At 43.9% G+C, this 72,089-nt stretch overlaps 1 long non-coding RNA gene across 1 annotated transcript; it reads right to left on the bottom strand.

Annotated features, from left to right (window-relative positions):
- Positions 1 to 32,757: 32,757 nt before the first annotated feature.
- Positions 32,758 to 35,477, bottom strand: LOC147379789 (uncharacterized). The gene is made up of 3 exons (XR_015134300.1): positions 35,306 to 35,477; positions 34,715 to 34,816; positions 32,758 to 33,256 (listed from the first exon to the last, which is right to left on the bottom strand). It is a non-coding gene; the product is annotated as an uncharacterized LOC147379789 (long non-coding RNA).
- Between the last annotated feature and the right edge of the window lie 36,612 nt (positions 35,478 to 72,089).

The raw sequence follows: 72,089 nt of genomic DNA, 5'->3' as shown, positions 1-72,089 counted from the left end.
TTTGTACCTGCATTTACAGTTTCTGCCTCCGTGATAAATGCATTTTTCATTCAGGGCAAAGATCTAGGGACAAAAGCTTCTAGCCTCTAGCCCTTGCTGCTCTAGTGGCTAGGATTCCTGGTTTTTATCCCAGGTTCAATTCCTGGGCAGGGAATAAAGATCTCACGCACTTCATGCCCCTGCTCACTGCCGCCTCACCAAGATCAGTTTTATTTTTAGTATCAGTTTATTAGAATATACATATTTACAAAAAGCTACACAAAGCTCTAACACTCTCAAAAGAATTTGTATTACAACAGCATTTACATTAATTTGAGAAATAGTAGTGCTTTTATATCTAAGAAATATTTATTTAAATTTCAGGCAGAGTGATAAGCACTCAGCACACAGTGATGAAGGAAACGGACCTCCCAGTCTTGCTGACACAATGTTAATAAAATAATCACAGAGATAATTAAGATTTCAACAGTGTCAATTGCCACTGAGGAGCAGAACATGGGGCAATGAGGGTATATGATCGGGGGATTTGCCTGAGTGGAGGGCAGGAAAGACTTCACCAAGGAAATCCCAAAGAGCTGAAAGCTGAAGGAAGAGCATTAAGAGATAATTAGGTGAAGAGATGAGTGAATTTCAGAGAGAGGAGATAGCATGGGCACAAAATCCTGTGTCATCATTCTTTTTGCCACTCTTTCTCCTAAACTATTAACCATAACCCTGTGAAGGCATGATCTACTTCTGGTTATCTCTAAGCTCAGTGGAGGATCCAGTTCTTGCAGGCACTCAATAAATCCTTGAATGAATTAAACTAATTATCACATCCCAGTTAGACCCACCCACCTATTCGGGCCTCTGCTGACCCCAGGGTATCCTGCCCTGCCCGTGTGAGCTTGGGCACAGGGAACTCTCAAGGACTGCACAGTTATGAGCCATGTTTCAAGTGGTTTGTGCAGCCTCGGCCCTTCTGGCCTGTGGTAGATACTGTCTGCAGGCTGGCGTCAATATTTGCCAGGCGTGCTGCAGGCAGAGCTGAAGCAGCGTGCTCTTTAGAGGCTGCTCTTGCAAATGGTGACCAAATGATGCCATCTGGGAAAGGCTTTGCTTAACCAAGTCCAGAGCAGCTTCTTCTGTGAGCAGATCCTCTGACCACCGATAGGCGCCTGTCTCCCGCCACCTCCCCCTCAGGTTTAAACAGAGCACCAGAGTCCCAGGGATGCTGGAGAGAGAGGCACCAGCGTTGGCCTGGTCCTGCTGCAAATGAGAACCTTCTGTTACTAATCATTTGCACCTGGTGGCTGAGGACACAAGGGTGCTGTCTGCCACAGAGGCCTATACACATCAGTCAGTCAGTGGAGCTGGGTGAAAAAGCACAGATTACTTTTCCCTTGACTGGGGAAGGGAGGGAGCAGGTTGGAGCTTGTCCTTTTTGCTCTGAGCCCTCCGGGGGTGCCACCAGGTGCAGCTGTCCCTACCAGGTGGAGACGAGCAGGGCCCCCTTCACCTTGGAGGGCTGGGAAGGTACCATGATGGGATGGGGGGAGGAATGCATACCCTGGCTTCACACAAGAATCCCAGGTTCCCACAGGCCTGTTTGCTCCCACTGGTAACAGTGTGCTCAGCCCATGTCACCTGATAGCACCTAGTAACTCAGGACTGTTATCAAGACTTGAATTTACCAGAATCCACAGATGGCCTGTACTCCTCTGATCCAGGGCAGCCCAACCTCCAGTTCCTCCCTATGAGCTGCTGCGAAGCCTCAGGCTTTAGCCTGGCATTCAGGCTCTTCGGGTGGAACATCATCTCTCTCAAACTCCCTTCATGTGCCTACTCCTCAGGCAAGCTGGACCACGTCCTCCTTCACAGCCTATTCCTGCCCCATTGCTCCTGCAACCTGGAGACCACTTCCGGTCTATCCCAGCATGATCCAGTTCTACCAGCCCCAATTCACCTTCTCCACAAGACCTTCTGTGATGGATCTCTAGAGTTAGAAGGGACGTTTCCCATTTCTCAGCTCTTAATGACATTGCTAACCCCCTGGCCTGTCTCATGGCTACTCGTGCACTTGTCTGATCAGCTCTGGGTTGATTTCTGAGAACCAGAAGCCTGTATCATCACCCATCTTAGCTCTCCCTCCAACTCCCCTGCACCCAGAACCAGCACAGTGTCTAGGCCATCCCAACAACCAGCTATTGTTGGGGTGACCACTGGGGGTCCAGTGGGCCCAGAGATCTCCTGAAATTCAAGAAACTTGCTTAGGACAGTTACAGAAGTCTTGCCCTGCAGTCTTGAAGTCCTACTCCCAGAGAAGATGGAGACTTTCTTGCCTGCAAGCGGGCAGATTTGGGGGTGAGATGCAATGCTGGCTGGGCTGTCAACCCTCCACAGCAGTCATTATTAATCCCTGGAAAGGCTATGCTCAGGTCATTTTTCAGGGAAAATGTATCACCCAGGCCAAGGCTGGCTCTTGGCAGAGGCAGGAGCTACAGAAGCCAAGGGCATTTGTCAGGAAGGCAGCCGTCATAGGAAGTCTTTTACTGTTGCTTCTCTGGGGGACTAGCAGCTCTAAACTTCCACCTTCAGCCTCCTTTGCTTTCCTTTTTGATTGAAAATCTTCATTGTGGGCAGATGCTGGACCTCAAACTACCCTTCTGAAGTCTGATGGGAGAGCAGGGAGCAGCACTGAGGAGGGGGAGCAGCTGGCCTAGAGGATGAAGCTGGGGGACAGGGCTCTTCATCCTTTCCTCTTGTAAAGTCCTTCTTTCCCTTGCCAGTTCCCAGGGCATCTGAGTGATGCGGGCACCCAAGATACTGATAGCCTTCCATGCCCAGGTGCTAAGTTCTGCACTCCATCATCTCATTTTAACCCTGTCTGCAATATTGTCAATTCATTTCTCTTTTCATCACCATTTAATAATCAGAAAATCAGAGGCACAGAGAGGTTAAGTAATGTATCTAAGATCACACAGTTAATAAGTAGGATTTGAACCTAGGACTATCGATTCCAAAGTCAGTATTTATTCTGCTGTTTCTGCACAGTATTCAAAACTCCACTGATGGCAGCTGGAAAAAACACATGTGCAGCCCTGAACAAGTCACCTCAGCCTCCTGGGCCTGCCTTCTCATCAATAGAAAGGAGGTGATATTGGTAAGTAATTGAAGTGAGAATTCATGAAGGGAGTTTTGCAGAGAGCTTGGAAGAGTGAGGGACGGAACATAATTGCATAAAGGCATTGTGGGCAGGGGCAGGTACCAGAGTCCAGAGGTGCTGAGATTTTTCCCAGGGGCCACGGTGGAGAAGTAAAATGTGATGGCAGGGCCACAGCCAGAGTCAGGGCCTGCGGGCTGGCGCACTGATAACCGAGGCCTTGGCTGGAGCGGCGGATGGTGTCAGTGGGTGTTCCTCCTTGTCTCCCAGGACTTGGTGTTCCATTACTTATAAGTAACTGAATTAGGCAATAAAATAAGCAAGTTCAAGTCTTAGCATTTCTCAGGAGAGAGACTCACTTTTGTGGTTGAAGCTCCCAGCCCTCTGTGGCTTTTACCCAGCATTTCATGGCTTTATTCAGCTTCTATCAAACCCAGCTGCTGGCTCCTTTTTCCAGTGTCCCTGTCCCAGGCCTGGAATTCCATTTTGAATTCCTGGGTGAGGCAGCCAGCACACCAGCGACAGACAGTGGTTCATTTGGAAAAGATCTGATCTGGTCCACCACCATCCTCCTGCCCCTGGGACTCAGATTTGGGTTTGGTGGGTAGAAATGTTTCCCTAAGCCTGAATGGACAAATAGACACAGGCTGACTGACTCGAAGCTTTTCTAGGTGACCACTTGGTTCTAATAGCAAAGACTGATGCCTGGAGAATTATTGGAGCTCTGCGTCAGAGGTGACCCCAAACTTCATGGAGCTTGACTCCTGTTCTGTTTTCTGTCCTCTTCCCAGCAAGTGGTTGTCAAGCTTCTCCTTGGATGTCTTCACTGATAGAGAACTCCCTACATCTCTAGGCCAGCTCAGATGGAGGTGGCAGCTTTCCAGTGTTTTCACAGCCAGACCCTAACTGCTCCAGCAGAAACCCCCTACCATGGAAATCAGAATTTGAGAACTAGGATCACCTGCTCAGTGAATCCCAAGCCAGGGGCTCAGCAGTCAGGTCATATGCATCAGCTCTGAGGGGTCCTTGGAGATAAGCTGGTCTGACTGCCTTATTTTATGGAGATGGATGCAGGCCCCCTAAGAAGCATTATTGGTGGTAGTTCCTCTCTCCTTCTAATGACAGCTGACAGCAGTTGAGCATTTATTCTGTTCAGGAGCACTGATGAATGCTTGCAGCTGCATAATTTCATTTAGCTGCTATTGGGTGCTTGAAGGGCTTCCGTGATAGCTCAGCTGGTAAAGAATCTGCCTATAATGCAGGAGATCCTGGTTCGATTCCTGGGTGGGGAAGATCCCCTAGAGAAAGGGTAGGCTACCCACTCCAGCATTCTTGGGCTTCCCTGGTGGCTCAGATGGTAAAGAATCTGCCTGCAATGCGGGAGACCTGTGTTTGATCCCTAGGTTGGGAAGGTCCCCTGGAGGAGGGCATGGCAACCCCCTCCAGTATTCTTGCCTTGGAGAATCCCCATGGACAGAGGAGCTTGGTGGGCTACAGTCCATGGGGTCAAAAATAGTCGGACACAACTAAGCACAGCACAGGGGCTTGTAAGATGGGAATTCTTTATTTGCCAAGTGAGGTGACCAAGATTCAAGATTTGTCCGAAAATCACAGCAGTCAATTAATGGCTGAGCCAGGACTTGAACCTAGGCTTGTCTGAATTCAAAGTCCATGTTCTCAGCTGCTTCTGGTAGTCTTTCAGTGCATGCCCAGCTTCATAGATATTAGGAGCGTTGGGTTTTCTTCTGTGAAAGAAATTGATTAGGATTTATTATTAAGGATTTAAAGATTCACGGTAGGCTTTGAGTTCATGTAAAATGCTGAGGTTTGCTCCAAGCAAGTAGGAAAATTAGAAGAAAATGTGTCATCAAGTGACAGAAATCTGGTTTAATCAATAATTTGCTGCTTGTCCGCACATCTAGCCGGTTCTGCTGCAGCCGTTTCACATGCATAGTTACGGTCTGGAGGCTTGAAGGGTACCTGTTATTCTCATCAGGAGAGTAATTTGTTTTATTTCCTGACTCATATCATCTCCAGGTGAGATCATAAGAAGTTGGAGATGCCTAATATTTCGTTTACAAGCACAGAGCTCCCAAAAGGTTTAAAAAAGATGGAGCAAGAAATTACTGTTTAGCTGGAAAAGAAGTTAACGTGATCTTATTGAAAACAATGGAAAGAACTTTTCCACCATTATTTCAAATTAATTTTCCCTAAGGTTAAGAATTCCGTTAAATCAAAGCTAAAACTTGAAATTTAACTGAGAATTGCTCAATTGTGGAGAGACAGACTTTGGGGGCTTGAGCTTCTCAGTGCTGACTTCAGTTTCACAGCAGCCCCAGCACTAGTCAAAGCTCTCCTGTCCCCTCCCAGAGAAGGCAGAGGTGAAGCTGGCAGAGCTTCTGTATTTCCATCTGCTTTCTCAAACACAATCTGCCAAGCTGGAAGGTGGGGGTGTCTTATTAGCCTGGAAGCCATTTGGCTAAAGAATTCTTCACGTTGCCCGGAAGTCAGATTGCCTTTTGCTGTTGACTTTTCTGCTGCCATCTGATGGGGCTGCCTTTCAGGAGAAAGGAGCTGCAGAACACCGAATCTCCCTTCTGCCTCCTCTGATTGCCTTGGAGAGAGCCTTTCACCAAAGCCCCACGTCACTTTGCACAAGAGGCTGGTGCTGCTGGGCTGCAGGCAGAGCAGCTCTGCCAAAGGGCTGGGATGCCGTTAATGCCATTCTGGCAATTTGGAAAGAGATTTATCAGGTTGGTGCAGGCCACATAGTTTATGCTGTTCTTGAACTAAAGAGATTTCCTGCCCCCCCTTCCAGCCCCATGGGGGTGTGTGGGGGCACAGGAGACCTCTAATCCTTTAGACGTAGGATGTTTCCTGCCCCTCAGAAGCAGAGGTTTTCATCTTATACCCTCCCCCAACTTATAATGGATTCCCTGGCATGACAAGACTTGCCTTTCTCTGCCATGGCTTAACCTCAGGGCAGAAGGTTCTGAACTGGCTTTCTGTTTTCTTCCTGTATCATCAGCTCCCCTACCTCCATTACTGCACCACTGAGGGGCCTTTCTCCTACTATCTCTCCTGACCCAACTTTCTTGAGAGCACCAGGGACAGGTTCCTGGAGAAGAGTCTAGACGAGAACTCCTCTTGAGTCTGCAGCTTTTCTTGGGTCCGCAATACCCGGACTAGCCCACACTCAATCTCCAGTGAGTTGTTTGAAATTGTAGCTGAATTCTTACACCTGTTGTGTCTTCCATCCAGGCCACAGATGAATGAGTGCCCTTGACATCTCTTCTCTGAAGGCCCCATCTTTTTGTAGGTTTCAGGCTACACGGCTGCTCTGAAAACTCAGCTCTTTGATGGATTCATGAAAAGTTATAATCTTGAAGTTAGACTGGCTTTTTGTTATTTTATGGTGGAACTAATGTTCTTTTCATCTTCTCAGCACAACTCAGCAGTCTCAGCCCCTCTAGAGTTTATGCTCTGCTCCCCTACCCCTCATCCTCAAGTTCCATGGGCAGGGACCATGTCTATTATTGATGTGCCCTCAGTGGTTGGCATGAAGTGGGCATCATTCAGTGTTCATGGAGGGAACTGGGCTCTGCAGCTGGCAGCCAGGGGACCAGTGACACAGCTGGAGTTATTGGCAAAGAGAAGGTGCTCCAGGTTGGACCAAGAGCATTGCAGAATCATACTTGAAACTTTTGTGCCTCAGAATTTTTTTTTTTTTTTTTTGCCTCAGACTCTTATATCTGTATCCATTTATACTCACCCTCCCTCATCCCTCACTCATGCTCTTCTCCAAAGTGGAAGTGAAAGTGTTAGTTGCTCAGTTGTGTCTGACTGTTTGCAACCCCATGGACTGTAGCCAGTCAGGCTGCTCAGTCCATGGAACTCTCCAGGCAAGAATACAGGAGTGCGTAGCCATTCCCTTCTCCAGGGGAATCTTCCCTACCCAGGGATTGAACCCAAGTCTCCTGTATTGCAGGCAGATTCTTTACTGTCTGACCTACTAGGGAAGCCCAACCGTCTCCAAAGTTAGGGTGTAATTTGAGGTCTTATCCCTCAGAGAGGAAAGCATGTCTTTTACCCAGAGCCTGTTCTAAAGTGTTGAGAACCCAGAGAATTTTGATTTATTCATCCACCAAGTGTTTATGGAGATCCCTCTTTGTGCCAGGCACTTTTCGGTGCTTCTTGATTATGAGTCCATTCTTGGGGCTCTAAGTGATTCCAACTGGGTCCCTGTGTGTATTGGGATAATACAACTCCTGTGATGAACAGCTTCAAGATTTCAGAGCCCTAATGCAATAGACATTCAAAGTCCAATGCAGGCATTCGTGGGCAGGCTTCCATGAGCCCTTCTTTTTTATTTTGAACTCTTCCCACTGCCAGAGCCTCTTACTCAGCTGGTGGATGATTAAAGAGACCATGGAGGAGACACTTCTACTTCTTAACCATAACAACACAGAAATCAAATTTTTTGGTTCTATTATTACCCTTGTTGATGACAATTAGTCACATTGTTCCCTCATAGATGTAAGAGAGGCTGAGAAATATAGTCTTTGACAGAGAATCTGCTTTGTAGCATCCATTCTATGCTCTAGATAGGGAACTTCAATTTTTGGTGATGTTTGCTGTCTCTGCCACAGTCTTAGAGAGACTGGATGGACAATGGGACTGATCAATTGATTCCAGCAAGGGCTGAGTCTTGAAAAGACTCCACAGAAACAATTCCCAACCATCCTGAGCTAGAAGATACTTGGAGTGTGACTAGTAAAGAATCCACCTGCCAGTTCAGAAGACGCAAGAGACACAGGTTCAATCTCTGGGTCAGGAAGATCCCCTGGAGGAGGAAATGGCACCCCACTCCAATATTCTTGCCTAGGAAATTCCATGGACACAGGAGCCTGGTGGGCTATGGTTCCTGGGGACACAAAGGGTTGGCCACGACTAAGCACACACAGCACCGAGCACACACTTGGGAGATTTAGAGCGGGAGACAGTGAGACTTCGGGTGTGCACAGGAAGATACCCAAGGTGTAAGCTAGGGAGACTGGGGAGGGAGAGCTGACCATTCCCTAGGCTTTGGCTAGGACATGTGCTTGTTTGCCATATGAAGTGCAAATTCTTCTCTCTGGAATTTAAAAGCCTTCACAGTCTTGTCCCAACATACTTACCTAGGCTTCTTCCACTTACTCCTCTGCTTGTCCCCTATGCCTGGGTTACATTCCACCCACCGCCCATCCCCGCCCCACACACACACCACCATCGTTCTTACAGATCGGATCAATATTCATTCATTCGTTCATCCTTTATTAAACACTGTGCCACTCTCTAGAGAGGAGCACAGGGATGAGTAAGTCTTTACCCTTGGGAAGTTATGCTGCTTATTTTCTCTGACCTTTTCAAAATGAGCCTTTGCTGAGAACTTACTTGAAATGCTGATACCAGAAACTTCCTTCCTTGGGGAAATATCCTTTTACTGCCATGCCTTCTCTGAGTCAATACTTACCACAGACTCTCTGATCTGGTTCTGGCATCTACACAACGCAGAGCCCCTTCCACAGCTTTCCCACCATAGCCAGCTAGCATTGGCCGGACATATGTCAAGGTCAGGGGCTTCACTTCCTCCTGAGACACCTGGTATTAAGAACAAAACTCTTTTCCTTTCGGTCCTAGATGGATCCTCAGGGGCAAAACATGGTACAAATTGCCTCTTTGTCCACAGGGGAGGTCTTGGAAGGTTAGTTGAAGGCCTTCAGAAAGGCCTCTCACCAGACAACATCTTCTGTCTCTGAGACCTCACCCTTGCCCAGCTTCATCAAGTACACCATGTAGACCCTCCTGCTCCCTGGCCCTCCAGATCGCTTCCTCCTTGCTGTCCTCACATGCATCCCTTCACAGATCCATGACCACATGCCCAGTGATAACAAAACACTGCATTAAAATAAAGCCTTGGGACTTTCCTGGTGGCCCAGTGGCTAAGACTCTTCACTCCCAATGCAGGGAGCCTGGGTTCAATCCCTGGTCAGGAAATGAGATCCCACATACTGCAACTAAAGATCCCAAATGCCGCAAATTAGAACCTGGGATGGCCAAATGAATAAATAAACATTTAAAAATAAAATAAAGCCTGACTCAAGCAGATGAACCCAACAGCAGGCAGGAGAAGACTGTGAAAGTTGCCTTGCACAGACTTTGTCCTCTCTCAATAACTTTCACAAAGATCTTGTATACATTTGATTATATTTTGAGATGGGCTTGCAAAGGATTAAATTAAGTGTTCTAGAAGTTTTAAAGTTGCCTTCCTCCCTTCACTTTATCATTCTGAGCATTCTCCAAATGACATTCTTTGGTGGGGGGATAGTCTGAAACTTCATGAAATATGCTTTTTAGTTGTTGTAGGCAATAAAAATTGATTCTAATTTCCACAGGAAGATGTGTGTGAGCAGCATTCTAGAAGCCTTTTGCTGTGCCTTTGGTTTCTCTTCGTGTCCCACTTGAGTAATTTCTTTACATCTTTCTGTCCCTGAGCTTAGAAACCTGGTAAATAAGCAAGCCCTGGAGAGAGCCAGAGAGCCAGCAACTTCCTGGAAATATGAGGCCACGAGGTTAAGCACAGAAATGCTCTCTTTCCAGGAAGGAGTGACTGAATCAGAGCAATGACCTTGGCTTCCAATTAGTCCTCATCCAAGTTTTCCCACTCTTTTCCTCTCTGCCCCTGACCTTTGCACTGCAGGCTGGTGGGAGGGAGAGGGGCTGGGATTACCCACCACACCACCCCAGCCCCAGCTCTCCTGCCTTTGGCACATGCCTCAGGACTCTCTGTGTCCACAAAGCTAGGCTGAGTCAAGTTTCCTCTCCATCTGCGAGAAGAATGCCATCAGGAAGCTCAATTATTTCGAGAATGTCGAATATAGTCTTTTAATGGAGCCATTTTCCATGTCTCTCTAGAAAAAGGATGTAGAGTTTGTTGTTGGTCTATCTGCAAATGAGTCTTGTTCACACCACAGTGCTTTCCTGATTTCGACACAGCAAACTCTGGGTACTTTTCTCTATCATGAAGAGGTTTTGGCTGTGGTTCTCTCTCCACAGGTGTAGTCCAGTGAGACGGGCTGTTGAAATGTAGGCGGTGTTCTTAGGAAAGGGGCCTGCCCTTGGAATTAATCCTGCAGTTCGGTGCCAAGCCAAGCTATGGCAAAACATCAAGCAGGGTGTTGATGTTTATTTCTAGATACCGTGCCTGGTTCTAAAATGAAACCATGATGCTAGCAGCAGGGCGGGAGAAACTAGTGCCTCCTGTGCTATTTGGCTGCAATACAAGTGGATAAAGTTTTCGACAACATTGTATTTTGGGTTGGTGTTCTTCCCATGATAAACACCAAACCAGTCCTCAGCAATAATGAGTTCTTGGCAATAGAGACTGTTGCCATGAGAAAAATTCCTCAATTTTCTTTGTCTAGCATGGGCTGTTGGATACTCTTCTTTGTTGGGGTAGGTTTATATTTATCACGATAAAGATAAATAAAATAAGCAATTAAAATAGCAAAGTTGAGAGCATAATTCATATCCCTGGGCTACTGTGCTCCAAATACTTCACTACTTTGGAATTAAAAAAAAAAAAATCTTTGTGTAACAGTCACTGGCTTTTCCAGATGAAACTGGGCTACACAAACATACTTTGAGTGTGTGTGATTTCACTTAAACCACGCGTCCTGGCTCAGGGACCTATTGCAAAACCTGATGAATTCAGGGAAATGAATAATCCTTACTCTTGGATCACTTTGTGAAAGAGCGTTCAGCCTTCTTTGAAGCCAGAGAAGAAATGTTTTTTAGACCCAAAGCTTCCTGTGCGGTGCTGAGCCCCTAGTATTACTCCATTGAGGGGAAGTAGAGGAAAGGGGAGGGAATGTCGTGGAGAGAAACCACGTCACTGGACCAAGGTTTAGGGTTCTTTAAGATGCACTTTCCTGTGTCTTGCCCTGGTTCACCACCAGCCCTTCCGCCTGCCCTCTCCTTGGTGGGTCAGAGTGTGGGGGAACAGGATGGACCAGGAGAAGGGGAGGTGAGAATGTGAACTTGCGTCCTTGCGTCTGGCAGGCGTGTTTGGGTGTAGGTTTTACACATGAGGAAGAGGTTGTTAACATTTCTTTGACTTTGAAAACGCCTTTGACCCCAGCTGCACAGAAACTCGCTTTACTGGCTTGGAAGACAAATAGGAGGACATCTGTTTGTAATGTTCCAACTAATCACTTTAGCCACCCCCACAGCCAAGTACGCAGGAAGTTCTGTCCCTCTCAGGACATCCCACCTGGTAACACCAGGAATTCTCAGCCCGCGGGGCCTTGGAATGGGCTGAAGAGTGGAAAGGAGGACAAATCAACAGGGTTCTGCTTGAGAAGACGCTGAGGCTCCTCTGTGGTTTTATGCTTTAACCACCACCTAAAAGGTGTGGGATGAGGACTACAAACTTGTATGGGGCACTAAGGGTCCTGACTCCACACCCAACTTTCCCCACCCCTTCAAGAGGAGCTTGGGGGGACAGGATGGATCTACTTGGAGCCCTTTCCTGCCACCTGGCCCCAGAACCAATCACCTGAGGCCACACTTCTAATCATGTGGATCCTCAGAAGGATGGAGTCAGGGCTGCTTTGGGGTTTTCCTTCCTGGAGCTTCCTTGACTTTGCAGTTTTAGCAGTGCCTTCACGAGAAAGGCGGTGGGGTGATAGAGGGACAGGTTTATCCCTGGTTTGGAAAATCTCCTAGTCTGTGAATAATTCTAGGTTTAACCCCTTCCCACACCCAAGTAAAATTCTATGGCCATGGTAGGAAGGTCTCACAAGGCACAAGGAGACTGTGTCACTTAGTAGAGAGTTGGAGGTTTGTGGCAAGCGCTCAGAAGCCTTAATTTATTCCTAAGGAATCTACTTCCACCTGGGAAATCTGCACCAAGTCAAGGTCACACCGGTCAGCAGTAACGTCAGTTTTAGGGTCTGTCCACTTAGGCAGATGCAACTAACTCAAAGCATATATAACCTGTTTTTCAAACAGTATTTGTAACTCCTCTTTTTAGTGTAGATAACTTACTCTGACAGCTACTTTCCCCCTGCAAAGTCTTATTTTAATATTTTCAATCCTACAGAAAAATTTGCAAATAGACTTATGATCTGAGTACTTTTCTGTAATGCTTCAAGAAAAGAAAATTCAGACTGCTGCATTGAACACCCACATATCCTTCAGCTAGATTCACCAGCTTTAATGTTGTGTCATATGAGCTTTACCTCTCTGTATCTCTGCACACACGCACACATACATTTGTATATTAAAATATGTATATATGTTAGTACGTATACACCTTTAAGGTAGTTTAACCATGTGAGAGTATGTCGCATACACCACGATTCTTCACTCTTTAATGCCATGCGAATAAAAATAGAACATTCTCCTACAAAACCACAGTCACTCTAAGGAAACTTAAGGATACAAAACTGTGATCAGATATATAGTCCCTATTCAAGTTTTCCCAGTAGCCATGATAACTGGATTTAAAATTTCTAGGATACAATTGGGAATCATACACTCCCCTTTAGTTGCCATGTCTTTTTAGTCTATTTTCAATTGGAATAGTCCCCACAACTTTAAAGAGTATCTTTTGTGACACTGATGTTTTTGAGGAGTCTAGGTAAGCTGTTTCACAGACTTGGATGTTTTGAATGTTTCTGATTGTTTCTACATGATTTATGTTAAGCATTTTCAACAGGAACAGTACATAAATGTTGTTTACTTCCATTGTATCTCTTGAGGGGACAGCACAAGGTGCCTGTCCCATTATAGGGTATGTTAAATCTGATTGTTCAGTTAGGGCCATGTCAGCCAGATTTCTCCTCTGTGACTACTATACATTTCAGTTGGAAAGAGTATGTTGAGAGAACATTCTAAATAATAATAACTTAAAAAAATGCTTTTAGCTACTGGCTAATATAACAGTCCACTTTATCTCTTCTCTTCCCTTTAGTTTCCTGACAGGTTTTCAGAGTCATCCAAAGCACTTCTCAGGCAGAAAGGCACTCGTCCGTTTATACAGCTGCCTACCATTGATGACCGGCTGGTTGCTTGTCCACAATGACTCTACGACTCTCATTGGATGAAAGGTCCTCCTTCCTCTCACTGGTTCAGATATGTTCTCTGATTAAGCTGGGCCAGTCAGCCAGCCCTGAGGGAGCCTGTGCTGACTTCTCCTGTGTCTCTCTGGGCAGGAACTGTCAGAGAGAACCTCTTTTTAAGGGTCATATACATACTTGTTTTCTCCTCTTAGACAACACAAATGACTGGATCAAAATACAGCTCATCTTCCCAATTAATCTCATAAACATGACACAACCTTGCTGCTGCTGCTGCTGCTGCTAAGTCGCTTCAGTCATGTCCAACTCTGTGCGACCCCAGAGACGGAAGCCCACCAGGCTCTCCCGTCCTTGGGATTCTCCAGGCAAGAACACTGGAGTGGGTTGCCATTTCCTTCTCCAATGAATGAAGGTAAAAAGTGAAAGGTAAGTTGCTCAGTCGTGTCCGACTCTTAGCAACACAACCTTAAATATAGCTAGAAATACACTAACAAAATAGAGGAGTTTCAAAATGAGGGCGATTATAATGTAGGAAAAGACTGGACTGGAAGTTAGGAGAGCTACATTCAAGTCCCAACTCTTTGATTTACAAGCTGTGTGATTTGAAGCAACTCCTTCACCTCTCTGAATTTCAGAATGATTAGCTCCAGAAATAAAATCATATTTATGTCTGTCTGTTAATGCATCAGGTGAAAGAAACCAGATTAATTTTCACAGAAACTGGATGACTCTTTAGGGGATATAATAACATTTGCTGTGGGTGGTCCTGAGGGACACCTCAAAAATATAATTATATCTGTCCCAGTTACGCTTTGGTAACAACTTATTCCCCAATCTCAGAGACTCAACACAACCAAAATTTCTCTTTATTATATATCCATTACCGGCTTTCTATGGCTCCAGGTTAGTCACAGCAGTGAAATCCTGATTTAATGACGGCTAGAGGTTGGAGGGGGTTAGAGGGAGTCTGTTAGGCAGAGATTGCAATAGCTGTCACATAGATTTCACAGGCTTCTTGTGGGGACTGAGCATGATGTCATGTGTAAAAAGACTTCAGGCTAGACAAATGTGAGATCTGATTATGTCACTGCCACTAGACTTAGGGCTCTTTAGGAGTAGGGAATAGAGTTTATTCATCTTCTTCCCAGTGCTTAACCCATGGTAGCGTATAGTAGAATCTGAATAAATATTGATGGAACGAATGATGGAATAAGGACACATAGAAGGAAAATTTAATTAGAATAATTTTTTTAAAAGATCCAAATCTATATTTGATAGTGATGGGTAAACTCTTTTTATCCATGAAGTCTGCATGATCTTGATTGGCAAGAGTGATGAAGGAAGAAAAATTACAAACCAATACTTCATATAAAAATGAATGTAATAGCCCCAAGAAGGTGCTCATCTTACAGTAATGGAGTAGCATGTATTGAACCAACCCTCCTGAAGACAACAATGATAAACTCTGAAGAAAATAAAAAAACAACTAGCTGAAGGCATTTAAGGGCAGACAGAAACTGGAGGGGAATCAATATTTAGCAAAAAGAGATGTCATAGGGTGAGCCCCCTTTTTAAAAATGGTTTTTAACTATGTAATGAAAGAGTTTGGAGAAAAAGTAAATAAAGGTAAAATAAAATATTTAATTCTTCTTATTATTAATTGACAGAAAAGATAACTATTTTCTTAAGAAGTAGTAACAATGTTAATACATAAAATGAGAGCTGGAAACACTGTTACAAGGTACCTACACGGCAAGTAATGTGGTATCAGATCAGATCAGATCAGTCCTTCAGTCGTGTTCCATAGTGTTATTTAAAAATATACTTAGGTTAGTTTTAACATATGTGTTGCAAACTCTAGGGCAACCACTAAAATTTTTAATAAAGTATATTTGTTATGCTAAGAGAGGAGAAAAGATGAAATCACGTTAAATATTCACTTACAACCAGAAAAGGCAGAAGAGGAGAGGGAAATTATAAAACAAAGAATAAATGTAATGAACAGAAAAGCATTACAAATATGGTAAGTATTAATCCAACTATGTCAATAATTGCTTTACACATGAATGGTCTAAATATACCAATTAAAAAACATATTGTCAGACTGAATAAAAGAACAACACAACTATATACTACCTACAAGAAACCTACTTTAAATATAGAGACTTGGATACATTAAGCATGAGGAGGAGGAAGAAATACTATGCTAAAACAAATCAGGAAAAAACCTGGAATGACTATATTAATTTCAAACAAAACTCACTTCAGAATGAATAAAATTATCAAAGATAAAAAAGGACATTACAGAATGATAAAGGGACGACTTTTCCAAGAAGATATAACAATTCTAAATGGATATGCATCTAACGACAAATATGAAATATGTGAGTCAAAACCAGATATAACTCAAGGAGAAGTAGACAAAATTTACTAGTATAGTTGGAGACTTCAATACACCTCTTTCAGGAATTGATAAATCAAGCAGACAGAAAATCAGTAAGAATATAGTTGAACTGAATGCCATTATCAATCAACTTGATCTTATTGACATTTCTAAAATACTCCATCCCCAAACAGCAGAATACATATTCTTCTGAAGCTTACAGGAACATTCATGAAGATAGATCATATCCTGGGCCATAAAACACATGTTAATAAATTTAAGGAAATATAAATCATATAAAGCATATTCTCAGACTACAAAAGTATTAAACTAAAAATCAATAATAGAAAGCTGGAAAATCTCCAAATATTTGGAGATTAAGCAAAACACCTCTGAATAACACATGGGTCAAAGAAAAAGTCTCAAGAGAAATATTTTTAGCTAAACAAAAATAAAAATACAACTAATCAAAATTTTCAGGATGCAGTGAAAGCAGTGTTTATAGGAAAATTTATAGCATTGAATGCATATATTAGAAAAGAAGAAAGATTTAAAATCAGTAATCTAAACTTCTACTTTAGGAAACTAGAGAAAGAAAAAGAATTTAAACCTAAAGCAAGGGGAGGAAAATAATAAAAATTAGAGCAGAAATCAATAAAATTAAAAGCATGGAAAAAATAGAGAAAAATCAATAAACTCAAGGTCCATTTTTAAAAAAAAAGATTAGTAAGACCTATAAAACTCTAGGAAGACTAACCAGGAGAAAAAGAGAAAGATACAAATTACCAGTATTAGAAATAAAAGAAGGCCCATCTGCTGATCCTATAGACATTAAAAGATAATAAAGGAATATTATGAACTACTCTGTGTCCACCAATTTAACAACTTAGATGAAATGAACTGATTCCTTGAAAGACACAGACTACTAAAACTCATACAAGAAGAAATAGATAGTCCAAGTAGGCCTGTATCTATTAAGGAAATTGAGTAAAAAACTAATAACCTTCTCCCCCAAAAGCATCAGGGCTGTAAGATTTTACTAGTGAACTCAACCAAACATTTAAAGAAGAAATTATACATATTCTCCACCGTCTCTTCCAGAAAATATGAATTCAAGTATACAATACTATGGAAGATGTTAATAATAAAAGAAACTGGGTGTGGGGTTTATGAAAACTCTCTACACTATCTTTATGGCTTTTCTATAAATAAAAAATTATTCTAAAATTTAAAAAAGTAAAATGTGGAAAGTAAAAATTATCAACCCAGAATTCCATATCCAGTAAAAATATCCTTCAAGGATAGAGGAAAAAAAATAAAGCCATTTTCAGATAAAGGAAAACTAGGATAATTCATTACTAGCAAATCTGCACTCCAAGCAATACTAAAGGACTAAAGGAAAATAATACCAGCTGGAAGATCAGATCTTCAAGAAGACAAAAAGAGTATCAGAAATAGTAATTTTGGGGAATTCCCTGGAAGTCCATTTGTTAGGACTTGGCACTTTGACAGTGGCGACCCAGGTTCAATCCCTGGTTGGGGAACCAGGGATTCTGCAGATCTGGGGAACCAGATTCTGCAAGTCACATGGTGTACCCGCTGCCCCAACAAAGAAGGGAATAAATGGTAACTTTGTGGGTGTATACTTTTAAAGTTATCTTTTTTCTCTTAATTTCTTTAAAATCTATTTTACAGTTTAGAGCAAAAGTTATAACATTGCATTGTGGGGCTTTTAGAGTAATGTAAAGTAATACTTATCAGAAGTAGCATAAACATTATAAGTTAAAATGCTATAGTTAAAAGATACGCGTTAAAAGATAGCATGTAAGATATACGTTAAAATGAATATAGAATTAGAAGGTTCTTACGTTTTTACATGAAATGGCTTAATATTTACTCTAAGGAGAATGTTAAAATCTAAGGATTATCATTGAAATATCCAGATCAACCACTTAAAGACAATGCAAAGACCTGTAACTAAAAATTCAATAGAATAACTAAAATGCAATTCTAGAGAATATTCGGTTAACCCAAAAAGTGGCAGAAAGAAGAACAAAGATCAGATGATACAAATAAGAGACAAAGAACAGACGCTGATCTAAATTCAAGCATGTCAATAATAACATTGATAATTGATACCATTCTGTCATTGATAAGACAGAAATGAACTGAACATCCCAATTAAGAGGCAGAGATTATTGGAATGAATTTTTTAAAGAGACCCAATTACATGATCTCTATAAGAGATGAGCTTTAAATACAATGACACAGATAGATTGAATAAAAAAAGGATAAAAAACATGCAAATATAAAGCATAAAATGTTGTAGTGGCTGTATTAATATCAGATAAAATATACTTTAAGATGAAGAATGTCACAACAGATAAAGAAACACTTCAGCATGTGTTTCATGATTTCACAGGAAGGGGAAGGTTTCACAGGAAGGTACAACCACTATAAATGTGCATGCATCCAGTAACAGGACTTCAAAATGTACTGAGAAAAAAATGGACATAATTAGAAAGAGAACTAGACAATTCTAATGAAAGATGTTAATACTAGGGGAAACAGGGAAATTTTGATAGGCCCCCCCATAACATAAATCACTTAGGTGTTTATCTAACTGTATATGTCCAAGACCTTTACAAGGAAAATTAAAAACTGATGAGAGAAATTGAAGACTAAATAAATGGAGAAATGGAGAGATATACCATGTTCAAGAATTAGAAGACTCAGTGTTGTTAAGATAGCTATTTTCCCTGACACAGACTTATCACAATATCAATCAAAATTCACATTGTTCATGGGGTTCTAAAGGCAAGAATGCTGACGTGGTTTGCCATTCCCTTCTCCAGTGATCTCCTAAAGGAAATCAATCCTGAATATTCGTTGGAAGGACCGATGTTAAAGCTGAAGCTTCAATACTTGGGCTATGATGCGAAAAGCCGACTCCTTAGAAAAGACCCTGATGCTGGGAAAGATTTAAGGCAGGAGGAGAAGAGGATGACAGAGGATGAGATGGTTGGATGGCATCACTCACTCAATGGATGTGAGTTTGAGCAAGCTTGGGAAGATGGTGAAGGACCAGGAAGCCTAGAGTGCTGAAATCCATGGGGTCGCAAGCAGTCAGACATGACTGAACAACTGATCAACAGCAACAAATAGAAATTCAAGTGAACTTTTTAGAAACACATATTGGCAAGCTGATTCTAGAATTTATTTGGAAATACAAAGGACCTAGAAAAACCAAATCAATTTTTTTTTTAAGTTAGAGGGCTTCTTTACACCATCCAGTTGAAAAACTAACCATAAAGCATTATAATAAAGACAGTGTCAAATTTGTGAAAAGTTATGCATGGAAATCACTGGGAAAAAAAATAGAGAATTCAGAGAAAACAAAGAGAACTACATGTGTATGATTATTTGATAGTCGACAAAGGAATAAAGGCAGTTCAATGGGGAAAATAAAAGACTTTTTTAACAAATAGTGTTCAATCAAATGGATATCTCTATGGAAAACACTGGATATTAGCCTTTAAAACATCCCATATGGAATAATTAACAAGATATGGATCATATACCAAACTCTGAACATTTTGATGAATTTCGTCTCAAGTGACATTTATCTTCCTTGACCACCTTACATGCAGAACTCTATTACTATCTTCCTTCATGCACAACTACTGTAGGTCCTCCTAACCTGTTTTCAATCATAATAATCTCATCCCCCAACACCTTCAATTTTTCTGCCCTTGTTTCATTATTGCTTCTTTTATTATTATATCTGATCCTGTAAAAATCCCATAAGTGGGACAATTAAATGGAGAGCAGTGGGAAGAGCTGTTAGGGATACAGCTGTGTGGATTTTCCCCTTGAGTAGGTAAGGTCACTGCAAGTCACCACACTGTTACAGAGAAAGGCCCGAGGGTGACCACAGCCACAGTCTGTCTAGAATCGGGATGTCATATGGGAAGAAACATTCCCTGTTCAGTTCAGTTCAGTCACTCAGGTGTGTCCGACTCTTTGCAACCCCATGAACTGCAGCACACCAGGCCTCCCTGTCCATCACCAACTCCCGGAGTTTATCCAAACTCATGTCCATTGAGTCAGTGATGCCATCCAACCATCTCATCCTCTGTTGTCCCCTTTTCCTCCTGCCCTCAATCTTTCCCAGCATCAGGGTCTTTTCAAATGACTCAGTTCTTCACATCAGGTGGCCAAAGTATTGGAGTTTCAGCTTCAACATCAGTCCTTCCAATGAACACCCAGGACTGATCTCCTTTAGGATGGAATGGTTGGATATCCTTGCAGTCCAAGGGACTCTCAAGAGTCTTCTCCAACACCACAGTTCAAAAACATCAATTCTTTCGTGCTTAGATTTCTTTATAGTCCAACTCTCACATCCATACATGACTACTGCAAAAACCATAGCCTTGACTAGACAGACCTTTGTTGACAAAGTAATGTCTCTGCTTTTTAATATGCTGTCTAGGTTGGTCATAACTTTCCTTCCAAGGAGTAAGCGTCTTTTAATTTCATGGCTGCAATCACCATCTGCAGTGATTTTGGAGCCCCCAAAATAAAGTCTGCCACTGTTTCCACTGTTTCCCCACCTATTTGCCATGAAGTGACAGGACCAGACGCCATGTTCTTAGTTTTCTGAATGTTGAGCTTTAAGCCAACTTTTTCACTCTCCTCTTTCACTTTCATCAAGAGGCTCTTTGGTTCTTCTTCACTTTCTGCCATAAGGGTGGTGTCATCTGCATATCTGAGGTTATTGATATTTCTCCTGGCAATCTTGATTCCAGCTTGTGCTTCCTCCAGCCCAGCATTTCTCATGATGTACTCTGTATATAAGTTAAATAAGCAGGGTGACAATATACAGCCTTGATGTACTCCTTTTCCTATTGTATCCTACTTCAAATAATGCTGTGTTCCCCTGACCCAGGAGATGAAGGAGGTGACCATGAGTGTCTTTAGGGATAAGGGATTTATTCAGAATAAGACCAAAGACCAGGAGAACTTCCTCTGAAAGAATAAGCATTCACCTCTGAGTGGAAATAGCCTGAGGTGGCCCAGCTGACAGTGCTAACTCATACTTGAACAGACATACTTGGGTTTTGGGAGTCAATATGATGTGTCTGTGTTTGGGACTTGTCAACCTTTTAAACTGATGCTAAATAATAAATACAGAAATGTCTGCTCCTGTCCCCCTCCTCCTCCAACCTGACAAACATCGGTGTGATTCTCTGGCAGCTCTAGGAGAGTCTGATGGGGGCTTTGGGGATCCTTCCAGTCCTCTTCTGACCCCAAGGAAGCAGCTGGGCTCCCCATGGAGCCCAGAGAAAGGACCTTTCTGGCTTCCAGTTAGGAAGGGGGACTGCTCCTCTGAATTGCCAATTCAGGCACAGATGGAGAAGGGAAGCACAAGAGTGTAAAGCTCACACAGTGCAATTATATCCAAGCAGAAAATGAGGCAGCTGGGCAGCTGTTCTAGGAGCCAGAGTCCCAGTGGTTCCCATTTGGAGAGAGAGAGGAAAAGAAACTGTCTTCCTTTCTCATGTGGTCAGCGGCTGTTAGGTCTCAAACACCTGTTGCCTGGGGGACCTCATCTGACCCTCAAATCTGGACAGAGCACTGATCTGGAGTCAGGGAAACCTGGCTTGGAGGGCCAGGGGAAGCAAGGGGAGTGCGCCTGATTTGTCTAACTCCTGTAATGGTCTCCACGGTGCTCTCTGGCGCCATCTTATTAGGCTGTCCTTCCCTGATACTAGCAGGTTCTTAGCAAAACCCAGAAGTGTTGAAAGGTTTGCATTATCCCATGCCGCAACTTCAGACCCCAGCTGGAGAGCCAGCCTGGTGTCTGTGAGGCCTGGATGATGGCTCAGGGGCTGCAGGAAACCATGCCCCATTCGAGGTCTTTGGTGAAGGCATGAAACTCAGCGCATATTCGTAGCACACTTGATAATGACTCCTGGTTTTGTGTGCAGTGAATATATATTACAGAATTATCATGGGTAGATTTATTGGAGATGGGAAGTAACCAAGTTTTATGAAAAAATAATTACCACCATCAATTGATTTAATTACTAGTACTGGTTTTCCAGGGTTGCTACCCAATTTTATTTATAGGGAATTTTTCTGATATGGTTTAAACTACAGTCTGAGAATAATTGGTCTGTTTTAATTGATTTCCAGACTGCTCCTCTGCTGCCCCAGCTGGCCTGGGGAGGATGTACTGAGGGCATGTGTGGTGGGGTTGCGGCCGTGGCCTCTCTTGATGCCAGGCCAGGCTCTCCTAGGAGGGAGGGCTGGCTGGAGAGCCCTAGCCCTTCTGCCTGGGGAAGGCAGTCGATTGGCATGGTTCCTGTCAGAATCATGCCCTGGCTGCCCTTCTCTTGAATAAATGATTGTATTCTTTGGGATGTAGGCTCTCACAGAGAAATTGACTAGAAAGATTGCAAACGAAAATAAACAACAACAGAAGAGAAAGAAAATAGGTCTTAGAATTAAGTAGGACTATGTTTTAATGATGAAAGTGAAAGTGGAGAGTGAAAAAGTTGGCTTAAAGCTCAACATTCAGAAAACGAAGATCATGGCATCCGGTCCCACCACTTCATGGGAAATAGATGGGGAAACAGTGGAAACAGTGTCAGACTATTTTTCTGGGCTCCAAAATCACTACAGATGGTGACTGCAGCCATGAAATTAAAAGACGCTTACTCCTTGGAAGGAAAGTTATGACCCACCTAGATAGCATATTCAAAAGCAGAGACATTACTTTGCCAACAAAGGTCCGGCTAGTCAAGGCTGTGGTTTTTCCTGTGGTCATGTATTGATGTGAGAGTTGGACTGTGAAGAAGGCTGAGCGTCGAAGAATTGATGCTTTTGAACTGTGGTGTTGGAGAAGACTCTTGAGAGTCCCTTGAACTGCAAGGAGATCCAACCAGTCCATTCTGAAGGAGATCAGCCCTGGGATTTCTTTGGAAGGAATGATGCTAAAGCTGAAACTCCAGTCCTTTGGCCACCTCATGTGAAGAGTTGACTCATTGGAAAAGACTCTGATGCTGGGAGGGATTGGGGGCAAGAGGAGAAGGGGACAACAGAGGATGAGATGGCTGGATGGCATCACTGACTCGATGGACGTGAGTCTGAGTGAACTCCGGGAGTTGGTGATGGACAGGGAGGCCTGGCGTGCTGCGATTCATGGGGTCACAAAGAGTTGGACACGACTGAGTGACTGATCTTATCTGATCTGATGTTTTAATGTTTTAATTCTGGTTCTGCCACTCACATCCTGGTGACCTTTACTAACAAGGTCTCAGTTTCTGTCTCTGAAATGAAGGGACTCTAACTTGGGGAGTTGTGGAGAGAACTACATGGGGTGATGTGAACCAGCCCATTCCAAGTCTGGCACCAGCAGGTACACAATTAAATGTTACTAGGAGGTGGAGGCTGGGGTTGGGGGAAGTTAACCTCCTTAAGTGGCACCCTGGGGAACCCTGGGAACCCTGGGTAGCAGGGTACCTGAGGTCTCATAGATGCTGTGGGGAAGAAGACTTATCTCCAGGGGCCACATTCCATCGTGGCTGAGAGGGTTGGTGTGGGCACCTGACCTGAGGGCAGCAGATCGTGGGTTGAGGAGCTGTTCTATGAGGCAGCTTAGCCCAAAAGGTTAATCCAAACAAGGTAGATGAGTGATTAGCTGAGCCAAATGGGTTTTCTCTGAATGGTCCCTGAGGGGCAGAAGCAAGCAGGCATCCAAGGAGAAGCAGAGAGACAGAAGCCAGCACAGGTAAGAGTGGAGCCCCAGAGCTGCTACAGGTAGACAGTTAACACACAATGGGCTTCCTGGACTCTGCACGTGCTCCCCGGTGCGGCGCTCTGTGCCAGGCTCCACAGATCCAGCTACGGCCATGTCTGGGTTCCTCTGTGACTCTTGCCTTCCTCGTTACTACTGCACTCCTGCAACAGCCTTCATCAATTGAGATAACCTGTGTGGGTCTCTGTTGCTTGCAATAAAAAGCCAACATAGCACTGTTGCTGCTGCTGCTGCTAAGTTGCTTCAGTCGGGTCCGACTCTGTGCGACCCCATAGATGGCAGCCCACCAGGCTCCCCCGTCCCTGGGATTCTCCAGGCAAGAACACTGGAGTGGGTTGCCATTGCCTTCTCCAATGCATGAAAGTGAAAGGTGAAAGTGAAGTTGCTCAGTCGTGTCCAACTGTTTGCCACCCCATGGACTGCAGCCCACCAGGCTCCTTCGCCCATGGGATTTTCCAGGCAAGAGTACTGGAGTGGGGTGCCATTGCCTTCTCTGCAACATAGCACTAGAGACAAGGAAAATGATGTCCTGCCCCCAAGCCTCACTCACCAGCACACCAGACGCCTGGAACACTGGACCCCAGAGAAGCCAAGCACCACTTACTGGGCTAGTGGCCCAGCGGAGGTTCGAAACCAGGTCATCTGATTCTTAGTTCATTGAGAAGAAGGGGCTGGGTTTGGGTTCCTCTGAAAGCTGACAAGCATGGTTTTGTCGGGAAGTGGTAAAAGGTAGGGTGAGGAGAGGGGTTGCAAAGGCAGTCGATTCTGCCTCTAGATCCAGTTATCTAAAGTGCCCTCTTTCCTAGACTGTCTTGCCCTCCCACTCCCTCTCACATACTGTTTGTGGTGACTTCTTTCCTGGTGTTCTTGGTAATGCTGGCCTCCTACTCTGTGATAGCTCGCACCACCATCAGGGGGACATTGCATAGCAGTTCAGCAGTTCTGGGTGTGTGTATAAGAGTGTGTGTGTGTGTGTGTGTGCACGCACATGCTTGCTTGTGGGCGACTCTATGTCTACAGAGAAAATATCTGAGGTTCAGAACACTGGGAGCCTGCCTTGTCTCCCTTCTCTAGTGAGTGCTGGGGGCTTCAGCTGAGAAAGGCATCCACGAACCCCTCACTGGGTATCCCCAAGACAATGCTCATCCCCCTCAAGGGCAATTTAAACCTTTACAAAGCTAATCCTCTGCTGCCTCTTCTGCCTCTCTCCCAACACATGACTCCTACCTTTACTTCAGTGGAAAACAAAGACCATTCCATGGAAGCATCAAAACTTCCTAACAAGAGTTATAGATTTTTTTTCAGAGGTGAAAGGAAAGTTTTACTATTGAATAAGCATTTATCAGCCTTAGTGAGGTATAATTGACCAAAAATTGTAGAATATTAAAAATGTACTTGATGATGATTTGATAAATGTACAAATTGTGACAGGATTCCCCTCATTTAGTTAATTAACACATTTGTCACCTCACATATTTATCTTTAGTGTGTGTGTGTGAAGACAAATTCTACTCTTGTAGCAAATTTCAATTACCTGATACAGAGTTAACAACAATAATCCCCATGTTGTGCATTAGAGCTTACTCATCTCCGAGCTGGACGTTTGTAGCCTTTGACCCATCTTTTCCTGTTTCCTCCACCCCACAGCCCCTGGCAACCACTTTTCCACTCTCTGTTCCTATGGATTTGACTTCGGATTCCACATGTAAGTTATACCAGGAGGTATTTGTCTTTCTCTGTCTGACTTATTCCACAGCTAAATATTTATTTGTCTTTGTATCCATTTCTCTCCTGCTTCCCTCTTCCATGAGAGAAAGATCCTAGCGTTCTGGATCCTAACCATCACTTTCTTTTTCTTTCTTTTAACAGTCTTAAAGGCCTAAGATGCCTTGGGTTCTATTGCTATTTCCAGATTCCTGAAAGACAATCTTTGGGAATTGGGAATGAAAAATCGGAATTTCTGGGGCCCCACAGTAATTACCAAAATCATAAGTTATTATAAAAATACTTTGCAATATTCTCCATACTCATTATGATGGATATCTAAAAATTCTGTTTAATAAATACTAAGTTCGGTAGCCTTTGTAAAAAACTTGTACTTGATTATATATATGTGTGTGTGTATATATATATATATATATATATATATATATATATATAACATATACCTTGGTAAAATTTTAAAGTATTGCTTATAGCAAATATTCAAACACTGAGGAACACCAGTGAATATCATCGGGTAGTATCTGAATAGTGCTAGGTTTCCTAGCAAATATAATAGCACCTCACAGAATCTGTGTGGAAATTGCCAAATTAAGGAATTATTTTGCTTCCAAAACTAGTTCATATTAATGCTTACTATACATAGAAACGTTAATATTTATTGTGTTTGGAGCAGTGATTCATCATTAGCAGCAGATGTGTCCAGAAACACACATTTATAACAAGCAATGCTGACCAGTGAGACTATGATATCTCTTCTACAGGCTCCTGTCTCAGTTCCCAGAAATGCCAACCTTAGCCTTCAACTCCACAGGCCAGTGTTTCCTGCTCTTGCCTTTGATTTGATGTCAGTGGATACCTTTGACAAGTAATGTCTCTATTAATCTTTAATTCTCACAGAAGAATTATAATCCTTTTCTTCAATTTCTTGACGGATTTTTCTTGGTTTTCAGGATTGGAAATGTAAATTCCAAATTTCCAAAGAGATGCAGGGAAGGGATTCCTGCATGGAAACACTGATATTGAACATATGGTAAGTGCCACAGTTGTGATTAAGGGCTCCAGTTTGAGGATGTAACAGACCTTGATTATAAAGTCTGTTTATACTACTTATTTCCTGTGGTTCATTGCTAAAGAATCTGACTGCAATGCAGAAGACCAGGACTCAATCCCTTGGTTGGGAAGACCCCCTGGAGAAGGGAATGGCTACCTACTCCAATATTCTTGCCTAGAGAATTCCACGGACAGAGGAGACTGATGGGCTACAGTCCATAGGGTCTCAAAGAGTCGGACATGACTGAGCAACTAACTTTCACATACTACTTACTAGCTCTGTGACCTTGAGCAAATTACTTATCTCTGAGCCTCTTTTTTCCTAATTAGTTAACTTAGCTCATAGAGTTGTTTTGAGGTTAGGTGTTTGTAAAGCCTTTAACAATCTCTGGCATACAACATGTAGGAATATACACTGTATTTTTTAAGACACAAATCCTGATGAAGGAATGTATGATTTTTTTTCCAAGAGAAATAGAACATGAAACACAGATGTAAATTTAAATTTTCTGGTTACCACATTAAAGAAAAAAAAACAGATGAGATTAATTTTAATAATATATTTAACACAATATATCCAAAATATTATAATTTCAGCATGTAGACAATATAAAATTATTAAGGAGATATTTTACATCGTTTTTTAAAAAACAAGTCATGAGTGTGTTTTTTACAGTACGTGTTAATGTGGGCACTAAATTTTCACTGAAAATATCTTATCTGTAATTTACATAAATTTATAGTTGAAAAAGTAAATTCACATGCTCAAGTTGTTTCAAACAACTTAAAAGTTTTCCGGTAACTGAATAGAATACTAAAAAGTAATTTTTCTTTGCTATTTATATTCATGTCACCAAAACTGCTTCATCTTTTTCAGAAGAGTCAATTTAACTTTGAGACATGAAAGCATATTAGTTTCAATACTATTTCTGTTCAAATGCAGTAAATTAACTAACTCTTGAGTCAACTAAGTATCATTAGCATAGAGTTCAAAGACAAGGCATAAATTGAAAAGCATTTCTCTACTTGCTGATATCAACAAAGCATTCTTCAAATTTTCTTGTATTTTAGCAGCAAATTTTTTAAATTTATTTTAATTGGAGGCTATGCTATGCTATGCTATGCTAAGTCGATTCAGTCGTGTCCGACTCTGTGCGACCCCATAGACGGCAGCCCACCAGGCTCCCCCGTCCCTGGGATTCTCCAGGCAAGAACACTGGAGTGGGTTGCCATTTCCTTCTCCAGTGCATGAAAGTGAAAAGTGAAAGTGAAGTCGCTCAGTTGTGTCCAACTCCTAGAGACCCCATGGACTGCAGCCTTCCAGGCTCCTCCGTCCATGGATTTTCCAGGCAAGAGTACTGGAGTGGGGTGCCATTGCTTTTGCTTTATAATATTGTGGTGGTTTTTGCCATACATTCACATGAATCAGCCATGGGTGTACGTGTGTTCCCCATCCTGACCCTCCCACCTCCCTCCCCATCCCATCCCTCAGGGTCATCCCAGTGCAACAGCCCTGAGCACCCTGTCTCATGCATCAAACGTGGACTGGGATCTGTTTCACATATGATAATATACATGTTTCAGTGCTATTCTCTCAAATCATCCCACCCTCGCCTTCTCCTACAGAGTCCAAAAGTCTGTTCTTTATATTTGTGTCTCTTTTGCTGTCTCACGTACAGGGTTACCGTTACCATCTTTCTAAATTCCATATATATGCATTAATATACTGTATTGGTGTTTTTCTTTCTGACTTACTTTGCTCTGTATAATAGGCTCCAGTTTCATCCATCTCATTAGAACTGATTCAAATACATTCTTTTTAATAGCTGAGTAATATTCCATTGTGTATATGTACCACAAATGTATTCTTTTTAATGGCTGAGTAATACTCCATTGTGTGTATGTACCACTGCTTTCTTATCCATTCATCTGCTGATGGACATCTAGGTTGCTTACATGTCCTGGCTATTGTAAACAGTGCTGCGATGAATGTTGCGGTACACATGTCTCTTTCAATTCTAGTTTCCTCTGTGTGTATGCCCAGCAGTATGCCCACACTGTTCTCCATAGTGGCTGTACTAGTTTGCATTCCCACCAACAGTGTAAGAGGGTTCCCTTTTCTCCACACCCTCTCCAGCATTTATTGTTTGTAGACTTTTGGATAGCAGACATTCTGATCGGTGTGAGATGGTACCTCATAGTGGTTTTGATTTGCATTTCTCTGATAATGAGTGATGTTGAACATCATTTCAGGTGTTTGTTAGCTATCTGTATGTCTTTTTTGGAGAAATGTCTGTTTAGTTCTTTGGCCCATTCTTTGATTGGGTCATTTATTTTTCTGGAATTGAGCTTAGCAGCAAATTTAAAGGATGCTATTACAATTAAAATTTTCTGCATATCAATTCATGTTAGAAAATGTACAAAACATTATGGTTGATTTTTCATTATAAATAGCTTCAGTTTCATCATAAACTTTCATACTTATTTAGCTAGGTCACCAAAAAAAAAAAATGCTTTTCTTTCCTAGGAACTTCAAATTTTGCTCATTCATGTCCAGTATGATAGGGTAGTATTCTGTCTGTGATTATTTAGTATTTAGCAAACATTATTCTCATTTCTTGGAGCAGGAAATGGCAATCCACTCCAGTATTCTTGCCTGGAAAATCCCATGGTCAGAGAAACCTGGCAGGCTCCTCTGGGGTCGCAAACAGTCAGACGTGAATGAACGACTAACACACACACACATTCTCATTTCAAGAAAATCTTGAATTAGAACAAATCTTTGTAAAAAGAAATTTCCATTGAACCCACAAGCATTGGTTAAAAAAAAAAAACCTAATATTACTAAACTTATTGTCTTTGTTTTCAGCATTTCTATAAACTGGCAATAATTTATATATGTATACTGAAAGATTAAAACAATTATATCCTTGACACTTGACATAATTCTTCTTCAAAAGCTGAGAAAAAAATACTTTCACAGAGGAAAACATCAGCCTCTTACTTTAGAATTCTAATAAAATCTGGATTTTTAATTTTAATGTAGTTGAAGCACTATCCAGCATGTTAGAAACTATTTTCTCATTTCTAATGGAAATTCTTACTTGACAGATATCAATGATCCAAAAATGTCAATGCCAAGAGTTCAGTTTTTTTGGCTATAAATGGACATTTCTTCATAAATTTGGACATCTTTTTCTATAAATTATATATAAATATTAATTGAGTAGAATATTTTATATTGTATGACTCATCCAAAGCTAAAGGAAAGGACTTGCAATTTCAAAATATTGAATCAATTGATTTTTGATGTTATTAACAAGTCTTGAATCCTATGAACGATGGTGTGGCAGCTTTACTGAAGATCTCTCACAATTGGTATCTTTTTTCTTCATAATTTCCATAATCTAAACAGTGAAAAAAAATTTTTACCATTATTCATCTAAAATATTTGTGTGTATGTTTGCAAAAAATCCAAACCATTTTATAGTTAACCCAAATTACTGGCTCAGATACTATTAAATATAGTTTAAACTTTCAGATGAATATTTAATTTTAATTTCAAGGGACTAATTTCATTGATTCTGTTTTTTTCATTACTCACAGGAAACGTTTCAAATGCAGTATACATTTGCTGAAAATGTCTCTTAGTCATGTCTACTTTATTATCTTTAAAAACATTTACGCCACAAATAGCCTTTTTTTGCCCTGCTGCAGCTAATGGTAAATGCTATTCTCTGTCTCTATCCACATCTCTCATTTCTGCTTCTCTCTGGATGTTGATTTACTTCTTTCAAATGACATTATCCCCACTATTTGGGAACCTGGTCCCTAGAAACTCACTTTTAGGGAACTAAGGGACTATCCTCTATCAGTTCCAATTAGAAAAACTCCAGGGGAGGATTCTGACTGGCTTGTTTGGGGGAATGTGGGATGTTTTGATTGGTCCACTTATGTGCATGCATGCTTAAAAGTTCAGTCCTGTCCAACTCTTTATGATCCCAAGGACTGTAGCCAGCCAGGCTCTTCTGTCCATTGAATTTTCCAGGCAAGAATACTGGAGTGTGTTGTCATTTCCAACTCCAGGGGATCTTCCTAACCCAAGAATCAAAACTGTGTCTCCTGCATTGGCAGGAGGATTCTTTAACACTGCACCACTGGGATCCAATGTGTATTACTTCCCTATTCTCAAGGCCAAACAGGTGGGATCCATCACCAGAAGAAGGAGTGGAAGGCCAGAAGGGTGGCCCTTCATCCTCCCAGGGTGGAAGTATAGTCAGGGAAGGATTCCTGAAGGAGAGGATCCTTAGCTGAGTCTTATATAATGAATTAAAGGATTAAAACTCAACATTCAAAAAACTAAGATTATGGCATCCAGTCCCATCACTTCATGGCAAATAGATGGGGAAACAATGGAAACAGTAACAGACTTTATTTTCTTGGGCTCCAAAATCACTGCAGATGGTGACTGTAGCCCTGAAATTAAAAGATGCTTGCTCCTTGGAAGAAAAGCTATGACAAACCTAGACAACATTAGAAAGCAGAGACATTACTCTCCTGACAAAGGTCGGCATAGTCAAAGCTATGGTTTTTCCAGTAGTCATGTGTGCATGTGAGAATTGGACTGTAAAGAAGTCAGAGTGCCAAAGAATTGATGCTTTTAAACTGTGGTGCTGGAGAAGACTCTTGAGGGTCTATTGGACAGCAAGGAGATCAAACCAGTCAATCCTAAAGGAAATCAGTCCTGAATATTCATTGGAAGGACTTATGCTGAAGCTAAAGTTCCAATACTTTGGCCACTTGGTGTGAAGAGCTGGCTCATTAGAAATGACCCTGGTCCTGGGAAAGACAGAAGGCAGGAGGAGAAGGGGACTACAGAGGACAAGATAGTTGAATGACATCACTGACTCAATGGACATGAGTTTGAGCAAGCTCCAAGAGATGGTGAAGGACAGGGAAGCCTGGCATGGTGCAGTCCATGGGGTTGCAAAGAGTCAGACATGACTGAGCGACTGAACCACAACAACAAACCAGTCCGAATGGAGAGACAATGTACACATCCAGAGAGAGATTATATACCCATTTTACTGGGCATTTTTCATTTAGAAATTTATTTCATTTATAGGAAAATTTCTTAAACTGTTTATTCGATGGTTTCTTCTCTTCTATTTTCTTTCTGGAACTCCTATTATTTAGATATTGAATCTCCACAATTTTTCCTTAAGTTTTTTCTTAAGAATTTCTTCCTTATTTGTCATGCTTTGTTTTTTTACTCTACTTTTTGGGATATTTTTTCACCTTAATTTTCTAATCTTTCTATTGAGTTTTTCATTTCTGTTTTCATATTTTTAATTTGCAATGGATTCTCACAATATCCTGTTTCACAGAATGCAATGTCTTATCCCTGCAAGGCTATTATGATAGATTCTTTAAAGTTTTATTCTCTTTGCATTGTTTCTGCCATCCAAGTTTCTTTTTTCTTTCTGTTTGTTCAGGTGTCTTTTATATTAGAGACTTTCCGCCCATGTCTGGTGATCACTGCTGTTTATAAGTGGGGCCTTAAAAGTGGGGCCTTAGCAGCAGATTGGAAGCTTCATGGGACAAGGGCCCTGTCCACTGTGATTTTCAGTGCAAAGTTATCTGGCTAGGGACCCCTAATGGCAATATCATCTTATCTTTTCTCTTGAGCTAGTCAGTTGCCCCAGTGAATAATACTCTTCTCCTGCCTGGACGATATAATCGAATTTCCAGCTTTCACGATACTGGATAGGAGAAGAGAGTTAATGATCTCAACAGATTGCATGTAAGCGTCCATTTAATAGCTGTTTTCTATATGACACCTCTGTCCTTAGTATGGACCTTCAATGCAGACTCTCTCTTTTATCATTTATTGAGAATCAGTCCCAGTTTTCTGTACAGGGAAGTCCCTAGTATGTGAAGCAAAGGAATCTAACCATAATGGATCTAAACATCCCTTATACAGGTTTTAACCAATCCTCACATTTTAGCTCTCTGTTACCCTCACTTCCAGTGGTACCAGGAGTCACCAATTCTTGAGCCTTTTGAGAGTTCTTTGATATAAAATCAGAGTATCTCTTGGCCTCCCATAGGCTGCTTTCTAATTCAACTTCCTAGGGTCTGCTATGCCCAATACCACTTATCAGGTTTCCAGACTCTGAAATATTGTTGTTGATGATTCCTTTACCACACTCTTTGTCCTTATGAGGTTATGCCTTTGTTTAACTTGTGATTTTTCAAGTGATGTTTGGAGATAGAGGGGAGCAATCTGTACATTCCACCCATCATTTATCCTGTACTTCTGGTCATTTTTCATTAAAAAAAATTTCACCGAATAGTTCTCAATAGCAAGCTGCTCTGTAGCATTTAAAATAATATTAGGTTAGCAAATTCATGTTTCACAGTTTTCAGGAACCATTATTTTTCTGGAAAGCAAGGTGACTCCCTGGGAGAGACAAACAGTTTATCATCAGTCAGGAGCAAATGCAGACCCACCTTTTTGAAATTTCTGGTTTCTATTCTTTTAAAGATTTTTATTTCAACGGGCTAGTAAAAGTTTGGTTTCTGCGTGGAGACATGGCACTCGTTTCAGTAAAGGAGCTTGGAAAATGACTGTTGTCTCTTTGTGGTGACCAGGGTGGTGATCCCCAGCAGGACTGGTTTAAGCCAGACATTGCTTTAGGAATAGGCATACTTTAGGAAGTAGGGCTTCCCAGGTGGCTCTAGTGGTAGAGACCCTGCCTGCCAATGCAGGAGAGGAAAGAGATGTGGGTTCAGTTCCTGGGTTGTGAAGCTCTGGAGAAGGAGGTGGCTACCCACTGCAGTATTCTTGCCTGGAGAATCCCATGGACAGAGGAGCCTGGCAGGCTACAGTCCATAGGGTCACAAATAGTCAGGCACAACTGAAGCGATCTAGCACGCACACATATACGCAAGTACAGCAAAGCATTGTCTGAAAGTCTGCCAGGAGTCTGCTGGAAGAACTTTTCTTGCTTCTGAAAAGAAAAATACAAGGAAGAGATAGCTTCTGTCAGTTCTCTCAGTATCTGTTTCTGGATGCTATACCTGGGGCTGCCTCAGCCTCCAAGCAATGCAGTCTTTGATCCAACCGAAATTGAGAACTGCAGAATAGAAGAAGAAAACAATTTGCTTTATTGAGCTGCTGGTTGATCCAAGCTTGGGCTTCCCCTTCCTCTGAACTTCCAGTTAGAAGAAATGATAACTATCCTTATTCCTTAAGCCAATTTGAGTTGGAGTCTTCTGCTTCTTGTAGCTGAAAACATACCAACTCCAAATACTGCCAGTATACAAGCCACATTCTTTGGCAGAAAAATGTTTTTTAAAAATTCTATAGAAATTTTGATTTATAGTTTCTGTTTCAATCATGAAAATAGGTTCAGGAAGAATGAGTTTAATATCTGTACAGATAGGAAAAAACGTATTACTTAGCATCCAGGTGCCTAAAGTTCACTCTTTTGAAAAGAGCTTATTTCATTGTTTTCAGCGTCTCCTATCAAACAAAAATTTGGGTTTTTCCCCATGTACTTGGGTCCCAGTAAAGAAAAAGTAGAAAATGAAGTGCAGTGAAATGAACCTTCAGAAGTAAGTGGAATATATAACTCCATCATTTTTAATTGCTTTTATCAGTTCTTTTGAAGTTCTAGTTTGAAGAGGACTTTTTCTGTAGATGACTCTGAAAGTTATTGGAGTTTTAATGCTGTGGATTATCCCCTAAAAGAAAAATTTTGTTATTTTTTATAATAAGCAGGTTTAGCAGAGAAGGGCTTCCCTAGTGACTCAGATGGTAAAAAAAAAAAATCGCTTCCAGTACAGGAGACCTAGGTTTGATTTCTGAGTCGGGAAGATCCTCTGGAGAAGGGAATAGCAACCCACTCTAGTATTCTTGCCTAGAGAATCCCCATGGACAGAGGAGCCCTGTGGGCTACAGTCCATGGGGATGCAAAGAGTGGGACACAACTGAGTGACTATCAGTTTCAATTAGCAGAGAATTATCATGAGAGGGGGTGATATAGGGTGGGGCCAAATATGGTGACCAAATGTGTGCTTGCTGTGCTTGGAGGGTCAAGAATCCCTAACACCCTATATAAGGGGTTGCTTTAGGTCCTGGGCCCTTGAGGGCACACAGAGGCAAGACACACACACCAATGACCATCAGCTGACCTGGAAAGAAAATAAGGGCCTTGTGAGAGTGCAGGTGTGGTCTTTGGAAGGACAGAGGAAAAAGTGAATTTTTTGAGCTGGTGAATTACTACTAGAGGATGTGCGTTTGAGCCATGACAAAGGATGGGAGGCTTGGACATGCATCAGGAAAGAGGTGTAGGAAGCGAGGGGGAGAGGGTGAGCAATGCCACATTCCTTTCCTTTCCGGATGATGGCACAGCCAATGAATACTGCAGCCAGGCCATGTTACGGTCATTCCTTCATTTACTCACTTCTGGATTCTCTTCCCATGCCATGAAGATGTTTACCTTCTTAATTCAACCTGGATTGCTGTTGTTCATGCCTCTTCCCTTCACTTTAGGTGAATGTTTCTCCTGCAGAGATACCCATATTTGGTAGGTGAATCATCAAAAACATAAGGCTATGGAACTTCCCTGGTGGTCCAGTGGTTAAGAATTCCCCTTCCAGTTCAAGGGATGTGGGTTTGATCCCTGGCTGGGGAAACAAGATCCCACATGCCTTGGGGCAACTGAGCCTGTATACCACAACTAGAGAAGCCCATGTAGCACAGTGAACAATCCTGCATGCTGCAGCTAAGACCTGAAATGGCAAAAAAAAAAAAATGTAAGGTTTTGACTCTGAAATTTCAGAAACTGACACTATCCCTTCCCCCTAAGTTTGTCCCCTGTCTTTTTACTGCCTATTTGGAATGAGGAAGGGACCTGGTCATCTTTAAGGTACAGCTCAAGGACCACCTACTTTAAGAGGAAAAAAGGGAAATGCTTTTACTGAAAAGCCCCTCCACACAGGCATCTGCTGCCCACCTCCCCTGCCCCCCTCCCACTTCCTCATTTAGCTCTCACCATTGTCGTAGCAGGGACTTCACCCAGGCTCTTGTGCTCTATGAACTGAGCATTCTGTGGTGCCGACACCAAAAGTGGGTCTCGCCTTGATGTCCAGCCCCCAGCTGGTGATAGGAGCAGCCATGAGAGCCTGAAGTTCACACCCGAGTTCACTGGGTCCCAAGTTCACAGCAGGATCTGGCCATATTGGGAGTCCAGCCAGTTTCTTCCTGAGGATGTGCTGTAGTGACTCATGACCAGCCCTGTGGGAGAATATCAGAATCTACTCGCCAAAATTTAACAATAGCAGCATTTTAATCATCTCCTAGGAGTGACGGACGTCACCGCCTCCAGGGGAAGAGGAGGCGTCCCACCCAGCTGCATCCTACGCGAGGCCTCCCTTCCTCTCAGGTGGGTGGCAGAGTTGGCAGGATGGGGTGGAGGTGTAGGTGAAAGGCTAAGAGAACTTGAAAGGATGCTGCAGTTTGTGGGATCCTCTAAGCCATGGGCCCTACTGTGTGAAATAAAGGGTTGGACTATATGATTCCTAAGTCTCCTGGAGGGCACAGGAGGGCCAAGAGGAGCTACTCCACGTTTGAGGCCAGGAGGGGCAGCCATGAGGAGATACCCCTTGTCCAAGGTAAGGAGCAACAGCTGCGCTTTGCTGGAGCAGCCGTGAAGAGATACCCCACGTCCAAGGTAAGAGAAACCCAAGTAAGATGGTAGGTTTTGCGAGAGGGCATCAGAGGGCAGACACACTGAAACCATAATCACAGAAAACTAGCCAATCTGACCACACGGACCACAGTCTTGTCTAACTCAATGAAACTAAGCCATGCCCGTGGGGCAACCCAAGACAGGTGGGTCATGGTGGAGAGGTCTGACAGAATGTGGTCCACTGAAGAAGGGAATGGCAAACTACTTCAGTATTCTTGCCTTGAGAACCCCATGAACAGTATGAAAAGGCAAAATGATAGAATACTGAAAGAGGAACTCCCCAGGTCAGTAGGTGCCCAATATGCTACTGGAGATCAGTGGAGAAATAACTCCAGAAAGAATGAAGGGATGGAGCCAAAGCAAAAACAATACCCAGTTGTGGATGTGACTGGTGATAGAAGCAAAGTCTGATGCTGTAAAGAGCAATAAAGCATAGGAACCTGGAATGTCAGGTCCATGAATCAAGGCAAATTGGAAGTGGTCAAACAGGAGATGGCAAGTGTGAACGTTGACATTCTAGGAATCAGTGAACTAAAATGGACTCTGGAATGGGTGAATTTAACTCAGATGAGTATTATATCTACTACTGTGGGCAGGAATCCCTTAGAAGAAATGGAGTAGCCATGATGGTCAACAAAAGAGTCCGAAATGTAGTACTTGGATGCAACCTCAAAAACAACAGAATGATCTCTGTTCATTTCCAAGGCAAACCATTCAATATCATGGTAATCCAAGCCTATGCCCCAACCAGTTATGCTGAAGAAGCTGAAGTTGAATGGTTCTATGAAGACCTACAAGACCTTTTAGAACTAACACCCAAAAAAGATGTCCTTTTCATTATGGGGGACTGGAATGCAAAAGTAGGAAGTCAAGAAACACCTGGAGTAACAGGCAAATTTGGCCTTGGAGTATGGAATGAAGTAGGGCAAAGGCTAATAGAGTTTTGCCAAGAGAACGCACTGGTCGTAGCAAACACCCTCTTCCAACAACACAGGAGAAGACTCTACACATGGACATCACCAGATGGTCGACACCGAAATCAGATTGATTATATTCTTTGCAGCCAAAGATGGAGAAGCTCTATACAGTCAGCAAAAACAAGACTGGGAGCTGACTGTGGCTTGTATCATGAACTCCTTATTGCCAAATTCAGACTTAAATTGAAGAAAGTAGGGAAAACCACTAGACCATTCAGGTATGGCCTAAATCAAATCCCTTATGACTATACAGTGGAAGTGAGAAATAGATTTAAGGGACTAGATTTGATAGACAGAGTGCCTGATGAACTATGGACGGAGGTTCGTGACATTGTACAGGAGACAGGGATCAAGACCATCCCCATGGAAAAGAAATGCAAAAAAGCAAAATGGCTGTCTGGGGAGGCCTTATAAATAGCTGTGAAAAGAAGAGAAGCAAAAAGCAGAGAAAAGGAAAGATATTTCCATTTGAATGCAGAGTTCCAAAGAACAGCAAGGAGAGATAAGAAAGCCTTCCTCAGTGATCAATGCAAAGAAATAGAGGAAAATGACAGAACGGGAAAGAGTAGAGATCTCTTCAAGAAAATTAGAGATACCAAGGGAATATTTCATGCAAAGATGGGCTCAATAAAGGACAGAAATGGTAAGAACCTAACAGAAGCAGAAGATATTAAGAAGAGGTGGCAAGAATACACAGAAGAACTGTACAAAAAAGAGCTTCACGACCCAGATAATCATGATGGTGTGATCACTCACCTAGAGCCAGACATCCTGGAATGGGAAGTCAAGTAGGCCTAAGAAAGCATCACTACAAACAAAGCTAGTGGAGGTGATGGAATTCCAGTTGAGCTATTTCAAACTCTGAAAGATGAGACTGTGAAAGTGCTGCACTCAATATGCCAGCAAATTTGGAAAACTCAGCAGTGGCCATAGGACTGGAAAAGGTCAGTTTTCATTCCAATCCCAAAGAAAGGCAATGCCAAAGAATGCTCAAACTACCACACAACTGCACTCATCCCACATGCTAGTAAAATAATGCTCAAAATTCTCCAAGCCAGGCTTCAGCAATATGTGAACCGTGAACTTCCAGATGTTCAAGCTGGATTTAGAAAAGGCAGAGGAACCAGAGATCAAATTGCCAACATCCGCTGGATCATGGAAAAAGCAAGAGAATTCCAGAAAAACATCTATTTCTGCTTTATTGACTATGCCAAAGCCTTTGACTGTGTGTATCACAATAAACTGTGGAAAATTCTGAAAGAGATGGGAATACCAGACCACCTGACCTGCCTCTTGAGAAATCTGTATGCAGGCCAGGAAGTAACAGTTAGAACTGAACATGGAACAACAGACTGGTTCCAAATAGGAAAAGGAGTACTTCAAGGCTGTATATTGTTACCCTGATTATTTAACTTATATGCAGAGTACATCATGAGAAATGCTGGGCTGGAGGAAGCACAAGCTGGAATCAAGATTGCCAGGAGAAATATCAATAACCTCAGATATGCAGATGACACCGCCCTTATGGCAGAAAGTGAAGAGGAACTAAAAAGCCTCTTGATGCTTGATGAAAGTGAAAGAGGAGAGTGAAGAAGTTGGCTTAAAGCTCAGCATTCAAAAAACTAAAATCATGGCATTTGGTCCCATCACTTCATGGCAAATAGATGGGGAAACAGTGGAAACAGTGTCAGACTTTATTTTTCTGGGCTCCAAAATCACTGCAGATGGTGATTGCAGCCATGAAATTAAAAGACACTTACTCCTTGGCAGGAAAGTTATGACCAACCTAGATAGCATATTGAAAAGCAGAGACATTTCTTTGCCAACAAAGGTCCATCTAGTCAAGGCTATGATTTTTCCAGTGGTCATGTATGGATGTGAGAGTTGGACTATAAAGAAAGCTGAGCACCGAAGAATTGATGCTTTTGAACTGTGGTGTTGGAGAAGACTCTTGAGAGTCCCTTGGACTGCAAGAAGGTCCAACCAGTCCATCGTAAAGGAGTTCAGTCCTGGGTGTTCATTGGAAGGACTGATGCTAAAGCTGAAACTCCAATATTTTGGCCACCTCATGTGAAGAGTTGACTCATTGGAAAAGACCCTGATGCTGGGAGGGATTGGGGGCAGGAGGAGAAGGGGACAACAGAGGATGAAATGGCTGGATGGCATCACCAACTTGATGGACATGAGTCTGAGTGAACTCCGGGAGTTGGTGATGGACAGGGAGGACTGGTGTGCTGTGATTCATGGGGTCGCAACGAGTCGGACATGACTGAGTGACTGAACTCAACTGAAGTCTCCCAGCACAGGCTTCAGGCTTCTGAAATTCCAGAACTCCTGGGCTATCCTTGAGGTTTTTCCTGCTTGAGTTGAACCTGGAAATTAAGGCTTTGGATCCCTAAAAGAAGGAGCGATTCTTCTAGGTTATTTCCCATCAGTTGTCATCAAAACCGTCCTTACATTCTGGTCCCAGCCAGATTAGCTTCTTCTATTTGCTAGTCATTTCTCATGATCAGACACTCAAGCCAGAAGCTGGGACTTCTGGGAAAAGAGGACTCTGCCAAACCATAATCTTCTGCAGGACCCTTGCCTTCATGTCCTGGGCTTCTCCAAAGAACTCAGTTATTAAAGATTCCAGAAAAATAAATGACCCAATCAAAAAATGGGCCAAAGAACTAAATAGACATTTCTCCAAAGAAGACATACAGATGGCTAACAAACACATGAAAAGATGCTCAACATCACTCATTATCAGAGAAATGCAAATCAAAACCACTGTAAGGTACCATTATACGCCAGTCAGAATGGCTGCGATCCAAAAGTCTACAAGCAATAAATGCTGGAGAGGGTGTGGAGAAAAGGGAACCCTCTTACACTGTTGGTGGGAATGCAAACTAGTACAGCCACTATGGAGAACAGTGTGGAGATTCCTTAAGAAACTGGAAATAGAACTGCCTTATGACCCAGCAATCCCACTGCTGGGCATACACACTGAGGAAACCAGAATTGAAAGAGGCACATGTACCCCAGTATTCATCACAGCACTGTTTATAATAGCCAGGACATGGAAGCAACCTAGATGTCCATCAGCAGATGAATGGATAAGAAAGCAGTGGTACATATACACAATGGAGTATTACTCAGCCATTAAAAAGAATACATTTGAATCAGTTCTAATGAGGTAGATGAAACTGGAGCCTATTATACAGAGTGGAGTAAGCCAGAAAGAAAAACACCAATACAGTATACTAATGCATATATATGGATTTTAGAAAGATGGTAACAATAACCCTGTGAACGAGACAGCAAAAGAGACACTGATGTATAGAACAGTCTTTTGGACTCTGTGGGAGAGGGAGAGGGTGAGATGATTTGGGAGAATAGCATTGAAACATGTATAATACCATATATGAAATGAGTCACCAGTCCAGGTTTGATGCAGGATACTGGATGCTTGGGGCTGGTACACTGGAGCGACCCAGAGGGATGGTATGGGGAGGGGGGAGGGAGGAGGGAGGAGGGCTCAGGATGGGGAACACATGTATACCTGTGGTGGATTCATTTTGATATATGGCAAAACCAATACAGTATTGTAAAGTTAAAAAGTAAAATTAAAAAAAAAAAAAAAGATGTGGAATGCAAGGATGGCTGGAGAAGCCACTGTGGTCCAGGGAAAGATGCTATTCCAGTAGCCTGTCATCTCTTTGAAGATAGTTCCCAGATCAGCATCTTCACTGTCACCCTCTCTCCACAGCTCCACCTGGATGCCCGTGAAAATCTCACACTCAGTCTGTTCACTGAACTCAATTGTCCTACCCTACAAACCTGCTGTCCCTCCTGCTGTCTCCACTTTAATGCCACCAGAGGGATCATTTGCACTCTCTTTCTCTCTCTCTTTCTCACTGGCTTTCCTATTATCTGATCCCTTATCCTATTTGGAAAAAATTCCAATAAATGTGAGTCTGAAGGGGGCTAGATGTTCCCACACTTGCCCCCTCGTGACTGGGGCATGCTTCCATGACTTAGACATGGTCATTTACACCATCTGCAAGGGATTTTGGTTCCTGAGAGTGAGACAAGGCTAGAGATTATTCATAGCAGGAGTGGAGGAGGGCACTGCCGCAAGTAGCCAGTCATTGAGCTGCTTTCACTTCAACCTGACCAGGCTGTTCTAGTGGTGTGACCAGCCTCTCTTGGTCCCACCTATTTTCTAAGACTGGTTTTCCAGTTCTTTCATTGATTCAGTGAGCTCTAAAAATATATAAATTTTGTTTCTTCTTAGGGAACCAGAATCAGTTTCTGTTGTTCGCAACTAAGTTCTGGCTGGTACCCTCTCCATTCCCCTAGTCTCCAAATCTGGAGCTACTTTTGGTCACACCTCAGAATCCAGGATTAGGCTGTATCCTCCGTCAGAGTTTTTGGCAAGGAAAGAAAAAGAGAAAACTGAAGAAAAGAAAGGTATCCAGCAACTGTGAGTGGAGAGGGAAGAGAGAAGGCAGATGCCACAAAACAGGTGTAACTCAGTGTTCCTGTAATAACTCAGTCTTCCTGAGGTCCTGAGACTGGATGGGCTCTTCCTCTTCCCTGACACTTCTCCCTGTTTTCTAAACTCACATCAATGAAAAGTATTAATTACCCTTTAAATGGAAATAAATTAACTTAAGAAGATGCAGTTTTATATTGCTTTTTCTAGTAGCTGGGTTCCCTGAAGATTTACTAATTGATTTTAAATCCAAATCAGCCTAATGCACTTGGACAGTTTGCTGGGTAATGGAAATTAGTGATGACTTCTGTAAAGGAAAGGCTGGAAGCCAATTCCTCTTTTCCACATTTATATCACTGTGGGTGAGGTAAGGATAATCATAGGTGAAGAAAGCCCAGCAGCACCAAACTCTTATTTATTCAGTAAATGCTTATTACGCATCTACTTCATGTCAAGTACTGTGCAAGGCACTGGCCATCCAGTGATGAAATGGACAGACTTGGTCCGCCAATGAAGCTTATAGCTGAACACACTAAAAAGCAATCTGGGGGCTTCCTGAAGTGCCTGTGCACAGCTCCCCCTGCCTGGGTCTCACTGAAGCTGGCTGTTACAGTAAGCTGGGCCCAGGAGGTCCTGGAGGTAGAACATCAGACAGCCTCATCTGCAAGCACCAGGAGACTTGGGAGTTGTGAACAACCACAGAAGGGTGTCAGCTTGACTGGGCTCATCCTTGCCCCCACCCCACCACCGCTTCCCCAGCTATTCCTCCCTACAGACACAGGTTAATGGACAGAATTGGGCCTAGAAAACCTGTGGAGATGATCTCCAGAAGCTTCTTTCTGGCACGCCCATCTAGAGTTGCCAAATTTAGCAAATAAAAATACAGGACACTGAGTTAAATCTGAATTTCAGATAAATAATGAGCAATTTTTTAGCATAAGTATCAGGAGAAGGGGGCACCAGACAGAAGGTTAGATGGTTGGATGGCATCACCATCTCAATGGACATGAAATGTGAGCAAATTCCCGGAGATGGTGAAAGACAGAGAAGCCTGGAGTGCTGCAGTCCATGGGGTCACAAAGAATCAGACACAACTGAGCAACTGAACAACAACGATAATAATAGCAACAACATGTCTCATACCATATTGGGGATATACTCACGTTCAACTTAATTGGGTTTTTCTGTTTTGTCTGGCCCTACCACCAGCTCTCCCAAGCCAGAAAGTCGCCCTTTGTCCCTATTAGCCCTGATACCTGCCCAGAAGAAGCTTCTTCCCCAGTGCAGGAATGCAGAATCCACCAGCCCTCTTTCAAAGTACACTGGTTATGAGGAGTATCCAAGCTGTCTACCTTCAGGTAGCTGCCCCCAGGAAAGAAATTCAGTTCAGCCACCTTGACAGCACTGACTTCAAGCAAGGAGCAATATCCCTTTGTATCCAGAGGACACAGTCACTACCTAGGGATATAGTCACTACCTAAGGAACCTAGGGATTAGCAGGGGAAGGGGAACAAGCTATTCATATATTCATGATACAAGGTGGAAAAGGAAAAATGACTTAATCCATCAAATCACCTCACAGCTTGGATGTGGTCATTCCAAAACTGGCATCCCAGATGAAGTTTTTTCATCATCTTTGACCTAGAAGTGTACCTAAAGCTACCAATAAGGACCTTCTTCTGGAAAGGGCATGCCAGGTGGAGCAATGAGTATAGACCCAAGTCATGAGAAACAGCCTGTGCATTTGGAAAACTCCGAGAAGTCTCATGTAAACAGAGTCGCAAGCTCTGTGTAGGATGTGTAGCCGAAGAGTCTGTCTCCAAGTTACATCAAGGATAGGGGGATGGAAAGTCTAAGATCGCGGGGAGCTGGGACTTCCATTTGAAAGCTGGGGCTGAGGGGTGAGGAGGACCACTGTTTTCCCTGGAGGAGGCCTCCCCTTCTCCCAAGGGCCTGCATAGGCACCATTCCTATTCCCAACACCCAGTGAATGCTGGCTGTGCCGAAGGAGAGAATGTCAGTCACACTCTTGGTAAATATTTAGACCCCTGAGGTTTCAAAGAGATAGTATTTCAGTGCTTGTTTTATTCTTGTGCAGCATCTAATGCAGGAGCAGAAAGGCTTCTCATTCATTGCTTCCTGGTTAATATGAGGGAATTTTCTCCAGCCAGGGAAAACATTTATAGCATCAGTGACTAAGCCCAGTCCTGATCATGACCTGAAGGTAGCCAGAGAAGAAAGCCAAATACTCTGACTGCCTGTTTGCAGAAGAGGCAGCAAAGAAAATATTCCATGGGGGCTGTGGTCCCTTTCTATTGGAGGGATTCTGTGGTCCGTGATGGCTTCATAGAGATTACTCTCCACACTCAGCACATTGTATACAGACCATCCCAGTTCTAAGGTCTCAGGAGACAGAAGATGGCTGGTTAATGAATCCTCCACCAGCAAGTCACTCTGACAGGCTCCAGCTGCCCCCGACCTGGTCTATTAGCCAGGCTGGGCTCCCTGGGTAGGGCTCAGCGCAGGTCTGTCAGGGAGTGTTTTTTGAGAAATTAAAATGTCATTGCTAAGTGGGTAAACACAGCTACCTCCCATTCCTCCTTCTGCACTGCAGGAATAGTGCATGAGAGTGTGTTTGTGTTTCTCCAGAAACTGAATTTAAGCTGCCTGCAGAAGTCAGCCTGCACCCAGGTTCAGGCAGGGTGGGGCCAGGCTCGTGGGCCCCTCCCCTCAGACTCCTCTGGACCCTGGAAGGAGAGCAGATGGGACACTACTGGAGGCACTGAGGCCAGAGATTCAGGGCCCCCATCCCTGCCTGTCCGGCCGGTGCCCAAGTCCTCCCAATGGGGTCATCCAGAGCTCACTTGCCCTTTTGTGAGCCTGCCATCCCTCATATCTTGACCTCTTTCTGTATTTTCGCTTTGCCCAGGCCTCCATATCTAGGTGTTTGGAGGACTTGGCTATGACCTGACCCTGCTTTCAGCAAGCATGGGGGGCCCTGCTGGAAGGGCCCAGGCTCAGCTTCCCCTGGCTGGGGCCCAAGACTGCCATCCTCCCTCTCCTCTCCCCTTCCCCTTTCTCCTCCCCACTCCTCCCACTCAGCCCTCCTCCCTCCTTCTCTTTCCCCCTCCTCCCTCCACCAGGCAGCTGAGCTGGAAACCACAGGCTGAACTGGAAACCACAGGAAGGGGCTGGGTTGGCTTTGGCCACAGAGGCTGAAAGCTGGAGGTGGGGAAATCAGGAAACCCAGGCTTGATTCCAAAGTGAATTGGAAATATCCCCACCAGCCAGGGCATTAGATAAATAAGGCTCCAAAACCTGTGATTGCAAAGGATTTTTTAATTTCCATTAAATTTTAAGACTTTTGTTTTGAAGCACAGTTCTACCAAAGAGGAGTAATATGTCTTTTTATTAATTCTTACAATACATGGTCATGGGGAGGAATCAAAATAATACAAACAGTATTAAATGAATCGTTAGCAGTTTCTTAGGTCAATTAGGTTTCAAAGAAACAAAATTCAGGCTTGAAACTGCAGAACTCGTGTAGAATCTGGGGGGTGTGTTTGGAATACAAAGGAGATGCATGTGCGTGCACGTGTGTGTGTGTTTAAGTACAGGCCATGGCTTCCCAGGTGGCTCAGTGGTGAAGATTAGGCCTGCCAATACAAAAGATGCAGGTTAGGTCCCTGGGTCAGGAAGAGTCCCTGGAGCAGGAAATGGCAACCCACTCCAGTATTCTGGCCTGGAGAATCTTATGGACAGAGTAGCCTGGTGGTCTATAGTTCATGGTGTCACAAAAGAGTTGGCCATGACTGAACCACTAAACACCAGCAACATGGATTGCTAACACAGGCTCCACCGTCAGTGGCCCTGGTTTAGATTCCAGCCCCTCTGCTCCTAACTGCGACAAGTCTGGTGATGTGCTTCACTTTTTGGTGCCTGGTTTTAGCATTTGTAGCTGCTGAATAATGATAATAGTGCCTCCTATACAGTTGTGGAGATTCGACTATTTTTCAGCTCACAAAACATTGTGAACCTGTAAACACCTTGCTCATCCGGGCCTCAGTCCCATCTCCTTCTAGAACCAACAGGAATTCCAGTAACACCTGATGCTCATGCACTGGCCATGTAATTTATAGCCCTTGACACAGATGTCCTGGGAGGCAGATCCATGACCCCCAAAGAGGTGAGGAAACCTGGGAGCAGCCACTTGTCTAAGATCCTAGAGCTGTACGTGCCAGAGCTGGGCCGAGACCCCAAACAGCATGATTTTGTGTGATTTTCTGGTGCTCCCATGGGGACATTTGTGGCTGGCTGAGCAGTGAGAACAGGAGCATGTGATGCTGACTAAAGGAGGGGCTCCTGAGTTTCTCTTGTTGCCTCCCCACCCCAGGAGTCTAACCTCGTGGTTTAGGCATGACGGCAATCAGGCCTCTTGTCCAGGGGTCAAGCTGCAGGTCTCAGGGGCAGAAGTGTCTACGGTCAATGTCTCAGGTTTCCTCCCCTTCTTCTCATGGAATTTTTATGGTTTTCATCAACCTAATTGCTTGTTGTTTTGTACTTTAAAAATGTATTGCTTTTCCTTTTTACAAAAGTGATACTTGTGGAGTACGGAAAGTCTAAACAAGCAAACAGAAAGTGACAATAATAATTCTACAACAGTAGAATTGTTTTCTTCTTCTCTGAAGTGTTCCTTCCGGCCCCTGACTTGACCAGCAGCACCCAGAACCTTCAGCCAAGGATGCCTCTCAGCCCATCCCAGTTTCAGCAACAAGCTGATATCATGTGAAACTTTCCAAGATTCACAGGATTGATTACAATGATTTTGAGCTGCAAATGACTAATAAGACAACGGCATGACTTACTGCTTTTAAAGCTGCTCCTTAATTTAAAAATGAAGTTAAGGACTCCACCCCTCATGTGGAATTTGACAAAGTTCTTGGAAAAATCGATTTGGTATGTGGATCCAAAAGTGCCTCACTGCATCGGCTCCAACTTTCTTTGATATACTGTCAAGAAAATAAACTCGTTGTAGAGTTCAACAAACTGTTTCTGTACATCATGGAAATCAAAGACAAGTAGGGAGAGAGAAGCACGCATGTAGTTACAATGAGGGGCATTGAGTGTCATGATAAAGATGTTTACCAAGAGCTGAGGAGCACCAGGATAGGGTGGGAGGGACTGCCTTTTCCTGTGGAGGAAAGGTCTGGTGAAGGGTACCGAGGAGCTGGACATTGAGTAGGAACTTGAATGAATTTTAGGAGCTGATTAGGGCTTCCCTGGTGACTAGTTGGTAAAGAATTGGCTTGTAATGCAGAAGACCCAGGTTCGATTCCTGGGTTGGGAAGATCCCCTGGAGAGGGAATGGTTACCCACTCCAGTATTCTTTCCTGGAGAATACCAAGGACAGAGCCTGGCAGGATATAGTCCATGGGGTTGCAAAGTGCTGGAGGTGACTGAGCAACTAGCACACAAAGGCAGAGAAAAGATGGCAAGAAAAGATGTATGGAAGGTAGATAGGTATGGCCAAGGCATAAGGGGTGGAAGGGGTGGGGTGTGAAACTGAGTGGGAGGGGTCTGCAGGATCCAGAGATAAAGCTGAAGGAGGTGATTGAAACTGGGTTAATAAGTACCTTGTGTGCCACATTGGAGATTTGGGTGTTCATGGATCCAGGTCCCAGGTCCCCTGCCTTCATCTGTTTGCAGGTAGGATGGAGGTAGAAGGGCTCAGCCTCACAAACCCCAGGGAAAGGTGCTGGGCAGGTTGGCTCGGGCAGAAGACAGGGGCTGGGTCCCTCTCACTTGCACTTTTACCAATCCCCTTCGGGGCTTCCCTGATAGCTCAGTTAGTAAAGAATCTGCCTGCAATGCAGGAGACCCTGGTTCGATTCCTGGGTTGGGAAGATCCACTGAAGAAGGGATAGGCTAACCACTCCAATATTCTTGGGCTTCCCTGGTGGCTCAGCTGGTAAAGAATCCACCCACAATGTGGGAGACCTCAGTTCAATCCCTGGGTTGGGAAGATCCCCTGGAAAAGGGAAAGTCTACCCATTCCAGTATTCTGGCCTGGAGAATTCCAAGGACTGTATAGTCCATGGGGTAGCAAAGAGCTGGACACAACTGAGCAACTTTCACTTTCACTTTTCGGGGTTTCTCTGGAAAGTTCTTGTGTTTCTGTTACCAAGTGTCTGTCTTCAGCCAAGTTGCTTATGAATATTGAAACACACGTGCACAGCAAAGGGAAACAATTAGTTCACTGGGTTTTTTTCCAAGAGTTATTTTTTTATTACTTATTTATTTTAATTGGAGGATAATTACTTTACAGTATTGTGATGGTCTTTGCCATACATCAACACCCAAGAGTTTTAATATGGGAACTAAGGACTATAGAAAAATATAATTCAACTTAGGAGACAAGTAAAAGTCGATAGAAAGGGAGCAGGTAGCAAATAGGCAAAAGCAAGGAAGCAAAATCGAATCTCCTCAGAGGCGTATGTTAACTCGTGGCCTTTCAGAAGATTTCCTGCCCCTCTCTGACTTGCGGACGATGAAAGCAAAGAGCAGAAAGCTGGCTCTACCACTAGTTACTTGCATTTTTCTTGGACGAATTTTGACCATCTGGGTTCCGTCAAGGTGAAAAATGTTTCAGCAGCTGGAAAAGCCCTGAGCCAATAAGTTAGCAGAAGGGAGAGCAGAGCCGGGCCTCCTCCTTCTCAGCACCTTCCCCTAACTGGTGCCCCTCTCCCTCCAGCCACTCACAACCCAGCCAGTCTGGAAGGAGCTGGAAGTCAAGGAAACAGCTGGACCTGATCAGCTGCAGTGGCCCCAGACCAGCTGATCCTCACTCTCTGAGCTGTTGAGCGCATTTAGGCTGCAGCGGGTGGAGGTGCGGTGGAGAAGGCCTCACATTGGGACAGGGCTTGCTGGGTGCAGAAACGAGGCAGGGTCCTGGCCACACCAGCTCCCTTGTCATGGCCTCTAGTGTCTATGGCTAGAAACAGAGCTCTGGAGATGACTCTGTCCCTCAGTCCTGGCTTCCCTGAGGGATGGAGTGTGGTGATGGTCTGTGAGAGGGGACAGCAGAAGGGCATCAGGTTGCCACCTCTCAATGGGGGCTGGTCAGAAGGGGTAAGAAGCCAAGGACCAGGACTTGCCTCTGGTTACTGCCAAGCTTTCCTCTGAAATCAGCTTTATTCCTAGAATGTTTAGAAGGAGATAATGTCCAGACAGGAGGAAGATAACAGGTCCTACTGGTGTGACCAGATGTCCCCCATGTCCCAGGCCTTGGAAATGCAAAGATAAGTAGGACCCGTCTCTCCAGGAGTGCTATGTACTTTTTGTTGTTGTAGTTTAGCTGCTCAGTCATGTCTGACTCTTTTGAGACCCCATGGACTGTAGCCTGCCAGGCTCCTCTGCCCATGGGATTTCCCAGGCAAGAATACTGGGGTGGGTTGCTATTTCCTTCTCTAGGGGATCTTCCCAACCCAGGAATTGAATGCATCTCCTGCATTGGCAAGTGAGTTATTTACCACTGAGCCACCAGGGAAGTGCTGCTGTGTACTTTATCAGCGCTTTATCTGTTGCCCTCCCCGGGGCCTCTGGAAGCCATGGGGAACTACCTCTCTCACTGGTACCAGAGGCTGAGGCTGCTCAAACCCCAGCATCCCAACATTCAGCATTTCTACCTGTGCTCCCTCCTGGACAACCAGAACCTGAGTATCTTTCACTTCACTAGACCCAGGAACAGGCAGAAGTGGCAGATCCCATCTCCACCATGTACCCTTGGTTATCCATGCCTATGAACCCACGAGCACACTCTAAACTACAGCTCTACATATATGGGCATTTGACGATATGGGATATGGTTCTCAAGAGATCACAAACTAGACACAGAGTTTTTGAAGTTTAAATTTGGTTTTTAAACCTGTAATTTTATTTACCTAGCTACTGTCCAAAAAATAACCTTCTTGATTCTTCTCTGCTCTTCCTACTTCTCCTTCTCCCTCCCCACTAGCAGATGATGTCACTTCAAGATCCCTTTCTTTTATTCTCCACAAAGATCCAATATTTGGCATAGGTTAGTCTCATGCATAGGCAAGGAAATATCATAAAAATATCCTGCAGCCACTGTTTATTATTGGATGACCTTGGGCAAAGTGTTTCAAGTCACCGGTTTCATCATCTATAAACTAGAGGTGATAATAGTATCTTCCTCTTAGGTGCTGCTGCTGCTAAGTCACTTCAGTCGTGTCCGACTCTGTGCGACCCCAGAGATGGCAGCCTACCAGGCTCCCCCGTCCTTGGGATTCTCCAGGCAAGAACACTGGAGTGGGTTGCCATTTCCTTCTTCAACGCACTAAAGTGAAAAGTGAAAGGGAAGTCACTCGGTCGTGTTTGACTCTTAGCGACCCCATGAACTGCAACCTACGAGGCTCCTCCGTTCATGGGATTTTCCAGGCAAGAGTACTGGAGTGGGATGCCATCACCTTCTCCGCCTCTTAGGTGAGCAAGGGGTAAATGTGACAATAAAAGTAGAGAGATAGTGCTTGGCACATAGTAAATGCTCAATAAAATAGCGACTGAGCTGAGGCTGCTGAGATTTCTCTGATTTCAAATATTTCCAACCCCAATCAGTATCAGCAGAGCCCATTAGAAGATCTCTCCTTGGAGGTACTAAGAAACCAGTATTTATTAAATTAAAACACTCTAGAAATCCTTCTTACTTTGGTTTATCAGCAAAACTAAATGCTATGTGAGAAGAGCTCAGAAGGACTCAGTTTCCTCACATGTAGAATGGGGTCACACAGGGCTGTCTCAGGGGCAAAAGAGAAAGTGAATGCAAAAGGTCACAGGCTGAGCAGGTCTGCAGCTGGCTGCTGTTTCCCCTCTTCTGGGAGGGTGAGTGCCTACCCTCTCATCCTTCCCAGCTCCCCTCCTTCACTCCTCACACAGGACTCCAGCAGAGAAGATGGGAAGATCTGACACTCAGAAGCTATGTCAAGTGTGTGTGGGGACCAGATTTGTCGCTTTTTTCCCACCATCTGAGTCACCATCATTATCAGTCAGGCCCTGAACAGACCAGCACCCCGACTCAGTAAAGTGGCCCCATTCGGAATCCCTGACCTCTCAGATTTGCCCGATCCTTTCCTTCTCTTTCTGAAATGTCTGCTTACACCTTGTTGCCTTGGTCTTGACTTCCCCAGGCTCCTCATATATCCCTTACTGCACTCTCCTTGCTTCTCTCTGTCAAGCTCAGAATGGTGACACAGATCTTTGAGCGCTGGTCCAGATAACCAGAGGCCTGTGTTCTCGCCCTGATGCTCATCTCTCCCCATCCTACTTTGCTTCATGGACACCCAGTCTCTGCCTGGCACCTTGGTGGATGCTGGGGACAAATTGTGTCAGGGACAGACATGGTATCTGCTCCCACACAGTTCAATCTCCTTGTACAAACTGTGGGAACTTGGGTGAGTCCTTGGCTTTGCCTCTGTTTCCTTCCTCCCAGGCCTTTCTCTAATACCCAGGCATTCTCTGTCCTGTGATTTCTTATGGTTGAGCAGCTGGCTGAAGCCCAAATGCCACAGACTTGAGGCTGAAATTTTAGTTGCAGCTCAAGGACAATCAGACTCAGCGTCCATCTGTCCTGTAACAATAAAATACCACTCCCCCAAGATGAACTGATGCCTGTTCTCTGTTTAAAGCATAACCCAAGCAAACTCCAAACACCTAGTCTAAGAGCCATGCAGTTGTCTTAATTTGCCCAATTGGCCAAATACCCAAACCTCCTCCCTCTCTGGAAAGCAGCCCTGCAGTGGAGTCCAACCAATCCCTGCCCCACCCAAGGCAGGGTCTCTCGCAGGGCAGTGTCCTCAGCAGGACCCATCGCTTAATTTCATCTTGGAGGAGTGAGGCTGTTTTCTGTAATCTGTGTTCTGAAATCAGGGGCAACCTTCCCCCACAGAAAGAATCAGAGCTTGCCTTCCACGTGTGTCTCCTATTGGTCAGGACAGCCCACAGAAGGGCCATCAGGAATGGCATAGCTGCAGAAAGGGGGGCTTTTAGACTTACCCTGAACCTGTGCTTGCGTAGTAAGCACTCTGCTTTTATTTGTATTGTATGTTGTAAATCATTAAAAAATAGCAACATCTTCTAAATAATCTGTATGGGGCTTCCCTGGTGGCCCAGATGGTAAAGAGTCTGCCTACAATGCAGGAGAACCAGGTTCGATCCCTGGTTGGGGAAGATCCCCTGGAGAAGGAAATGGCTACCCACTCGAGCATTCTTGCCTGGAGAATCCCATGGACAGAGGAGTCTGGTGGGCTTTAGTCCATGGGGTCACATAGAGTTGGACACAACAAAGTGACTAACACACACACATAAAGATGTATGTCTTCACACTTTATATGAGAATGAAGAATCAAGATGTTCATATGAAAAATTATTACCTAACGTTTTGATGGCGACTTGGTAGGGGATGCTGGGGTTGGAGGTTTAGCTGGTGATTCTCAAGACCACTGTCCCAGATGAGCCCCCCTGAAGGCAGCACTGGGGAGACCCTGGATGTGCTGGGTCCAAAGGGATGTCCAAGAGCCTGAGGAGGGAGCGCTGTCTTGGCAAGTCCATTATCCCTCTGAGCTTCAATTTCCCCATCTGTAAAGCTGAGATCAAAGTTTCCACCTACTCAGGACTCTTGAGAATCAAATCAAATCAAATAACAGATGCAACAACCTTTTGTGAGAAGCTAAGATCTGTGTAAAAGGAGGATCACATCATTGTTGTTTTAACTGCAATTATATTACCTACCGGGACATTGGTTGAAGCCCTGGAAAAATGGAGGGGCAGGTTCTCCCCAGTCCTATCTGAAGCTCCTCCTGCTGCACCCCCAGCCCGCCCACCTGGCCGCTCCTGGGGGTGGACTCAGCACACATTGGCTTAGTTCATGACCTCAGATGTCCCTTGGAATCTGCAGTGCCAAAGCCAGTTTGTTCTGACGCGTCTTTCAAAATGAATGTGAGTTTGCAGGTGTCCATGAATTAGGTGACAAAGGGGCCGGGCAGGACCAGGTTTGTTTATTATAATTCCTAGCTGTGACTCACCCGGAGTTCAACTTTCATAAAGGTCAAGCCTGGGAACCCATCACTTCAGAAATCTTCGCCACTTGCTGTCCCAAGGGCGTCTGCCGAGACAGCCACAGACATGCCCTCACACAAGGCAATGTGAAATGCGTGGGTCTGGCCCTCAGTCCTGGTCTCGCTGCACTTACTCAAGAGGGTTCAGGGGCTGGATGCCACCATGCACCCTTTCATTTTACAGACGCGATCCAGACAAGGCCCAGGCACAGAAGTGACTGACCTACCTCTCTGACTGAGAGATAGGTTTGTGGCTGTGAGAATCTGACCTGCCAGACTATGCTGGGTTGAATAGTGCCCACCCTCCAAATAATTCATGTCCACCCAGTACCTGTGAACACGACCTTATTTGAAAATTGGGTCTTTGCAGATATTCTTAAGCTGAGGTCATACTGTATTAGACTGGGGCCTAAATCCCATGGTGTCCTTATTAGAAGGCAATGTGGAGACAGACATGCAGGGAAGGCTGCCAGTGATGGTGGAGAGGGTGGGGGGCTGGGTGATGCGGCTGCGAGCCAAGGATGCACCAAGACTGACACCACCAACCAAGCTGGAAGAGACAGGAAGGAGGCTTCCCTCAAGCTGCAGTCCCTGACCTTTTCAGCACAAGGGACTGGTTTTGTGAAAGACAATTTTTCCATACACAGGAGGGGGGATAATTCAGGCAGTAATATTGGCGATGGGGAGGAATGGAAAGGGCAGATGAAGCTTTGCTTGCTCTCTCACCTGCTGCTCATCTGCTGTGCGACCCAGTTCCAAACAAGCTGCAGACCAGGATTTGGGGACCCCTGCCCTAGAGCCTTCAGAAGAGAATAGGGGTGGGTGGATGGGGGATGGGGTGGAGAGAAGAATACACTTGTTGTCTTAAGCCACCCAGTTTGTGTCGCTGTGTCACATCAGAACGCAGAGGAAACAAACACAGAAGCTGAGGCTTTCTCTGCTGTTTCCTGTAGAAGCACAACCTCAGGGCTAAGGGCTGAGCTGAGCAGTTTCCCGTGCATCATCTCATTCAGTCTTCATCCCAAACACATCACAAATGCATTGCTGTTCTCACAGCAACTCTATGAAGGGGGGCACTTTTCTTTCTTTTTCATTGTAGTTCTGAGTAGTAATATAGTCACATCACACAAGATCGTAAAGGCAACTAAAAGGTATGATCCACAGTGAAAAACCTTCCAGCCCACCCCACTCTGGTTCGCCGTTCTGGGAGTAGCCCTTGTTACCAGGTTCTTCCAGAGCTATTACACAGTAAACCTGCAGATCAGCTAAAACGTTCTCTCTCCCCCACACACTTTTCTAAAACACCAATGATAATACACTCTACAGAGGCTTGCTCGTCTCGCTCTTCACTTATCAGTACAGCTTGATGCTTCCATCCTCATCTGCGCAATACTGGACCAGATGGGCATCCCACCTTCTTGAAATGGCCCCTCTCTCCCCTGGTCTTCCTTGGCAGAGTGCTTTGCTGGCCCCTCTTTGTCTTCCTTACTCTAAGTGCAGTGACCTTCTAGCCATTGTGGAGCCCACTTCTCACCCCTCCCCTCCCGCTCTCCCTGAGCTACCTTTCTCCTAAAGTGTTCTAAGTGTAAATGTTATAGACTGAATGTTTGTGTTCCCTCAAAGTCCTTTATTGAAATCCTAACCCCCAGTTTGATGGTATGAGATGGTTGGGCCTTTGGGAGGTGTTTAGCTCATGGCATCTGGTCCCATGACTTCATGGCAAATAGATGGGGAAACAGTGGAAACAGTGACAGACTTTATTTTGGGGGGGCTCCAAAATCACTGCAGATGGTGACTGCAGCCATGAAATTAAAAGACGCTTCCTCCTTGGAAGAAAAGTTATGACCAACCTAGCCTGCCTGCCTGCTGCTAAGTCGCTTCAGTTGTGTCTGACTCTGTGCGAACCCATAGACAGCAGCCCACCAGGCTCCCCCATCCCTGGGATTCTCCAGGCAAGAACACCGGAGTGGGTTGCCGTTTTCTTCTCCAATGCATGAAAGTGAAAAGTGAAAGTGAAGTCGCTCAATCCTGTCTGACTCTGAGCGACCCCACGGACTGCAGCCTACCAGGCTCCTCCATCCATGGGATTTTCCAGGCAGGAGTACTGGAGTGGGGTGCCATTGCCTTCTCCAACCTAGACAGCATATTAAAAAGCAGAGACATTACTTTGCCAACAAAGGATGACCCAGAGGGATGGTACGGGGAGGGGCAGTGGTGGCTTCAGGATGGGGAACATGTGTATACCCATGGTGGATTCATGTTGATGTATGGCAAAACCAATACAATATTGTAATTAGCCTCCAATTAAAATAAATAAATTTATATTAAAGAAAAACAAAGCTATGGTTTTTCCAGTAGTCATCTATGGATGTGAGAGTTGGACTATAAAGAAAGCTGAGTGCCAAAGAATTGATGCTTTTAAACTGTGGTGTTGGAGAAGACTCTTGAGAGTCCTTTGGACTGCAAGGAGATCTAACCAGTCCATCCTAAAGGAAATCAGTCCTGAATATTCATTGGAAGGACTGATGCTGAAGCTGAAACTCCAATATTTTGGTTACCTGATATGAAGAACTGACTCATTTGAAAAGACCCTGATGCTGGGAAAGATTGAAGGCAGGAGGAGAAGGGGATGACAGAGGATGAGATGGTTGGATGGCATCACCGACTCAATGGACATGAGTTTAAGTAAACTCCTGGAGTTGGCAATGGACAGGGAGGCCTGGCGTGCTGCAGTCCATAGGGTCGCAAAGAGTTGGACACGACTGAGTGACTGAACTGAACTGGACTAGGTCATGAGAGTGGCGCCTTTATGAATGAGATTAGTGACCTTACAAAAGGGACCCCAGAGAGATTTCTTGCCCCTTTCACCACGTGAGGACATAGTGAGAAGACAACTATCTATGATCTAGGAAGCAGGTCCTCACTAGACCCCTACTCCACTGGTGCCTTGATCTTGGACTTCCTGGACTCCAGAGGGTAAAAAATTGAGTGTTGTGTAAGCCACCCAGCCTATGGTATTCTTATGATAACATCCCAATGGTCTAAGTTGGTAAGTAAGCTCACATTTGCTTGTAAGTCATTGGCTCCCATACTTGATCTCCAAATGGGATTTGTGCTGAGTCTAGTCTGCCATAGCCATTCCATCTTCATTTGGCTGTCTCACCAATATCTTACAACTTACACAGTCAGCGATCTTGATACTCAAAACTGTTCTCTCCATCAGTCTTCCCCCACATCAGTAAGTAGAACCACTTTCACGCGCTGGCTCAGGCAGACCACCCATCATCTTAAAGAAAAATGGCACATGGTTACTGTACAATGTTGTGTAGGTTGCAAGTGTACAATATCAGTTCAGTTCAGTCACTCAGTCGTGTCCAACTCTTTGAGACCCCATGAACCACAGCATGCCAGGCCTCCCTGTCCATGACCAACTCCCTGAGGTTACCCAAACTCGCGTCCATCGAGTCGGTGATGCCATCCAGCCATCTCATCATCTGTCATCCCCTTCTCCTCCTGCCTTCAATCTTTCCCAGCATCAGGGTCTTTTCAGATGAGTCAGCTCTTAGCATCAGGTGGCCAAAATATTGGAGTTTCAGCTTCAACATCAGTCCTGCCAATACAGTGACTCATAACTTTTAAAGGTTATACTTCATTTACAGTTATTATAGAATGTTGCCTATAGTTCCGTGTTGTGTGATCTCTCCTTGTCGTTTGTTTCATACCTGGTGGTTCTTAGCTCTTACTCCCCTACCCCTGTATTGCCCCTCTTCCTGCCCTCTCTCCACTGGTGGCCACTGGTTTGTTTCCTGTGTGAGTCTGCTCCCTTTTTGTTATATTCACTTGTTTCCCAATATCCTCTTTTGTCTTTAGCTGAAGATGGTATTTAAGGTGAGGGATTCAGCTATTCTGATGTACTACTCAGTTTTTCTGGGTCTCCCCCATGTATCTGCAAGTCACTTCAGTCATTTCTGACTCTGTGTGACCCTATGGACTGTAGCCTGCCAGGTCCTTTGCCCATGGGATTCTCCAGGCAAGAGTACTGGAGTGGGTTGCCATGCCCTCCTCCACTCCCCCATGTATACATTTTATTAAATTTTTGCTTGATTTTCTCCTTAAAAAAAAAACAGTAAATAAATATTCAGCTCCTTCTTTCTGGTTGAAAAAGATTCTGCCTTTGTTAAGCAATCTGACTATAAAAGGGGGCCACTGATGGTGAGGAGCCGGAACTAGGGAAGCTGGGTGGTCCTTGAGCTGCATCCACAGGAAGCGATGAACTGGCAGGGGGCTGATCACATTTCTCTGGGCCCAGCAGACAGGAAGTGCATTGTGTGCTAGGGAAGCGCATGTCCTTCCTTCCTTCCTTTTTTCACTGTGCTTATATGGAGAATTTTCATAAGCACATCCCTTCCCCATTAAGGGCCAAGAGGAGTGAGGGATGAGGACAGGGGAGAACAGCTGTTTCTATGCCTTCTTTGTTTCCTTAAAAAAACTATTTTGAAACATGAAATTCATACAGAAAACTGCACCTATGATAAATATGATACGTCTCTTGAATGAGATTATTATTCACTAATATTCACTCCTCTCATTGACTTCCATGAGGTGAGCCCATTTCCCCACTGATGCTGGGCTTGGCCACGTGATGTACTTTGGCCAATGGAATGTGAGCAGCAAAGAACACTAGTTCCTAGCCTAGACCTTAGGAGACCTGTGTATTTTCTTTCACCCCTCTTGTGATCCCGCCTTTCACTTTAAAAGAACACGCCTCAGAGAGTGGCCAGTTAATGGAAGAGACATGTGGGGAGAGCCCTGCTCTCATCTCACAGCTTACAGCCAAGGCCAGCCCAGCACAACCCAGAACTCTGCCCACCACCAGCCAGTGCGAAGTACATGCCTACTGCCTGCACTGGGCATGGTGGTGGTTTGGTATGGCATAGCCAGATGATTCTATGAGTGTATACCCCAATACATTTTCACCGCATGAATACACCTTTGCAGCCAGCACATGGATCAATAGACAGAATGTCACACACCTGAGAAGTCCAGTCTCCCTGGTACCCAGTCCAGTTCCTACAGCCTTCTCCAGGTATCCACTAATCTGGATTCTAATAGCATAGAAGAATTTTGTCTCTTTTCTTTCTTTCAATAATGGAAACATACATAATATTCATTTGTGTCTGATTATTATCATTCAATACAACATTTGTAGAATTGATCCTTAGATTGTTTTATGTGGTAGCAGTTCATTATTCCCATTGTTATGTTATGAATATACTATCATTTATTTTTCCATTCTATTGTTATGAGCATTTGGGTTGTTTTTTGCTTTCAGGTGTTATGAATAGCATTGCTATGAATATTCTCATGTGTATCTTTCAGTGAACACATATACACATTTCTGTTGGATCTGTACTAGGAGTGAAGATATATATACAGTATGTATATATTTATCTGTAGTAAATACTACCAAAATGTTTTCCAATGTTCACGAACCAATTTCACTACTGGCAGCTTATGAGAGTTCTGGTTGCTTCGCATCCTTGCTGATACTAGGCATTTCCCATCTTTTAAAATTTGGTCATTCTGTTGGATATGTTGTTAGCATGCATATTGGTTTTAGTTTGAATTTTCCTGATAACTGACAACTTATGTCATTTTTCATAAGCTTGCTGGTCATTTGGATATTCTTTTTTGTGAAGTGTCTATTCAAGTATTTTGCTTATTTTCTTCTGGATTTTTTCTCCTTTTCTTATCAATTTGCAAAAGTTCTTTATATATTCTGGATATTGCTTCAATATGTATTACAAATATTTTCTTCCATCTTGTGGGCTGCCTTTTTACTTTCTCAATAGTGTCTTTTCATGAGTAGAAGTTCTTAATTTTAATCTGCAATTGACCCTTGAACAACATAAGTTGAGCTATATGAGTCCACTTGTACACAGAGTTCTTTCCAATACTTACACAGGTAGTACTACGTTTACAATCCATGGTTGACTGAATCCTAGGAAGCAGAATCCGAGGCTGTGAAGGGCTGCCTGTGGGACTTCAGCATCTGCAGATTTTGGCATTTATGGCAGTTTCTAGAACCATCCCCCATGGATACTGAGGGATGACAGTTATCTAATTTATCAACTTTATTATTAACGGTTTATGATTTTTTTGCCCTGTGTAAGGGCCTGTTACCCACTCTGAGGGCCTGAAGATGTCCTCCTGGGTTTTCTTCTAAAAGCTTTATTGATCTATAACTCAACTGGGAGTGATCTATGTGTGTGATGAGAGGTGGGGGTTAAAATACCTCTTATATGAAATCTGGTTGACCCAAACCATTTAATTGGAGGGGCCGTTCTTTTCCCCTGTCACTGCAGCATTTCTTTTTTTTTTTTAATTGGGGAATTGAAAAAAACCATGGTTTACAGAACATGCTTTCAAGCTAGATGAACTAGAGTCACATGTTAACTTTCATGCCTTGGCTGTGGATTTAGGATGAGTTACTTCCTACCCCTGAGTCTCAGTTTCCTCCCCTGTATTTGAGAATAATGAAACTCTTCATCTCAGAGTCTCCCAAAAAGCATGATGATGGGAGAATGCATGAAAAGCACTTAGTATAGCACCTGGGAATGAAGGCTCAATAAATATCTGCCAATTACTATATTCTCACCCCACTTTCTTACTCTTTCACCGACAGTGTATTGTGCACACTCTTTGTACACATTCTTTGTAATCTTACTTTGTAAAGTAACATATCTTAGAAACCAACCGTAAGATCTCATTAAAAATCACCCTTATTCTTTTCAATAGGTGCCTCGTATTCCAGTGTATGATGTACTATATTATCCAAACCAACACATGGAAGGATCTTCATGGTGTTTATTATCAACCTTTCCCCCAACCTAAAATAATGTTGAGTAAATTAGCCTCTATGGGTTATTTGGAACAGGGGGTGTGGGGCCTTCCCCAGTGGTTCAGTTGGTAAAAAATCTGCCTGCGATGCAGGAGATGCAAGGCATTGGGTTCAATCCATGGGTCAGGAAAATCCCCTGGAGAAGGAAATGATAACCCACTCCAGTATTCTTGCCTAGAAAATCCCACAGAAGAGGAGCCTGGAGGGCTATAGTTCATGGGGTTGCAAAAGAGTTGGACAGGACTGAGTGACTGAACAACAGCAATTACTATTACCATGACTACCACCATATTCCTGATGTTAGCACAACTAAGTCAAATGGGATTTTTTTTCAGATCTGGGAAACAAATTTGTTGTCTGTGCTCAGTTATTTCCACGTTTCTGTGAGACCCAGTAAAGACCAGTCTCCACTCTGGGCTGACTTTGCATTCCTCTATGCTCCCAGCATCAGGCAGCTCCTGTCCCAAGACTCTTACTATTTCCAGCCTTTGCTTTCCTGGGCCCTCTATGAAATCAACAACCTCCTCACATTATTTACTGCCATTTCCCTCCCCCTATTCACTGCTGCTCTGCCTTTGAAGCTGTAGCCCCAGCTTCCCTAGTGAGCTGGCATCCCTGAACATACTTTTCTGGTTTGTTTGTGACACTCCACCAGCTGCTGGCCTGTCCAGCAGAACCAAAAGCCTCTTTTTTTTAGGACAACATCCTGTCTTTGTGAAATCGCTTTGTAGAGACACAGCTGTGAAAGAAGACTGCTTGGCCCAGGTCTCTGGCAGCAAAGTTTTAACTCAATGCAAAGCACAGATAAAATAAACATCAGACATTTCACACATCAACTTGATTCGAGTTATGTGATCTTGTTGATTAAAAATGTCTTCTTGGCACGTCCCGTCAACAAGTAGAGTTAAGGCTCTTGCTGAAGCTGGAGAGACTACATTGGAAATAAGTTTCCTGGGCCTTGACTTCTGTCTATAGAAATGTCAATGGTTTATTTGTGTTTTAGGAAGCTGCGAATGTCATCGTTTTTGATTTTTGAGATTGGGCTAAATGTTTGTCAGGGGAAATGCACTAAAATGGTCCGATCTTCCACAACCTGCACGGAGGACGTTGCTCCATCTGGGGTGAACGCCTCCCCGCTGTATTGTTCGTGTATTTGGCCAACCAAAGATAGAAGCGTATTGTACCAGGTTCTCTGCTGGGGCAGGGGGTAAAAAGATAAATGCTCTCCCTTTCCAAAGCCCCTCACTTAGGCTGTAACACTTAATTCACAATAGTTTATACTATAGGCAGCTATTTCCAGAACAAAACTTGGTATCGTCTTTAAATGCTTTTAATGTCATGCCTATGTTTGTGCTCTGACTTACCAAGCCTTGGCCTCCTGCCTCTGGGGCAGCCCTCCTCAGGTGACAATTGTGTACCATATTCCTGCTGAGAAGGGTTTCTCAGTTTGGCTTGATCGCTGATATTTTCTACTTTGCTTCCCACCAGGGAGCATCTATTTAGCCTGTACATTTATAAGCTAAATCAAGTATATATAAGTTGGTGCCAAAGCCTGCTTGGTCTAGTTACCTGAAATCTGAAATAAGATGTGAACAGCTTTTAGATTAACCTTGGAGATATTTAGAAATCATATATCTATGGAGTGAGCATTTTTTCGGAACTTTTCATTAGATGTCAAGGCCAGTACATTCTGCTCTCTTCATTTCAGAAAAAAAAAAAAATATATATATATATGTATGTATGTATATATTTCAAATTGTAAAGATTCTCATGTCATGGTTACACGTCTGTGGCATTAAATCATTGGCTAATTCATGAATGTGTTTTCAAAAAATTTCTTTTGCCAAATCTGGTTCTTCATGTCACAAACTATCTTTTTGCAATTTCTCTATAGACCAGCAGTTTCCAACTTTTTTGAAAGAGCACCTATCAGTAAAAAGAAAAAAAATTGTCTCTTCCCAACACATTTTGTTTACCAATTATATACACAAAGAGAATGTGAAATAAAGACACCTGCGTCTAAAGAAAGCTGCTAAATATGTTCAGGTGGGACTCTGACAGAATCCATCAACCCCCGCCCACCGCCCCAGCCTAGGTAAGTCAGACATTTCAAAGAAGTTCACTGACATCAGAAAATTCATAAGAGTAGAGAGGTCTTTTACTTTCTCCTCTTCTCCCTGTGAAGGGAAAGGGAGCCACTTACCTTACCCCAAGCCAAGTAAGGGACTTTAAGAGGACTACGAACAAAATGAGTATTGTCTCCAAGAAAGGGGATTAGGGAACCCACCCTCTGGCCTGAGGCCTACTGTACTCCTGAGGTAACCATATCACAGGAAGGCACTGTGAGAGAAGTTTCTAGAGAGAAACTAAAGAGCATGCCAAGAAGCACATACAGACTGGAGCCCACCACTCACCCAGGGACGTGTGAGGACAGGAGGCTGGCTGGAGCCACCTGTGGAACTGGGTGAAGAGAGACTGCGCTGGAGCAACCTGCACCAACTTGAGTCTCCACAGCCCACAGGCCAGAGGGATGGGCCAGTATGAGGTATGTGAGGGATATCTTCCCAGAGAGTGACCTGTGGAGCTGAGGGGATTCCAGCGCTGAAAAGCTGGAGATTTACAGAAGGGAGTTTTGTCAGAGGTCATTCAGAGAGCACGTTGCTAGGGGCAGGGACAGTGAGTGCAGTGTGAGGGCCTCCGTGTGGAGGGAGGGAGAAGGAAGGACATCTCCAAATGCACCTAAACGTGTCCCACCAAACAGACAGGAGTTGGTCGGTGGTCACCTCGACAGAGGGCACCGGCAGCCAGATTCAAATAGCATAAACCATCACGCGAGGCCTTGCCACTTTTTCTCTGGCTCTCCCCGGCCCCCAACCTGGAGGAGCTGCCAGTAGGAAGGAACCTGTGGAAGAAAAGTGAGAGAACAGCCCCCTGCTGTTTCCTATTATAGGTTCTCAAACCGTGAGTTAAGCCTAAGACAGGGGGCAGAAGGATTATTTTATTTGATGTGAGTTTCAAGTTTTGATTTAGACTGGCCTGAACTTTTTAATACCTGAACATGAGACCATTCATAAAACTGAAAGTGACAAACAAGCTGAGGTTTCTGTGTGAGATGCTATCAAGGAGGGGAAAGGAGATCGAAAGGGCATGTTTGAAGGCAGCCGTGGGAGAAAAATGAAGCTGTTTCTTCTGGTCCCCATTGAGATTAGTCTACACAATAAACTGACATCAGGAAACCTAGAATTTCTTTCTTTTTCTTCAGGTAAAAATAAATGCAGAAAGAAGTCCCAATCTTTGCCTCTCATGCCCCAGGACATCATCTCCCACAGCCCCTGGACTAAGCAGCTGTATTAGCGGCCAGGGCCGGAACCCAGCCAGACCCTCTGGAGAGCAACTGTGTACACAGCTCAGAGGGAAGCTCAGGAAATACATTTAGTCCACTTCTAAGCCACTGAGACTGATCACCCATTCATCCATCCCTCCATCCATTCCATTCACCCATTCGCTTATCTGCCTACTCCCAAGTCTCAGGCTCTGCACATGGCTTAGAGATTCATTGGTGAATAAAGCAGACAAGACCTCTGCCCTTGAGAAGTTTACCATCTAATAAAAGAAAACACACTTTAAACACATAAACATGTATTTACCAAATTGTGGTTCATGTTATGGTAGTGGCAATAAACAAACAAATAACAATGACAACAACAAATCCAGAGTACGGTAATAAAATATTGTGTGTGTCCGTGTGTTGGTGGGAGACAATCCACTGGCAAATCCCCACTTAACCACTCCAGCAGCTGAAAATACCCCAAGAAAACCCAGAAATTATTATGCATTAAATTGAGCATTTTTATCTTAGGAGAGTGTGTTCTTGGAAGGGAAGTGAGGGTGAAGAGAATGTGTGTGTGTTTGTGTGTATGCTTACTTAAAAGATAATTTTGTTCAACAAACATTTGCTGAGAACCTGTTTGAGGAAGAAACATGGGAGACAGTGCTTCAAAGAGAGTTTCATTCGCTAAGTCTGGACGAGGAGTCTCTGGGTATGTAGAAATGTCTGAGCCATTTTTAGCAGCTGAGCAGTGAACTTGCTTTTGGTCAACCAGCCCTGGCATGTCCAGGCTAGGAACAGACTTGGTGAAGCAGGAAGAAATGCCACAAAGATGTTACCAGAATAATTTAGATTTCTTCTTGAGATAGACAACCACCTGACATGAAACTTAGCTTTAGACCCGTCTCTTCTTGGCTCTTTTCCTTTCCAACTCTTGGTCTAAGGTATGAATAACAATATTGCATCCCTACTATGTGGTGGAAGACTTCCTAGATGATTTTATGCATGTCATTACAGCAAGCTGAGGGTATTAATACCTTCAATACAGGTGAGGAAGCTGGGGCTCAGGCTGTTCAAGCCCCCTGCCCACACTCCATGCAGATCCAGGTTTCTGATGCATATATGTCCCTGTGCAATCACACACTTTCTCCTCCACCCTACCGTGCCTCCAACCAGATCCTAGACTTTGAGCCTCTTGAGGCTGAAACCACAACTCATTCATTCCTGTAGCCTCCAAGCCCAGAACGGTGAGGAATGCAACCACTCACTCACCTATCCACCCCAAACCAGTATTTATTGAGTGCTAATTCAATGCCAGGTCCTGTGTCCCGTGTTTTTAAATCTTTGAGAAATGAAAGAGGGAAGAGAGAGAGAAAAGGAGATAAAGTAGATACACAGCAGGGCTCAGGAAAGATGGCTGCCGAACCTCAGGCTGTACAGGAGGAGAGGGTGTCAGGGGGGCTGGGCAGAGCCCCCGCTGGGATTTACCCCTCGGCTCTGGCACTAATCCTCTACCTGTCACTACCTCTCTGGGCTTCAGTTTTCACAGAACTTTCCAGTGCTCCTCAGGTGCCTTTTTGACAGGTAATTCTGAAAGCTTTGTAAACTGACCAGACCATGTGGCCTTTCACTGCTGTGGCCTTTCCATGATTTGATTGAGTTCTTTTCAGGAGGAAGAACTTTTTTTCTGAAGAGGGATTTAGATGTGCAGCCAGGGTTGAGAACTACCTGTTAACAGGTCTTGTTTTGTTTTCCCCATTATCTGTAGAGGCTAGAAGCCAGGTATACAAAGCTTCAAGCTTCCAAGCCAAGCTTCCAACCCATAGGAAATCTGAGAAACAGATTTTTATTGTCGCTATTGTTACTGAAGAAATGATTGTGGATGAAAATAAAAAAGCAAATGGGAGTTTAGAAGGAGAAGGTGGAGAAGCAGCAACCCAGGTGGAATGTTTCAGCATCGAAGGATTATTGTGTTATCTTCATCTAATCTCTGTGGACCTCTATTTCCGAACTGTAAAAGATGGAAAGTATGTGGACCTCTATTTCCCAACTGTAAAAGATGGAAAGTATATAAATCCTGGTAAACTGTCTCAATAAATAAAAAGATAAACAAAAAGCCCTAATTGTAACATTTGCCAATTTCTCTGGTATACATATTCTCACTGTGGTCAGTTTTCACTTATGAACAATTTAATGATGGCTCAGAAAATTCCTGGATATTTAACAATCACCCTCCCAAGCCTGTACCAACCAGCTCCAACAGAGCTCGAGTGGGGCATGCACAAGTTAAACATCTACAACATGCTTGGGATGATGCCTGCCCCATAGAAAACACTCAGTAAATAGCAGCTATTATCATGATGATTATGGTTATTAATACCGTTATTTTCTTTAATTTTTCTAATAGAATTTCTCTTTTCTTTTTTTTTGTTTTTTTTTTGCTCTTCCAGGACTCAGATTTGCTGAGGGGTAGTATTTTTTTTTCCCAGTATTTTAAGTAGAAACCTGGTAGCTCCTAGCATTCCCAGGTAGTCTGCATACACTCCAGAAGTCATTCAACAGAAATGAATGGCATTTTATGAGAGTTCAGTTTTTGAAGCACTTCTGTGACTTTTTCTCCTCTTTTGGTACCCAGAACAACACAGTGAGGCAGGGAGGGCTTCCCATTTTGCAGATGAAGAATGGAGGTTCAGAGAGAATGTGACTCACCTGAGTTACACAGCTGTCAGTGATTGAGTCCGCTCTCAGAAAAAAAAGCCCATCCCTTATCATAGCTGCCTCTTCATTTCTAGGAGGTGCTTGTGTGGGATACATGGTTTTCCTGGCCAGAGACCCAACTTGAACTGAGAGAGGGGGAAGGGATGAAGGAGGAAGGTGGAAGATTTCATCTACTCCAAACAGAAGCCCACAACACTCCCAAGAGGCAGGAGCCTCAGACAAAGATGGTTAATTCAGCACAGATACCTTCAAGTGAGTGCTTTCGGAGAAGCCCTCTCCAGAGGGAAAGATTACTAATTCATGATGAGGATAAAGTGGACCCATCTCTCGCTTTTAATGTGAGCTTGAGTTACTGAGATAATTAAATTTGGCAGTGAGAGTATTAGCTGTGTAGTGCAAGAAGCCCTGTTATCTGGAAGACACCAAGCACAGTTTAATGGGATGGGTATGCATGAGTGTGTATTAAGGACAGGCTGGGGAGGACTCCAGTGACATTATGGAGATTGGTGTCTGCTTAGCTGGGTAGCTTATAGGGCTCCCCAGAAGCAGCTTCTGGGCTGAAAGCCTCTCCCTACTGAAGAGACAATGGCTGTGTCTCTTAAGGATTGAATATACTCCATTCTGTACTCTGGGACAAGAAGTGGTGGTGAGGAGAAGGAAGGCATGTGTGATGTTTCATTCTGATGCATGCTCAGAGGAGGCTCACCAAGAGAGAGGAGGGGTTGGGGGTGATTCTCCTATATTTTCTCCCCCAGTCCTTGTGTGACTTGGTGCTTGCATGAGGACTTGGCAAGAAGTGGGGCCCCTTGTGGCTGTGAATAGAGCAAAGGGTCCACTTAGAGAATGAGTGCTGGGCCTCTCGGTCCTGCCAAAGTGAGTTCAGGAAGGCTAGGCCCAGATTTCTATGTTTCAAGGTAAAAAACCCCCAAATGCATCAACACACATGAAGTGTGCATGAACAACAATAGGAGAGAGACTGTCCAGTTGGATGCCAATTTTTTTTAATTTACAGAGTTTTATTAATGTTATTAAATCAGTAATCACAAATGATTTGCTTCCAGACCTTTGTTATGTTGCCTCAAATTTCCCAGAAAAAAAACCATGCCAGTGTTCAGGGAAAAAGTGGGTTCCAGGAAGCCTTCAGGTCCCAAGAGACTTTGGAAGGAACTGCTGGATTCCAGGGACATGGATGACCATGTTTCACAGCTCCAGTGCTGTGGGCTCCAGACTCTAGGCCCAACATGTCTAGGTGATGCTCCTTGAGTACAAGTTTCCTGAGATGCTCCTTTTCAGTGTGAACATGTTTCACTTTGGCAAGTTCCTTCTAGGTCTGGTGCCTAAAGGTGATGAAACTGGCATGGGTTGAGCAGATCCTAAGTGACAGACTCAGTGCTGCTTGCTTCCTCTGCTGCTGCTGCTGCTAAGTCGCTTCAGTCATGTCCGACTCTGTGCAACCCCATAGATGGCAGCCCACCAGGCTCCCCCGTCCCTGGGATTCTCCAGGCAAGAACACTGGAGTGGGTTGCCGTTTCCTTCTTCAATGCATGAAAGTGAAAAGTGAAAGTGAAGTCGCTCAGTCGTGTCTGACCCTCAGCGACCCCATGGACTGCAGCCTTCCAGGCTCCTCCTTCCATGGGATTTTCCAGGCAAGAGTACTGGAGTGGGGTGCCATTGCCTTCTCCGTTGCTTCCTCTACATTATCTCATTACATCGCTGGAAGCACCAATATGAGGTGCCCACCATTACCTGCTCTTTCCAGGAGAAGCAGAATGCCCAGCGTGGGTGACCTGGGAGACAGCAGAAGATGGTAGGTGGGACTCTTACTCTGCCTACGTGGTTCCTCTGAGACCAGTGTTTCAGGCATCAGTGGCTTGGCTTGGACCAGCACAGGACTGGTCCTTCCTTGATCCAGGAAGAATGAGAAGCCCATGTCAAAAGCAGCATGGTATAATGCAAGGAGCACCAGCTTTAGAAAGAGAAGGTCCTAGATTCAAATCCTATTGTTGGTTGTACAATTTTGGGCAGCTTAACCTTTCTGAATCTCAGTTTTCTCATCTAGAAAATGAGCATAATAATAGCACAAACTTGTCTTCATGGAGTTGTGGAAATTAAAGGAGATAACAGATGTGACAGCATAACATATACACAATGGAGTATTACTCAGCCATTAAAAAGAATACATTTGAATCAGTTCTAATGAGGTGGATGAAACTGGAGCCTATTATACAGAGTGAAGTAAGCCAGAAGGAAAAACACCAATACAGTATACTAACGCATATATATGGAATTTAGAAAGATGATAACAATAACCCTGTGTACGAGACAGCAAAAGTGACGCTGATGTATGGAACAGTCTTATGGAATCTGTGGGAGAGGGAGAGGGTGGGAAGATTTGGGAAAATGGCATTGAAACATGTAAAATATCATGTATAAAACGAGATGCCGGTCCAGGTTCAATGCACAATACTGGATGCTTGGGGCTAGTGCACTGGGACGACCCAGAGGGATGGTATGGGGAGGGAGGAGGGAGGAGGGTTCAGGATGGGGAGCACATGTATACCTGTGATGGATTCATTTTGATATTTGGCAAAACTAATACAATTATGTAAAGTTAAAAAAAAAATCCAATCATACTACAAAAAAAAAAACAAAAAAACATTAGCATCATCACATATTCTTCACACACCTGTGCTGAGTGCCCAGCCTTTTAACAATATACTCTACAACTTTGTTCAAATGGACGTCAGACTTTTTACAGATTTCAGAGTACATCTTCACTGTCTTTTTAAAAATAAGACTGCATTTGCATTTCTATATGCCAGCTCCTTTCATAATTCCTCCAAAATCATCTCTAGTGCTTCAGTGAGCTTATTCAGTCATTGAGTAATCTAGGGGCACATTCTATTCTCACTCTTGAGAGCTACTAAAGGTTCTGAGAATGGTAGGGAAAGAAATATTTCACTTGTCTTTTGGTCCTGTATTATTTATGTCCTGTATATACCTGCCACGTATCACTTAGCACCTACTAAGTGAGGGACCATGGATGATGCAGATGTGAAAGCCACCATCTGTGCCCCAGTGGAGCACACATTTTAGGGAATAACTGGACAGCAAGGCAGAGATCATTACACACTAGAGAGGCACCTGGCAGAAGGAGAGACATCCTCAGTCTTGGACATCACAGAGGAAGACCAATTTGGGCAGCTCACTTAACATTTCTGGAAAGTGAACAACTTTGTTAACTTTTGGACCAGGCTTTGAGGAGTGAGTACGATTGAGGAAGCAGCCTGGGAGAGGCAATTAGGGGTTGATGGAGGAAAATACAGGGCGTAACAAGGAGTCCTATCTGGTTGGAGCAGGAGAAAACAAGAGATAATCCAGCTGGGTGCCAGAGCGTAGAAGTCTCAAGCATCAGGCTCTGTTTAACTTCAGTGAGGAGCCACTGGCCCAGGATTTTCAAAAGAGGAGGGATACAATAGCCATCCAGAGATGTTCTGTCAATCAGACGGAGGAATTGGAGACAGGAGGGAGGAACACTGATGCAAAAGTTGCTGGCCAGGTGAGAGGTGAGAAGGTGAGCCTTTGAGTGCGGGTGGTAGGCAGCAGGCAGGAAAGGCTAAGGGAGCTGTCCAGGACAAGCACTTTCGCACAGAGCCCCAAGTTCCCATCCAGTGTCCACTAGTCCCTACGTGTGGGGTCTTGCTTAGCCTCTCTGGGCCTTAGTTCCCATAGCTGGGAAGGAAAACCCTGGCAGCAGAAGATGATTTCTACATGTCCTTCCAATCCTGGCCTCCTGACCCTTTTCCAGACATTTTTGGCACTGCTCTTCAAGCTTTCTGGTGAACAACCGTCAGTGGACAGGGGAGGACTGGAGTTGTGCCCCAGTCGCTGCTGACAGCTGGTGATATTTCTTTTGTCAAGCCTGGCAAAGACTCCCAATGAATTAAGTTAGTTCTGTCGGCTTTGATTTCACAACTCCTTCCAAACCGAAAGATTCTAAAAGCAAAAACAGATCAGTGGAGCAAAATAATAATGTCAAGAATACATAAGAATGTTCTTTTTTGTTACAAAGGTGACATTTCAAGTGAGTGAAGAAAGGATAAGTTCACCCAGCAGACCTGCAGCCAAAGGCAGTTTAGGAAAAAAATAACATTCCACCCTACCTCATTTTTGGACCAATATTACTTCCAAATGGTTTCAAGAGTGAAATAAAACATTACTGGAAGTTAACACTGAAATTGTTAAATCATCTTGAGATAGGGCAAGTTTCTCTTAGCCTGACACCAAGGCAGTTATAATAAAAGAAAAGATTAATAGATTTGGCCGTGTAAATCTTTTAAAAACTGCATCCCAAAGATACCAAAGCCATTCCATAGCATTTTCTTCAGCCCTTCTGTGAAGGTAAGAAAGCCATTTCTGATTCTGTCAGTGTGACCTGGCAGAGCCCATTACTGAAGAAAGTGAAGAAAACTAGCTTCAGGGGAAACTTCAGAAGGGAAAGGCGCAGCACCACAGGCTGGAAGGTGGGCTCTCAGGGAGGGGGCACCAGGATCAGATGCCAAGAGGACACTGGGCTCCCACTCCTAGGCAGGCCCCCCTACCCACCACCCACCTGCCCTGCTGGTCTCCCCTGCACCCTCCCCCCACCTCCCCAGAGGATGTAAACAAAGCCCCTGCCAACCGGCTTTGCCCTTTCTAAGCCTCAGACTTTGTGGCTGTCTGTGTGACGGGAATAAAGAGGTTCACCTCCCTCTAGACAGTAGCCTTGGGACTCCCCTGAGAGTCGCAGGAGCTTGTCTTTCCCGTTCTGTCTTTACCACCTGGGCATCACAAGGGAGGGGTTTGGTGTCGCATTGCCTCCACAGCCCGTGGCTGCATGCCAGGCCTCGGTGCCCACAAGAAACATGATTCCACCTGCTCTAGGGAACAAATGGGCCACGTGCCTCACAGACTCACTGATAAGTGGCTGGAAGCCTCCAAGGATTGATCACTGTTGTCAGAGCCAGCAGATTCCTCCTCTGCTTTCTCTCCTGGAGTTTGTGGGGCGTGGGGGAGATGGGGTGCTGAGAAGGAGCCCCAGCACTCCTTGCAGAGGGCCAGCTCCCCTTCTGGTCCCCTCTCCATCCATGACTGCTGGCCTCATGAAGGGTTTGCCTGGACTGCATGCCCTCAGCAGCAAATTCATATGTCATAATGGGTCCCAGCCCAAGACGGAGAATTTTAGAACTGATAGGAGATATGGGGGTTAACATGGCTTCTGGGAAAAGAGTTCAAGTTGTATCCACAGGTGCAATTTACAAATGCCTGGGTCTCCTGACAAACTGGGGAGCAGAGGCCCAAGCTAAGACTAAGGGCAGAGGGAGCTAAGGAGCTCCACAGGAGGGCACTTATCCTAAGGGAAGAACTTCAGTGATCGGCAAAGCCTGAGTGTTGGAAGAAGCCATTTCTGACTTCACCTGGAAATTTCTTTGTAATCCCCCACCCGCCATGCCCTCGAAGCCACAGCAAGACAGAATGACTCATAATTTCCCAAACATGTGCCCTTTTATGTCCCCAGATCATTGTTCAAAGGAGTCTTGTCTTTCTGGAACATCCTCTTCACCTCCTTTTTCTCTTGTCTAAGTCTCAGTGGTTTCCCGAGAAGCTTCCTTGAAGCCCCTGGCCCAGGTTAAACAGCCCTCCTTTTTGTTTCGAAACACCGCAAGCGTGGAACTCCATCACTGTTTGTTACACTGTATTATGATCCCCTGTTTAGTTCTCTGCACTGGGCTGTCATCTCTTTAACATGATTTAGTGCCCAGTCCACAGCCTAACAGATGTATTGGTGTTTACTAAGGTGTACAATAAAAGGAGTCAAAAGAATTCTCAAAATGTGTTCACTTCTGCACTCTACCTTTCAGTGAAATGGGAAATTGAAGTAGTTGGTTTGTATGGACACTAAGAAAATAAATCTTTGTCTTATGTGGCCCTTAACTTGCCTATAGGTTAATAAAATCTCTTTGAAAAGTATTGAGCGATTGCCAAATGACCAGCACTGTAGAATAAACAGAGTAAATCATGGTTCTGTTCAGGCAAACTCCATCTCCTTTGCTTCCACCACCTTAGTAGTGATGAATCCCTTCTTTCTCCCAGAACTGTTATCACCTGGGCTTGTACCTCTTACACCACCACACTTGAAGCATTTGTAGGGCAAGAATCTTGCTTTGTGATTCCTCTAGGACACACCTTGCCTGAGGCAGGTGTTCAGAAAATGTTGTCCAATTCTGAATTGTGATAAACGAAGGATATTGGAGACACATTCTGAAATGCTTGCTTTGGGCCCCTAAATTAAAACTTTCACAATTGATGAAGATGCTCTAAATCCTTTCTAGAATAAGGTAAGCTAGAGATAAATGAATACAGGAAAGTGAAAGTATACCTAAAAATAAATATGTGAGGAAATGAAAAAAAATTTTAGTAAAACCCACTCTCTCTCACTTGTTCATTTACTTGCCAATCCATCCTTCCATCAAACCAACCAACCATCCTCCATTTAACAAATATAGATGTGCCTGG

The sequence above is a fragment of the Bos grunniens genome, chromosome 1 (assembly GCF_055505025.1).
Source record: "Bos grunniens cultivar Pamir isolate PY7600 chromosome 1, Bosgru_T2T1.0, whole genome shotgun sequence".
Taxonomy (NCBI): domain Eukaryota; kingdom Metazoa; phylum Chordata; class Mammalia; order Artiodactyla; family Bovidae; genus Bos; species Bos grunniens.
The sequence above is the reverse complement of the archived record's forward strand: the minus strand, read 5'-3'. Positions and strand labels throughout refer to the sequence as shown.